This window comes from Pecten maximus, chromosome 2, assembly GCF_902652985.1.
Source record: "Pecten maximus chromosome 2, xPecMax1.1, whole genome shotgun sequence".
Classification (NCBI taxonomy): Eukaryota; Metazoa; Mollusca; class Bivalvia; order Pectinida; family Pectinidae; genus Pecten; species Pecten maximus.
In genome coordinates, this window is record NC_047016.1 from 12,634,317 (window position 1) to 12,695,264 (window position 60,948).

At 35.5% G+C, this 60,948-nt stretch overlaps 2 long non-coding RNA genes across 2 annotated transcripts; one reads left to right on the forward strand and one right to left on the reverse strand.

The window, feature by feature from the left end:
• Nucleotides 1-39,831: 39,831 nt before the first annotated feature.
• Nucleotides 39,832-45,898, reverse strand: LOC117317964. Its single transcript, XR_004530280.1, has 2 exons — nt 45,727-45,898; nt 39,832-41,208 (listed from the first exon to the last, which is right to left on the reverse strand). It is a non-coding gene; the product is annotated as an uncharacterized LOC117317964 (long non-coding RNA).
• LOC117317970 lies at nt 45,559-46,668 on the forward strand. Its single transcript, XR_004530281.1, has 2 exons — nt 45,559-45,801; nt 45,897-46,668. It is a non-coding gene; the product is annotated as an uncharacterized LOC117317970 (long non-coding RNA).
• The last annotated feature ends 14,280 nt before the right edge of the window (nt 46,669-60,948 follow it).

Sequence of the window (60,948 nt, forward strand, 5' to 3'; positions counted from 1 at the left end):
CTATGCCATCAATTTTGTTGCTCGTTTAAAATGTCATAATCGCTAGTGCGCGTTGGACTCCGATGTCACTATGACAATTGACATGCCTTTCGATATTTGAATTTGTTAACCGCCGGTACATAATACATTGCTGTGTGTGAATTGTCATTACTGTGGGAATAACGGGGCGACATTCCGAACATACAACAACTTATCATTGAAGAGATTGAGGTATACCTTCAGGAATCTCAATTACAATATTGTCAGTGAATTGTACAAAATAAGCAAAAACTAATAGCACCTTGTTAATACCAATTTGATAATTAAATATGTATAAGTATGATATACCGATTAACCTAAATAGAATGTATGCTCTTCGTTTGTTGTGAACCTGGTTAAAATAATACTTAGCAACGTACGGTATCTTTTCTCAGATAGTTTCATACATCATTTATCGATGGATGGAAAAAAAGGTTAAATGAACAAGATCTTTTAACAGACTATAATAATTGATATAACCATGACAACTGTACCCCTGGCCGACTTGTTCTTTCATACCAGACTGATTACTTATTATAAGGAAGACCTTTTCAGAACAGGAACCTTGCAGAGGTCTTCAGTATCACCGATATATATATATATTGACGATATGTTAGATAACAGAACGCTGTAGTAACCATGTCGATCGGAAATACATCATATAACCTGAAGTCAAGGACATTGTAGCCGCTAACCTTGACCTTTACCTGGATCGTGACCGAAATGGACAACTTACAACCAGGCGGTATGCTAAGCGCGCATGATTTGATTTCTCAATAGTATATATATTTTTCCTTCTAAATAATAGCATCCCCTCTTCCCTTTTCTACAATGATGTTTTAACATGTCACATTTGATTCGATATCCCGATTTCTGCGATTTCATTGACAGATATAGATTACAGACGAAAACAAACCAAACATCTATTATCTTGTGAGATATGATGTCAGATGTGTTCGATGATTGTTGATATACCTGGAGGTTCAATTGTTATCACCCTTTTTCTCATTTTGGCATTACTGTGTCTTTTCAATTCTTATCGAAAGGTGCATTTCTTCCATCGCCTCCTATGTATCAAGGTTTTAAGCCCACATCAGTACTGACAAGTTCTAGAATGACATAATAGCTTTTTGATGCAGTTTTATTCATTTTGACTCTTCAGTAATGTATTCTCATTTTGTATTGAAAGGTGCTAATATCTTGTGTGTTTTGTACAACCATAATTATGATTTTATGCCTAAACCCTGGTCTGACCATGTTTGTATGGCGGTTGTCGTGAATGTAACAGAAGACGTTTACCCTTATAGATCGCCTGGTCTTATTCTCCTTGTACGTTTCGGGAGTAGTCTTGTAAATATATATTTTGTTAGTATTTGACCTCGTTTGATGTGTTTTGCCCTCGTTTGATGTATTTTGCCCTCGTTTGATATATTTTGCCCTCGTTTGATATATTTTGCTATTGTTTGGCTTCTTTTGGCCTCGTTTGAATTTTTTTACCTCCTTTTATGTAGTTTGCCTTCGTTTTACGTATTTTGCCCTCGTTTGATGTGTTTTGCCCTCGTTTGATGTATTTTGGCCTCGTTTGATATATTTTGCCCTCGTTTGATATATTTTGCTATTGTTTGGCGTGTTTTGCCCTCGTTTGATTTTTTTTACCTCCTTTTATGTAGTTTGCCTTCGTTTTACGTATTTTGCCCTCGTTTGATGTATTTTGCCCTCGTTTGATATATTTTGCCCTCGTTTGATATATTTTGCTATTGTTTGGCGTGTTTTGCCCTCGTTTTAATTTTTTTACCTCCTTTTATGTAGTTTGCCCTCGTTTTACGTATTTTGCTCTCGTTTGATTTATATTGCCCTTGTTTGATGTGTTTGACTCTCGTTTGGTGTAATTTGCCCTAGCTTGATGGTTTTTGTCCTCGTTTTACGTAATTTGCTCTCGTTTGATTTATATTGCCCTTGCTTGATGTGTTTGATGTGTTTGACTCTCGTTTGGTGTAATTTGCCCTAGTTTGATGTTTTTTTGTCCTCGTTTTACGTATTTTGCCCTCGTTTTGTGTATTTTGAATCAAAATTGCTGTTCCGTTTCCATATCAGCTTTCTCATGCTTGGACATGTATGATTGATTTATATAAAATTTCCTAGGACCATCAAGTGATGAGCATATTACGTTCCCTTAATTACTATAACGAGATAGCACCTTTTCTACGAATCAGTATGCTATTGGTTGACTAGGACCTAATTCTCACAGCTCTGTATTTGTTAATTGTCGTATGGCGTCACCTGCTTCAGTAAGGTTTGGTGTCAGGACTACAACTCCGATAACAATCTAAATGATAACTCTCTAATGCATATGTATTCGGGATCAGTTACTGTGACAAGAATGCACGGTTCGTCCTGGCCAGCAGAGCGTGCACTTATCGTGCTGAACAGCAATATTAACCTCTAAGTCGTCTGCATATTTTATTTGTCTGGTTAGGGAGTTTTCCATTATTTTCCCAGCATTTTTGCTTGTCAAATAGTCGACATTTTCTAATTCTAATGGATTGTCATAGGTTTGTGAAAACTTTGTTAAAGATGGCATTTGAATGCGATACAGGGTATATTGGTTGTGTTACCGTGGTTAATTTATTGTGTTAACAGGTTTGACACTTTAGTGAATTTAAAAAGAGAGTGGCAGGTAATAGGCCTGTATGTATGAAATGGTATTAATTTTTTTAATATTTCTTTTTTTTTAATTCATTTTATTATTTTTTGTTTTGTTTGTTTTTGTTTTTTTATTATTTATTTTTTTCGTTTTTCTTTATAGTTTTTTTGTTTGTTTGTTTGTTTGTTTGTTGTTGTTTTTTTTTAATTTCTTCAATCATATATTGATAGTATATTGATAGAATTTCGGGACCATGCCAGGCTACAACATGCAACGTAGATGCGTCAAGAACGAAAATCACGTAACGTCAACAATATCGACTGCCATTAGTATCCTACTGAGAGTGCTTTTACTGTACATTTAAGTGGTTTTTAGTAGTTTAACATAACTTTGTTAAGTGTAAATTGTGTTGAATTTATGGTATGTCTAGATCGTCTTCGACTTCGGATAATTGACTGCGCTTGTCCTTTTCTCGTACTTAATTAGATTTATTTTTATTTGGTCTTAACTGCTTGAATTATTTATTTTACTATTCCAAGAATGAATCATTAAAATGACATAAATAACACGTGCATGCATGAATACCTGTTACTGAGTAAATGAAATACCTCAAAATTTGATACAAACTCCACAATCAGGCTCGTTATGATAACATAATAAGGACCGACGTTTATTATATCACTGGTGTACACTGTTTAATGAGTTTAACGGTTGCTGTCAGCTACTACCATTATACCTTATATAAATACTTTACACCTGGTGACTGTCCCGTCATGGGTGTATCTAATGTTCAAGTTAGATTGCATCTTAAAAGCAATGTACTTACTATACCAAACTGTCCTTTAACATAGACAGAAAGTTGACAACCGTCTTCCAACTTGTATCAATCCACAACAAAAAGACGTATGTTGAAATTGAATAGATCTATTTGAATTATGAATTCCTTAAGTGATCATCTACAGAGTAAAATGGTCGATGATGAATCTATCGTAGAAGGTAATTACGTAACCACAACCAACAACCAGACATTTATATTCTTCTTGTTTTCTGTATTGAAAAAAAAATATGTTAGGTAATTAATCGATCAATTCATTTCAATAATTGATAGAGCAATCTTTGTATTTTCTTGAATTATAGTAAAACTAAGCATGGGATACTTAGTTACCAACAAGGGGATACTGAGTTACCAACAAGGGAATACTGAGTTACCAACAAGGGGACACTGAGCTACCAACAAGGGGATACTGAGTTACCGACAAGGTAATACTGAGTTACCAACAAGAGGATACTGAGTTACCAACAAGGGGATATTGAATTACCAACAAGGGGATACTGAGTTAGCAACAAGGGGATACTGAGTTACCAACAAGGGGATACTGAGTTAGCAACAAGGAGATACTGAGTTACCAACAAGGGGATACTGAGTTAGCAACAAGGGGATACTGAGTTACCAACAAGGGGATACTGAGTTACCAACAAGAGGATACTGAGTTACCAACGAGAGGATACTGAGTTACCAACAAGAGGATACTGAGTTACCAACAAGGGGATACTGAGTTACCAACAAGGGGGTACTGAGTTACCAACAAGAGGATACTGAGTTACCAACAAGAGGATACTGAGTTACCAACAAGAGGATACTGAGTTACCAACAAGAGGATACTGAGTTACCAACAAGAGGATACTGAGTTACCAACAAGAGGATATTGAGTTACCAACAAGAGGATACTGAGTTACCAACAAGGAGATACTGAGTTACCAACAGACAGAGGATATTGAGTTACCAACGAGAGGATACTGAGTTACCAACAAGGGGATACTGAGTTACCAACAAGAGGATACTGAGTTACCAACAAGGAGATACTGAGTTACCAACAGAGGATATTGAGTTACCAACGAGAGGATACTGAGTTACCAACGAGAGGATACTAAGTTACCAACAGAGGATATTGAGTTACCAACAAGAGGATACTGAGTTACCAACAAGGAGATACTGAGTTACCAACAGAGGATATTGAGTTACCAACGAGAGGATACTGAGTTACCAACAAGGGGATACTGAGTTACCAACAAGAGGATACTGAGTTACCAACAAGGAGATACTGAGTTACCAACAGAGGATATTGAGTTACCAACGAGAGGATACTGAGTTACCAACGAGAGGATACTAAGTTACCAACAGAGGATATTGAGTTACCAACAAGGGGATATTGAGTTACCAACAAGGGGATACTGAGTTACCAACAAGGGGATACTGAGTTACCAACAAGGGGATACTGAGTTATCAACAAGGGGACACTGAGTTACCAACAAGGGGATACTGAGTTACCAACAAGGGGATACTGAGTTACCAACAAGGGGATACTGAGTTACCAACAAGGGGATACTGAGTTACCAACAAGGGGATACTGAGTTACCAACAAGAGGATACTGAGTTACCAACAAGGGGATACTGAGTTACCAACAAGGGGGTACTGAGTTACCAACAAGGGGGTACTGAGTTACCAACAAGAGTATACTGAGTTACCAACAAGGGGGTACTGAGTTACCAACAAGAGGATACTGAGTTACCAACAAGGGGATACTGAGTTACCAACAAGGGGATACTGAGTTACCAACAAGGGGGTACTGAGTTACCAACAAGAGGATACTGAGTTACCAACAAGGGGATACTGAGTTACCAACAAGGAGATAATGAGTTACCAATAAGGGGATACTGAGTTACCAACAAGAGGATACTGAGTTACCAACAAGAGGATACTGAGTTACCAACAAGAGGATACTGAGTTAACAACAAGGGGATACTGAGTTACTAACAAGAGGATACTGAGTTACCAACAAGGGGATACTGAGTTACCAACAAGGGGATACTGAGTTACCAACAAGGGGATACTGAGTTACCAACAAAGAGATACTGAGTTACCAACAAGGGATACTGAGTTACCAACAAGGGGATACTGAGTTACCAACAAGGGGATACTGAGTTACCAACAAAGGGATACTGAGTTACCAACAAGAGGATACAGAGTTACCAACAAGGGGATACTGAGTTACCAACAAAGGGATACTGAGTTACCAACAAGGAGGTATTGAGTTACCAACAAGGATATACTGAGTTACCAACAAAGAGATACTGAGTTACCAACAAGGGTATACAGAGTTACCAACACAGAGATAGTGAGTTAACAAAACCTCTTCCTTTAAAAGATATGCCAGCCAATTTCGGATATTGGTTGGGCCTACCGAATGTAGAGTTAGATTTATCCTCATTTCTATGTACATTTAGATTGTATGAACACTGTACCTTTGATTCATTTAGAGGCCATTATCATTGTAACTATATTTCATCTAAATAGTGTAGTTCTGTCTCCACATTTTCCATCGTTTCAAATATACATTAATAATTCCTATGCTTATGTGCGTTTTTCTAGTTGAAATTCCTGAAAGTGGTAAGGAGTTGTCAGGATGGAATACACAAGGAATCATAAGGTTTTGTAACAATAGATATGACCCGCTTCTCCAACATTAATCGTTGTTAATCGTCAGTAATGGCCATGAGGAGCAAAACGGAATATTAACTCCTGACCATCACCATGCTCTAGTTGGTATGATGTAATCAGAGTAAATGTTACTCAGTTAACTAGTTATTGATGATCAGCATGACGTCCGTTAATCTTCAATCTGATGTTGAAATGACATAGTCATTGTATTAAAACACTATTTCTTATGCATTTCAAGTTATCCACAAAAATTCTTATTCCTTTCAAGATTGTGCAATCATGTTTACATATTGTAATATATTCATATGTATCATAATTTTGTTGGTATATGGCGAGTTCGAGGATTGCACAAAAGACCGACAAGTAAATGGCACATTTATAGATACAGTTTATGAAGTTTATACAGTTGAATAATGAATATAAATCTGCATCATACAGCTGTTTCTTCCTAGGACTCGTCTGTGATGTCAGGGACATCATACAGCTGTTTCTTCCTAGGACTCGTCTGTGATGTCAGGGACATCATACAGCTGTTTCTTCCTAGGACTCGTCTGTGATGTTAGGGACATCATACAGCTGTTTCTTCCTAGGACTCGTCTGTGATGTTAGGGACATCATACAGCTGTTTCTTCCTAGGACTCGTCAGTGATGTTAGGGACATCATACAGCTGTTAAATCCTACTATTCGTCAGTGATAGTAGGGACATCATACAGCTGTTATATCCTACTATCGTCAGTGATGTTAGGGACATCATACAGCTGTTTACTCCTAGGACTCGTCAGTGATGTTAGGGACATCATACAGCTGTTATATCCTACTATCGTCAGTGATGTTAGGGACATCATACAGCTGTTTACTCCTTCCAAAACTCGTGAGTGATGTTAGGGAAACCATACAACTGTCTTGACCTAGGACTCGTCAGTGATGTTAGGGACATCATACAGCTGTTTTATCCTTTTAAGCCTTGGTGCCAAGAGGGGCGACATCTTGAGGGGAAGATAGTCAGTTCTGGAAAGATCAGTGGAAATGTAAATATTTATTGTACACGAAGTTGCATCAGCTGTAGGCAGTCTTATGAACGTCAAGCGACAGTTTGAAATAAACATTCTCACATAGGTTCGTTGTTGCGCTGAATCAAAGTTTTAAAAAGCCCCAAGGTTGTTAATATTATATTCGTGAAATTACGAGAGGAACGTGAAAAGGTTTAAGTGTTCATACACAAAACAGATGAACCTTTGAAATAGCTTACAGTACAATTAGTACCAGCATTTGTATTTATGGGCATATGATTACTACATGAATTTTTAATGATAGGAATTAGCACTCTGGATCAACATCTATCTGAAACATGTCGATTTCTGATATGTATTTATAACTCAAAATATTCCCCCGTATGTCATCCAGCTGTCGTTTCATGTACTTATAAGAGAGCTGTTCCTGCTTCCTACTGTATTTTTAGTAATTATCAACAGCAGTAATCAAACACAAACCCCCAATCTTCTCTCAGATCTACCGTCAACAACATGTCATACAGAGCACCAAAGTACACCATCAGCCAAGGTATAACGAGACAGGTCTATTTCACTGGAATAACCCCAGAGAAAATTGTTTACATATGATTGTTCACAAAGTATCTATTTTAGGATACGCTTATCACTTTTATGAAGTTTTCACTCGATCGCTCCAACAATAGCTAAAATGGCGCCGTGAAGATGATTACTTATTCGATTTCATCATTACATCATTTCCTTTCTTATTCCTTTCTTATTCGTTATTTCTTATTCCATTACTTATTCAATTCCTTCAGTACTTGTTCGATTTCTTCATTTCTTATTCGATTTAATCAATTGTTTGAATATTTTAGCCTATTTGGCCCACGTGACCTTTAATGTGGGTCAAGGCCATTCATTTTAATAAACTTGATGTAACTTCACCCAAGCATGCTACAGGTCCAACATCAAGTCCCTGGGCTTTTGACGCCGGACGCCACACCACGGCATAACCTCACTTGCCGATCGGGCAGTTGAGCTAAGAAGTAATTAGTAATTAATTATGGAATGGTAGAATAGGTAATGGGACCGTTTCATAATAAGTTTTGAACCATAATTCAAATGATAATTAGTAAAGAGGAAACGAATAAGTAATGATGGAATCGAATAAGTAATGAAGGAATTGAATAAATAATAAGTTATGGCTAATGAATGGAATGGTAGAATAGGTAATGGGAACGTTTAATTATAAGTTTTGAACCATTTGAAGTGCTAATTAGTAAAGAGGAAATGAATATGTAATGATGGAATCGAATAAGTAATGGAAGAATGAATAAGTAATCAACTTCACGGAGGTACATAGTAAAGTGTATTTCCTTTAGTTTTCCATCTATGAGTAGCTACCAACATGTTGTATCGTTTTAACGGATAAGTACATTACTATTCCTATACCTTATAAGGGGCGTACAATATATGTTTGTACCTAATTTATCTCCCGGGAGCTAACTTTGAGATTGTGACTCAGTCTCCTACACATATCGCCTGTTCGTAACATGTCCGTGTTGACACGATAATTTTATTTGGTATTGGATAGGATTCCATTCCGTGTAGCGTTTATGAGACGAGGTTTAGAGCTTTTATAAAACCGTTTGATTCGTGACAAGTTTCATAAATTACATATATGAAATAGAAACGACATTCCCTTTATAGCATATCTACGTTTAAAATGATTTGTAAAACAGGATTACCAGTATGACGGATGAAGGTATGATGTACTGACTTTGAGGAGAGTTGGTAAATTACATTGTTTCCTTCGCAATAAGTTGAAACAATATCTATTTTTCATATTTTTTCCTGAAATGCGTTAACAAATATCTGCAGCCATGTTATCAACAGCGATAAAATATGGCCAGTCAAATTGATTTATGCCAATTCTCAAATTGAATTAAAATGCAATCGATATCTCATCACTTCACTTCCGTCATCTCCCCCCACAACACGTGTACACCTATCGCGGAGATGAATTATCCGCGGAGAAATAAAGTGCGCGCCTTTGTGTGTATGGCTATATATCCTGCGTCGAACGTATAATTCCATAAGGACGATTTTGACAAGTTTGATATATGCTTGAATTTATAGTGCAACGTCGATGTGTCTTTGTAGCCTGTTTTATACCAGGGTATCGATTTGGCTTTATCACGTTCGCAACAGGCCACTAATTGCATTATCATTCGTCGCCCCACTGACGGTATACCGTACGTCCTAGCCACAGCCTTCTGACGCTGTACCACAGCGTCTAGTCCTGGCGTGGTGTCAGATCAGGGCGAACGTACAGGTGATTAACGTCAGGTGTGCTGTATATAAACACAGCGTCTAAATGTCCACCGGGATAATATCCTATCATTTGGCGATGGGTTTATCTTTTATAAATTGCCTCGTAATATGATGAATCAGTCATTGGTAAATAAACAGAGCATTGCAGCATCAGCAACAAGTGACACTCCAATATTCTGGTACATCATCAGGGAAAATAACGACATTTACAAAATGTAAAATAATGGTGACATTATACTAGACAGATTGAAAAGTACTGACAACAAACTACGTTGACATTGCGTAGAGTAATAAGTGTGTACCGTCATACCTTGTGCCCGTTTTCATTCCAATACTCACTGCATACAAAGCATTGCAATATATTTAAATATGTGTTTTTCATGGTAGCTCTGATATAAAATAATACCACTTTCAATATGATCCCATAGATTTGGACAAAGAACAAAGCATGCTGACATAACATAAAACCGTAATTCTAACTTAAATAAATAAATTAATTGCAAAATACGAAAAAAATCTAGATTTGCACGGATACACTTTAAATGTTTCTGAAGGAAAAGCGTCTTCTGCTATACCACATCTACATCATTAATGTAATCAATTGATTTAAGTCTGTATGGGAATATCTATGTATTAGTTGTTGTGCTATACTGGGATTTCTGTATGGACCTGTCATATCTGGTATGGAGTGTGTATTTACTGTACTGGGATTTCTGTATGGACCTGTCATCACTGGTATGGAGTTTGTATTTACTGTACTGGGATTTCTGTATGGACCTGTCATCACTGGTATGGAGTGTGTATTTACTGTACTGGGATTTCTTTATGGACCTGTCATCACTGGTAAGGAGTTTGTATTATTATATTGGTTTTGTATATTGATGATCTGATAAATAGCATTAGGTTTGGGGAATTGGTAGCTACCCTACACATGTATTGCGAGGTCAATGATGAAGGTATTGGTTGGTTGTTAAATGTATCATAGAGATTGGCGTGTTACCACGTAACAGGGATGTAAAGTGACATGAGCTGTAGATTGTGTTTTGATTCATTATCCAACTATAAAAACGTGTTTCCAATTGGTAATATACACCTAATGTACAATATTTTCAATACAGGTTTGAAATATCAATATAGGAATTGTCACTCCCCGTCAGCTAATGAGGCAGCAATCAGACTCGCCGAGGGACGTCATCATTCACCAGCGATCGGACGGATAAACATCAGTAGTATGTATGCAGGGTACACGCGTAACAGCTGTGTCGTCTGATCAACGTTTACTGATACCCTCAAGTCTCAATCGGACAGCAAAGTAAATTAGCTGTCGCTAAAAAATAAAATCAGATGAAAATGTGTGGAAGCGCCATGCTGTTTATTTTATCTCACCTTGTTACCAGCAAAACGATATAGCTGTATTTTTTTAATCTTGCCGAGGAAATCCTGGAAAATTGCATTTGGAATTATTTAACATAAAACCCAAAAATAATGACACGGTACATATAAGTATTATCGGATGGTTGCTGTACAGCACAAAGGTTGATATCCAACCTATTCTTTTCTAATCCGAACTCTTTGTAAACCGTAATTTTACATGTACTTACATAGCTATTAAACCTGGTTCTAGACACGACGTATTTCATGTTTGCTCAAGTTTTAATATATTAAAATATGAACAAATATTAAAATGATTTTGTTTGATAGCTTGCAAACTTCTAAAGAACCCTGAATGTCTGATCATATGCATAACATTCCCTTATCTAATATTATCTGCATTAATTAGTATGCACATGTTTATGTAGGCGGCGTGCCTCACGTAAAAGTTTTATAAGATATATATTTAGCATTTTTTTCTGGAACATAACGTGTACTGGTGGAAAGCATCGTTTGAAATTGCTGAAGTCCTTAAATCGAGTTTTCCCTTTATTATTTGATGGTTGTTTTTTCTGAGCTTCATTTACATCCAGGCCTCAGTTTCATCAATCCTTAACTGAAGAAAATTCTTTTCCTTAAATTTTTCAATAGGAAAACATAGAATTTAAGGAAAAAATCTTGTTTAAGGCCTTCCTTAGATTTCACAATGCTTTCCTATGGAAAATATAGAAATTAAACTGACGTTTTTTGCAGACCATTAGAAATAAGTATGATAAAACAGGCAAATGGTGATTTTTTATACCAAACTTTACAACAAGATATAGTTATAGATATTACCATATATAATGGTGTAGTTTTACACTTATCTATGACGTTTGATGTGTTTTGGTGTATATGTTTGAACATGTTTCTTACACAAAATGTTCTGTTCGTTCCTGTTCTATTGATAAAATATCTCTATTCCATACAGGAAATGCTAATTAATAATAAAAATAATAATTATAAGTACCCCAGTATCCAAGGTAGAATTTAATTGATAATATTTGCGTTTCCAAATTTACAATAATTATAATAATGACCAGTAGTTAGTTAACGTAGTTTTACTTATAAACAACAGAGAGCAACTAGATTGTTAAACATTATATACATTGTATAAGACAATGTTACATGTACATACATTGTATATGACAAAGGTACATACAAAATGTACATTGTATATGACAAAGTTACATACATTGTATATGACAAAGTTACATACATTGTATATGGCAAAGTTACACACATTGTATATGGCAAAGTTACATACATTGTATATGACAATGTTACATACATGGTATGACAATGTTACATACATTGTACATGTATATGACAATGAATATATTATCTAAAACCTTCGAATGAACAATAAGATTAAAAGAACATGATCCAGATTTTATTCATTATTCAGCATACACTGTATCTACTCATCAAGTCACATTTGAAGGTAATAATCACCTGGTTTTTGTTTTTGTTTTTGTTTTTTTGTTTGTTAATACCCTGCGAGTGTTGGATGATAGGCGCTACAGGCGGAATGACAAGTCACGAGGTTGGCCGCTACCCAGCATGCCACGTTTAGTTATGCGTTATAAACATACAATGTGGCGACACCCTTCTGGCCGGAGGAGAGGGAGGCGGAATCTTACCTTTTAGTCCCTATAGATATGAAATATAATTAATAAATAATTATAATATAACTTGTCTTTAACTAAATATGACTTCGGCTGATATTAGAAGGCCACATACAGACATCAGGGTTATATACAGACAACAGGGATGGTTACATACAGACATCAGGGATGGTTACATACAGACATCAGGGTAACATACAGACACCAGGGTTATATACAGACATCAGGGATGGCTACATACAGACATCAGGGATGGTTATATACAGACATCAGGGTTACATACAGACATCAGGGTTACATACAGACATCAGGGTTACATACAGACATCAGGGTTACATATAGACAACAGGGTTATATACAGACATCAGGGATGGTTACATACAGACATCAGGGATGGTTACATACAGACATCAGGGTTACATACAGACATCAGGGATGGTTACATACAGACATCAGGGATGGTTAAGTGCAGACATCAGGGTTACACACAGACATCAGGGCTACATACAGACACCAGGGTTACATACAGACACCAGGGTTACATACAGACACCAGGGTTACACACAGACACCAGGGTTACATACAGACACCAGGGTTACATACAGACATCAGGGATGGTTACATACAGACATCAGAGAGTTATATACAGACATCAGGGATGGTTACATACAGACATCAGGGTTACATACAGACACCAGGGTTACATACAGACACCAGGGTTATATACAGACACCAGGGTTACATACAGACATCAGGGATGGTTACATACAGACATCAGGGTTACATACAGACATCAGGGTTACATACAAACATCAGGGATGGTTACATACAGACATCAGGGTAATATACAGACATCAGGGTTATATACAGACATCAGGGATGGTTACATACAGACATCAGGGTTACATACAGACATCAGGGATGGTTACATACAGACATCAGGGTTATATACAGACATCAGGGATGGTTACACACAGACATCAGGGCTACATACAGACACCAGGGTTACATTCAGACAACAGGGTTATATACAGACATCAGGGTTACATACAGACATCAGGGATGGTTACATACAGACATCAGGGTTATATACAGACATCAGGGATGGTTACACACAGACATCAGGGCTACATACAGACACCAGGGATGGTTATATACAGACATCAGGGCTACATACAGACATCAGCGTTACATACAGACATCAGGGTTATATACAGACATCAGGGATGGTTACATACAGATATCAGGGATGGTTGCACACAGACATCAGGGCTACATACAGACACCAGGGATGTTATATACAGACATCAGAGTTACATACAGACATCAGGGCTACATACAGACATCAGGGTTACATACAGACATCAGGGCTACATACAGACATCAGGGTAACATACAGACATCAGGGATGGTTACATACAGACACCAGGGTTACATACAGACATCAGGAATGGTTACATACAGACATCAGGGATGGTTACATACAGACACCAGGGTTACATACAGACATCAGGATTACATACAGACACCAGGGTTACATACAGACATCAGGGTTACATACAGACATCAGGGTTACATATAGACAACAGGGTTATATACAGACATCAGGGATGGTTACATACAGACATCAGGGATGGTTACATACAGACATCGGGGATGGTTATATACAGACATCAGGGTTATATACAGACACCAGGGCTACATACAGACATCAGGGTTACATACAGACATCAGGGTTACATATAGACAACAGGGTTATATACAGACATCAGGAATGGTTACATACAGATATCAGGGCTGGTTACATACAGACATCAGGGTTATATACAGACATCAGGGTTGGTTACATACAGACATCAGGGCTACATACATACATCAGGGCTGGTTACATACAGACATCAGGGTTATATACAGACATCAGGGATGGTTACATACAGACACCAGGGTTACATACAGACATCAGGGCTGGTTACATACAGACATCAGGGTTATATACAGACATCAGGGTTGGTTACATACAGACATCAGGGCTACATACATACATCAGGGATGGTTACATACAGACATCATGGCTACATACAGACATCAGGGATGGTTATATACAGACATCAGGGATGGTTACATACAGACATCAGGGCTACATACAGACATCAGGGATGGTTACATACAGACATCAGGGTTACATACAAACATCAGGGCTACATACAGACATCAGGGTTACATACAGACACCAGGGTTATATACAGACATCAGGGTTACATACAGACATCAGGGTTACATACAGACATCAGGGCTACATACAGACATCAGGGATGGTTACATACAGACATCAGGGCTACATACATACATCAGGGATGGTTACATACAGACATCATGGCTACATACAGACATCAGGGATGGTTATATACAGACATCAGGGATGGTTACATACAGACACCAGGGTTACATACAGACATCAGGGCTGGTTATATACAGACATCAGGGTTGGTTACATACAGACATCAGGGCTACATACATACATCAGGGATGGTTACATACAGACATCATGGCTACATACAGACATCAGGGATGGTTATATACAGACATCAGGGATGGTTACATACAGACATCAGGGCTACATACAGACATCAGGGATGGTTACATACAGACATCAGGGTTACATACAAACATCAGGGCTACATACAGACATCAGGGTTACATACAGACACCAGGGTTATATACAGACATCAGGGTTACATACAGACATCAGGGTTACATACAGACATCAGGGCTACATACAGACATCAGGAATGGTTACATACAGACATCAGAGCTACATACATACATCAGGGATGGTTACATACAGACATCATGGCTACATACAGACATCAGGGATGGTTATATACAGACATCAGGGATGGTTACATACAGACACCAGGGTTACATACAGACATCAGGGTTATATACAGACATCAGGGAAGGTTACATACAGACACCAGGGTTACATACAGACACCAGGGTTATATACAGACATCAGGGTTACATACAGACATCAGGGTTACATACAGACATCAGTGATGGTTACATACAGACACCAGGGATGGTTACATACAGACATCAGGGAAGGTTACATATAGACATCAGGGTTACATACAGACATCAGGGTTATATACAGACATCAGGGAAGGTTACATACAGACATCTGGGTTACATACAGACACCAGGGTTATATATAGACATCAGGGTTATATACAGACATCAGGGTTACATAGAGACATCAGGGTTATATACAGACATCAGGGATGGTTACATACAGACATCAGGGTTATATACAGACATCAGGGATGGTTATATACAGACATCAGGGACGGTTACATACAGACATCAGGGAAGGTTACATACAGACATCAGGGTTACATACAGACATCAGGGTTACCTACAGACATCAGGGCTACATACAGGCGTCAGGGATGGTTACATACAGACATCAGGGATGGTAACATACAGACATTAGGGCTACATACAGACATCAGGGTTACATACAGACATCAGAGTTACATACAGACATCAGGGATGGTTACATACAGACATCAGGGTTACATACAGACATCAGGGATGGTAACATACAGACATCAGGGCTACCTACAGACATCAGGGTTACATACAGACATCAGAGTTACATACAGACATCAGGGTTACATACAGACATCAGGGATGGTTACATACAGACATCAGGGTTACATACAGACATCAGGGATGGTAACATACAGACATCAGGGATGGTTACATACAGACATCAGAGTTACATACAAACATCAGATCTACATACAGACATCAGGGTTACATACAGACATCAGGGTTACACACAGACATCAGGGTTACATACAGACATCAGGGTTATATACAGACTTCAGGTTACATACAGACATCAGGGATGGTTACATACAGACATCAGGGATGGCTACATACAGACATCAGGGTTACATACAGACACCAGGGTTACATACAGACATCAGGGATGGCTACATATAGACATCAGGGTTACATACATACATCAGGGACGGTTACATACAGACATCATGGCTACATACAGACATCAGGGATGGTTATATACAGACATCAGGGATGGTTACATACAGACACCAGGGTTACATACAGACATCAGGGTTATATACAGACATCAGGGAAGGTTACATACAGACACCAGGGTTACATACAGACATCAGGGTTATATACAGACATCAGGGATGGTTATATACAGACATCAGGGATGGTTACATACAGACATCTGGGTTACATACAGACACCAGGGTTATATACAGACATCAGGGTTACATACAGACATCAGGGTTACATACAGACATCAGGGTTACATACAGACATCAGTGATGGTTACATACAGACACCAGGGATGGTTACATACAGACATCAGGGAAGGTTACATATAGACATCAGGGTTACATACAGACATCAGGGTTACATACAGACATCAGGGTTATATACAGACATCAGGGAAGGTTAAATACAGACATCTGGGTTACATACAGACACCAGGGTTATATATAGACATCAGGGTTATATACAGACATCAGGGTTACATACAGACATCAGGGTTATATACAGACATCAGGGATGGTTACATACAGACATCAGGGTTATATACAGACATCAGGGTTATATACAGACATCAGGGATGGTTATATACAGACATCAGGGATGGTTACATACAGACATAAGGGAAGGTTACATACAGACATCAGGGTTACATACAGACATCAGGGTTACATACAGACATCAGGGATGGTTACATACAGACATTAGGGTTATATACAGACATCAGGGATGGTTATATACAGACATCAGGGTTATATACAGACATCAGGGATGGTTACATACAGACATCAGGGTTACATACAGACATCAGGGTTATATACAGACATCAGGGATGGTTACATACAGACATCAGGGATGGTTACATACAGACATCAGAGTTACATACAGACATCAGGGATGGTTACATACAGACATCAGGGATGGTTACATACAGACATCAGAGTTACATACACACATCAGGGCTACATACAGACATCAGGGTTACATACAGACATCAGGGTTACACACAGACATCAGGGATGGTTACATACAGACATCAGGGTTACATACAGACATCAGGGATGGTTACATACAGACACCAGGGTTACATACAGACATCAGGGATGGTTACATACAGACATCAGGGATGGCTACATACAGACATCAGGGTTACATACAGACACCAGGGTTACATACAGACATCAGGGATGGTTATATACAGACATCAGGGTTACATACAGACATCAGGGATGGTTATATACAGACATCAGGGATGGTTACATACAGACATCAGGGTTATATATAGACATCAGGGTTATATACATACATCAGGTTTATATATAGACATCAGGGTTAAATACAGACATCAGGGATGGTTACATACAGACATCAGGGATGGTTACATACAGACATCAGAGTTACATACAAACATCAGGGCTACATACAGACATCAGGGTTACATACAGACATCAGGGTTACACACAGACATCAGGGATGGTTACATACAGACATCAGGGATGGCTACATACAGACATCTGGGATGGTTACATACAGACATCTGGATTACATATAGACATCAGGGTTATATACAGACATCAGTGATGGCTACATACAGACATCTGGGTTACATACAGACATCAGGGTTACATATAGACATCAGGGATGGTTATATACAGACATCATAGATGGCTACATACAGACATCAGGGTTACATACAGACATCAGGGATGGTTACATACAGACATCAGGGTTACATACAGACATCAGGGTTACATACAGACATCAGTGAAGGTTACATACAGACATCAGGGTTACATACAGACATCAGGGATGGTTACATACAGACATCAGGGTTACATACAGACATCAGGGATGGTTACATACAGACATCAGGGATGGTTACATACAGACACCAGGGTTACATACAGACATCAGGGATGGTTACATACAGACATCAGGGATGGTTACATACAGACATCAGGGTTACATACAGACATCAGAGATGGATACAGACATCATGGTTACATACAGACATCAGGGATGGTTATATACAGACATCAGGGATGGTTACATACAGACATCAGGGTTATATATAGACATCAGGGTTATATACATACATCAGGTTTATATATAGACATCAGGGTTAAATACAGACATCAGGGATGGTTACATACAGACATCAGGGATGGCTACATACAGACATCTGGGATGGTTACATACAGACATCTGGGTTACATATAGACATCAGGGATGGTTATATACAGACATCAGGGATGGCTACATACAGACATCTGGGATGGTTACATACAGACATCTGGGTTACATACAGACATCAGGGTTACATACAGACATCAGGGTTATATACAGACATCAGGGATGGCTACATACAGACATCTGGGTTACATACAGACATCAGGGTTACATATAGACATCAGGGATGGTTATATACAGACATCAGGGATGGCTACATACAGACATCAGGGTTACATACAGACATCAGGGTTATATACAGACATCAGGGATGGTTACATACAGACATCAGGGATGGTTATATATACAGACATCAGGGATGGTTACATACAGACACCAGGGTTATATACAGACATCAGGGTTATATATAGACATCAGGGTTATATACAGACATCAGGGTTACATACAGACATCAGGGTTACATACAGACATCAGGGATGGTTACATACAGACACCAGGGTTATATACAGACATCAGGGTTACATACAGACATCAGGGTTACATACAGACATCAGGGCTACATACAGACATCAGGGAGTCATTGAAGTCCATTGAGGTGGTAGCAAAGCAAGTTCGTCGATATATCAAACGACATATTTCAAATAACCAGTCTCCCACACGGAATTCATAATGATACCAATTCAATTTCGACATCAAGTCACACCATGTTTGTGATGCAGACTTTGTAATGGATACATATGTCTATAAAACAGCCATAAACCGGCATGTCGCCGTACTGGTGGGGCCATTTGTCAGACACCTGACCTGATTATGATGAATTTACGACACATTATGCCTCCTATATGATTCAGTTTTAAAGCCAAAACATGTAAAATACATCGAAATCGCCTACATGTTGGTGTACCCCCGGGAGGAAATATATCAATTAATTTGGAAATTATTTCAATTAAACTTATTCAAGATGCAACAGGACATTGAATTATATTTATTTCGTATTCTGATTTAGCATGACATATCCTCAAATTGGTGTGGTCGTATTTGAGTCCCACACACCACTAACCTGCATGATGACTGTCACGACGTTAGATTCCAGTTATGTTTTTCCTGGTGACGTACATTGGACCTGTTCCACTATCGCATGTTTAAACACATCACAGTCAAATTCCACGGATGTTTAATACTACTGCTTAAACACATGATTTAGTTATTAATGTCTGACATAGGACATTGTGAGATGTTGGCTGTGATATATTGGCTGTGAGATGTTGGTTGTGAGGTGTTGGCTGTGAGATGTTGGCTGTGAGATGTTGGTTGTGAGATATTGGTTGTGAGATGTTGGTTGTGAGGTGTTAGTTGTGAGATGTTGGTTGTGAGGTGTTAGTTGTGAGATGTTGGCTGCGAGATGTTGGCTGTGTGATGTTGGTTGTGAGATGTTGGTTGTGAGATGTTGGTTGTGAGATTTTGGTTGTGAGATGTTGGTTGTGAGGTGTTGGTTGTGAGGTGTTGGTTGTGAGATGTTGGTTGTGAGATGTTAGTTGTGAGATGTTGGTTGTGAGATGTTGGTTGTGAGATGTTAGTTGTGAGATGTTGGTTGTGAGATGTTGGTTGTGAGATGTTGGCTGTGAGATGCTGGCTGTGAGATGTTGGTTGTGATATGTTGGTTATGAGATGTTAGTTGTGATATGTTGGTTATGAGATGTTGGTTGTGAGATGTTGGCTGTGAGATGTTGGTTGTGAGGTGTTGGCTGTGAGATGTTGGTTGTGAGATGTTGGCTGTGAGATGTTGGCTGTGAGATGTTGGTTGTGAGGTGTTGGCTGTGAGATGTTGGCTGTGAGATGTTGGCTGTGAGATGTTGGTTGTGAGGTGTTGGTTGTGAGATGTTGGTTGTGAGATGTTGGTTGTGAGATGTTGGTTGTGAGATGTTGGTTGTGAGATGTTGGTTGTGAGATGTTGGTTGTGAGATGTTGGCTGTGAGATGTTGGCTGTGAGATGTTGGCTGTGAGATGTTGGCTGTGAGATGTTGGTTGTGAGATGTTGGTTGTGAGATGTTGGCTGTGAGATGTTGGCTGTGAGATGTTGGTTGTGAGATGTTGGCTGTGAGATGTTGGTTGTGAGATGTTGGTTATGAGATGTTGGTTGTGAGATGTTGGTTGTGAGATGTTGGCTGTGAGGTGTTGGTTGTGAGATGTTGGCTGTGAGATGTTGGTTGTGAGGTGTTTGTTACGAGGTGTGGATTGAAGAAAGACAACAAGCAATGTTTACAAATCGCCATCATGATATCATAAGAAAACTTTTTTTTTCTGTTACGATATGGAGATCGGTGGTTTTTGGTATTCGTATGAATTTTGGCTCCGTTGCGTTGCACCAAATTATCAATTTAAACTAAAACCATTGCGAGAAATCGTTTTAGATGTGCATATTGGTCTTTGTCCATACAGCAGGAAAACAAGCCCCTTCGGACTACATGGTATAATACTCTTGAGTGATGTGTAAATATTTATGCATATATTTTGCTTCGATTTATTTATTTTAAGTTCGGATTATGGTTTTGTCTACTTATGGATGTTTTTTTTCTGTGTTCACATAAATTGATGAAATTGCAGATTGTTTTAACTTCTTTATTTTGGATGAAAGAAATCACTGACGTCACGAAGCGACCTTACAGTAATACTGATAGAAACAAAATCCTCTGTGTGTTAGAAACCAGTAGTGAATCCTTGATGTTTTCAAAGCATAAACACGTGATTAATGAAGATGATATATTTTTTTCTTCCCGGGGGATTCCATTTTAATACAAATACTTCCGATGGTTATCAAACTCATTTATAATATGTATTGATGTGATCGATCACAGCCCAGTTCAGTATTACTAATCTGACACGGAATTGACTCCTCTTTGTGTCACCCTTATCAGGTCAGAGTCTTTTTATCTCAAAAACAACAAACAACGCTTTGTTCGGCGAGATGCAAAATCGTTCAGTCGTCCTTGACCTTAACGTGAGTGTAACGTCTCTGTTTTAAAGTGATGGGAAGTGTCGTGACGTATGCAAATACGGAGTTATATCACAAGATTGTGTTGTCTAAGATGGGGAATTATGCAATTATAAACATCGACAAATTCGGCTTGTTAATGACACAAAATAATACGGTATCAGAGAAGTCGTAAGTCAATCTATTTGTTTATCATCTATAGGGAGTACTAATTAAAAGCGACTTAGTTAATTGAGAGTGTCTGACGGTGGTACAGTGTCATTAAGATTGACTAAGAGTGTCTGGCAGTGGTACAGTGTCATTAAGATTGACTAAGAGTGTCTGACAGTGGTATATTGTCATTAAGATTGACTAAGAGTGTCTGACAGTGGTACAGTGTCATTAAGATTGACTAAGAGTGTCTGACAGTGGTACAGTGTCATTAAGATTGACTAAGAGTGTCTGACAGTGGTACAGTGTCATTAAGATTGACTAAGAGTGTCTGACAGTGGTACAGTGTCATTAAGATTGACTAAGAGTGTGTGACAGTGGTATAGTGTCATTAAGATTGACTAAGAGTGTGTGACAGTGGTATAGTGTCTTTAAGATTGACTTAGAGTGTCTGACAGTGTTACAGTGTCATTAAGATTGACCAAGAGTGTCTGACAGTGAAACAGTGTCATTAAGATTGACTAAGAGTGTCTGACAGTGGTAGAGTGTCATTAAGATTGACTAAGAGTGTCTGACAGTGGTAGAGTGTCATTAAGATTGACTAAGAGTGTCTGACAGTGGTACAGTGTCATTGAGATTGACTAAGAGTGTGTGACAGTGGTACGGTGTCATTAAGATTGACTAAGAGTGTCTGACAGTGGTACAGTGTCATTAAGATTGACTAAGAGTGTGTGACAGTGGTATAGTGTCATTAAGATTGACTAAGAGTGTCTGGCAGTGGTACAGTGTCACTGATATTGACTAAGAGTGTCTGACAGTGGTATAGTGTCATTAAGATTGACTAAGAGTGTGTGACAGTGGTACAGTGTCATTAAGATTGACTAAGAGTGTCTGACAGTGGTACAGTGTCATTAAGATTGATTAAGAGTATCTGACAGTGGTACAGTGTCATTAAGATTGACCAAGAGTGTCTGACAGTGGTACAGTGTCACTGATATTGACTAAGAGTGTCTGACAGTGGTATAGTGTCATTAAGATTGACTAAGAGTGTGTGACAGTGGTACAGTGTCAGTAAGATTGACTAAGACTGTCTGACAGTGGTATATTGTCATTAAGATTGACTAAGAGCGTCTGACAGTGGTACAGTGGCATTAAGATTGACTAAGAGTGTCTGACAGTGGTACAGTGTCATTAAGATTGACTAAGAGTTTCTGACAGTGGTACATTGTCATTAAGATTGACTAAGAGTGTCTGACAGTGGTATATTGTCATTAAGATTGACTAAGAGTGTCTGACAGTGGTATAGTGTCATTAAGATTGACTAAGAGTGTCTGACAGTGGTACAGTGTCATTAAGATTGACTAAGAGTGTCTGACAGTGGTACAGTGTCATTAAGATTGACTAAGAGTTTCTGACAGTGGTACATTGTCATTAAGATTGACTAAGAGTGTCTGACAGTGTTACAGTGTCATTAAGATTGACTAAGACTGTCTGACAGTGGTATAGTGTCATTAAGATTGACTAAGAGTGTGTGACAGTGGTATAGTGTCATTAAGATTGACTAAGAGTGTCTGACAGTGGTATATTGTCATTAAGATTGATTAAGAGTGTCTGACAGTGGTACAGTGTCATTAAGATTGACTAAGAGTGTCTGACAGTGGTACAGTGTCATTAAGATTGACTAAGAGTGTCTGACAGTGGTACAGTGTCATTAAGATTGACTAAGAGTGTCTGACAGTGGTACAGTGTCATTAAGATTGACTAAGAGTGTGTGACAGTGGTATAGTGTCATTAAGATTGACTTAGAGTGTCTGACAGTGTTACAGTGTCATTAAGATTGACCAAGAGTGTCTGACAGTGAAACAGTGTCATTAAGATTGACTAAGAGTGTCTGACAGTGGTAGAGTGTCATTAAGATTGACTAAGAGTGTCTGACAGTGGTAGAGTGTCATTAAGATTGACTAAGAGTGTCTGACAGTGGTACAGTGTCAGTAAGATTGACTAAGAGTGTGTGACAGTGGTATAGTGTCATTAAGATTGACTAAGAGTGTCTGACAGTGGTACAGTGTCACTGATATTGACTAAGAGTGTCTGACAGTGGTATAGTGTCATTGAGATTTACTAAGAGTGTGTGACAGTGGTACGGTGTCAGTAAGATTGACTAAGAGTGTCTGACAGTGGTACATTGTCATTAAGATTGACTAAGAGTGTCTGACAGTGGTAGAGTGTCATTAAGATTGACTGAGAGTTTCTGACAGTGGTACAGTGTCATTGAGATTGACTAAGAGTGTGTGACAGTGGTACGGTGTCAGTAAGATTGACTAAGAGTGTCTGACAGTGGTAGAGTGTCATTAAGATTGACTAAGAGTGTCTGACAGTGGTATAGTGTCATTAAGATTGACTAAGAGTGTGTGACAGTGGTACGGTGTCATTAAGATTGACTAAGAGTGTCTGACAGTGGTACAGTGTCATTAAGATTGATTAAGAGTGTCTGACAGTGGTACAGTGTCACTGATATTGACTAAGAGTGTCTGACAGTGGTATAGTGTCATTAAGATTGACTAAGAGTGTCTGACAGTGGTACAGTGTCATTAAGATTGATTAAGAGTGTCTGACAGTGGTACAGTGTCACTGATATTGACTAAGAGTGTCTGACAGTGGTATAGTGTCATTAAGATTGACTAAGAGTGTCTGACAGTGGTACAGTGTCAGTAAGATTGACTAAGACTGTCTGACAGTGGTATATTGTCATTAAGATTGACTAAGAGCGTCTGACAGTGGTACAGTGGCATTAAGATTGACTAAGAGTGTCTGACAGTGAAACAGTGTCATTAAGATTGACTAAGAGTTTCTGACAGTGGTACATTGTCATTAAGATTGACTAAGAGTGTCTGACAGTGGTATATTGTCATTAAGATTGACTAAGAGTGTCTGACAGTGGTACAGTGTCATTAAGATTGACTAAGAGTGTCTGACAGTGGTACAGTGTCATTAAGATTGACTAAGAGTGTCTGACAGTGGTACAGTGTCATTTAGATTGACTAAGAGTGTCTGACAGTGGTAGAGTGTCATTAAGATTGACTGAGAGTTTCTGACAGTGGTACAGTGTCATTGAGATTGACTAAGAGTGTGTGACAGTGGTACGGTGTCAGTAAGATTGACTAAGAGTGTCTGACAGTGGTAGAGTGTCATTAAGATTGACTAAGAGTGTCTGACAGTGGTATAGTGTCATTAAGATTGACTAAGAGTGTGTGACAGTGGTACGGTGTCATTAAGATTGACTAAGAGTGTCTGACAGTGGTACAGTGTCATTAAGATTGATTAAGAGTGTCTGACAGTGGTACAGTGTCACTGATATTGACTAAGAGTGTCTGACAGTGGTATAGTGTCATTAAGATTGACTAAGAGTGTCTGACAGTGGTACAGTGTCATTAAGATTGATTAAGAGTGTCTGACAGTGGTACAGTGTCACTGATATTGACTAAGAGTGTCTGACAGTGGTATAGTGTCATTAAGATTGACTAAGAGTGTCTGACAGTGGTACAGTGTCAGTAAGATTGACTAAGACTGTCTGACAGTGGTATATTGTCATTAAGATTGACTAAGAGCGTCTGACAGTGGTACAGTGGCATTAAGATTGACTAAGAGTGTCTGACAGTGAAACAGTGTCATTAAGATTGACTAAGAGTTTCTGACAGTGGTACATTGTCATTAAGATTGACTAAGAGTGTCTGACAGTGGTATATTGTCATTAAGATTGACTAAGAGTGTCTGACAGTGGTACAGTGTCATTAAGATTGACTAAGAGTGTCTGACAGTGGTACAGTGTCATTAAGATTGACTAAGAGTGTCTGACAGTGGTACAGTGTCATTTAGATTGACTAAGAGTGTCTGACAGTGGTACAGTGTCATTAAGATTGACTAAGAGTTTCTGACAGTGGTACAGTGTCATTAAGATTGACTAAGAGTTTCTGACAGTGGTACAGTGTCATTAAGATTGACTAAGAGTGTCGGACAGCGGTACAGTGTCACTGATATTGTTATTTCTATAGTTAATCTACCATCTTACTATTTACGTGCTGGTTGTATGCTTTTATTATTGTTACACAATATATAAATAAAACTACGAATTAAAAATATAAATATCAAATGATACTCCTAAACTATTTAATACGCGAATGTGTTTACTTGGAAACTGTTACACAGTCAGAAATGTATAGAACCAATCTTGCTATAAGTACATAAGGTATGTTAGCACTAAAGATAATTAGGTCGAACACCTATGGATTCTAGTATAAGGTACCTCAAAATGATGTGAAATGTAAACGGCAAATTCTGGAATCATGACTTTCAAATTGGCGGTTATCTTTGTCTATTGCAAATGTCACTCCGGAAATCTCGACCTTTTCCATCTTCAAGCCAATGTCTGTCATTACCACAACAAACCCTTATCACCGAAACCTGGTGTCCTTATGCAACGCTGTACTTTTTTCTCGTTTATTTATAAATTGTGTCTTCTTCTTCCTCCTAAGTACTATTATTTAAGGGTTAACTGTAATATTTTTTTACGTATTCGCGGTTTATTCAGAGTTCACCCCAGTTTTTTGTGTTATTGCTCAATAACGTAAAAAAAATATTACAGTTAACCCTTATAATTTAATTAACAACGATAAGAAACATTTTCATTAAGTTTAACATGTTTATTTTGCTCCAGATATTAAAAACACACCGATAAATACAAAATCCCGTGAACAACGATTACTCCGCTGACGTCACAGTTTATTTTTTTTATGTTATGAGATGATAACATAATTTTTTGAGCCAATGAAAATGCTTCTTACAAGCAAAATTAAATTATTTGATATGAACTATCACTTTCTGTGTGTTCAGTTTATTTCTGTTTTATAATTGTTGTACATGTGTTGAACAGAAATTGAATCAGATTTGTATAATTTCTTTTCCACACAAGATTTGTGCTTATTCTTTCAATTCATCATTTTTATCCATTGTACATTGTATTATAAAATTAATATATAAATATATTTAATATTATGTTGACTTCCGTTCTACACCTTGATATAGCAGTATGATGGAATCAGAAAAGAGATTTATCCTTTAATTAATATTAAGTAATACTTAGTATGCATTGCACTAATCACGAAGTCACTTAACTGCCGATACAATTTTTTTTTTTGACAAAAATTGGAAGAATGACTCGTAACTGAATTCAAATTACGCAAGTGGAAGACATTAGTTATATCTAGTATACTGGTATGAGGTGAGTTTGTTATTAGGAGAAAACATATTAGATTTATATCATGATCCAATTAAGATACATGTAACTAGAGAAAGTATCCAAACTCATATGATTTATTTTATCACGTGAGTTCCGTACTGTACATCATGTTAGCATCATCAAATGTTAATTTTGAACAGTGACAACTACAGTAACAGTACAGTAACAAATACACTTGGTTAAGGTGAAATCGAATATTTAAAAAGAATCTATTAAACATATTCACAGCCCCCTCCCCATCTACATTTTAACATTCTTTCGTTAATGTATTTTGCATTTCCTCATCCGTTTCCTAGGTTTCAACACTTAAGGCTCATAGCATCATCGACTATTCCACCCCCGACATACATAAAGACTAATTGTGTATTTCTATTTCGCCTCGACATACATAAAGACTACTTGTGTATTTCTATTTCGCCCCGACATACATATGGACTAATTGTGTTTCTCTATTTCGCCCCGACATACATAAAGACTAATTGTGTTTCTCTATTTCGCCCCGACATACATATAGACTACTTGTGTTTTTTGTATTTCGCCCCGAATTACATATAGGCTTATTGGTGTTTTCCCTGATTCGTGACGTTGTCTGTTTGTTCAGATATATTACCGCTTGAGGGTTACGTTTTTACTGTGTAATACGTTTTATGTTATATCAAACGAAATAAAACCTTATAAAAATGAGTTAATGCAATCATTTTACGACTTAGACTTGGTGTCACAAATTATACGATAAATTCCAGACATATTTTATTTGAGACATGTTTTAATCATCTCCTATTGTGTTGGTGTGTTTGGAGTGTAAATGAAAACAGTAAATAAGATAATGATATAGAAATAAGATATATATATATTTTAAATTCTTAATATATCATTGTTAGAAATATAATATTTATTCTAAAAAGTTTCTTAATATATCATTGTTAAACCTGTTAATACATTATTGTTAACAAATTTAATATCAATATTGTGATAAAACTAAATCGATATGTACATTTATTGTTTCAGACGAGGATCGAACTTGTAGGCTCGGGCATAGTTATATTATAACATGGATGTTGGAATGCCGGATAAACATGCGTTGATAAGAATACGTATTTGGCGGACGATATATGAAACAAATGAAATATTCATAATGTGTGGGATTTTTTCATACAATGTATTTAAATAGATCTAATAGACATGACAAGATTGTTTTGGTGATAGTATTAAATTCATATTTATGCTAATGATATGTATTTGAAATTTTTGGATGTCAGTTTGACGTTTTACTGGTTATTGGACTTGTGATAAAGAGAATATCCCCAAGGGAATTACTTTATGGTATTACTTCTTCATTTAGGCTAATGTATCTAATATTTGTTTATTTAGGTGTTTCTCCTTAGATACCCCAAATCCCTGTATTACAACATTTATGAAACGAGCTACATTTTGTAATTACAACTTCACCGCGAGGCTATATGAGGATGGTAAAAGGATGATGCAAAAGTACGGATAATAACACCCTAAAATGAGTTTAAGAATAGACATATTATATGCTGAATAAAGAATATATATAACTGAATCAAACAGCTTATTCGTTTCTTTAATGTCATTTTTTTCTAGTGATACATTTTACAATCTTTTCAATTAGAAAGCCCTCTGACTTTGGCGCATGATAAAGATTTGTAGTAGCATGTGTATAACAAACTCGCTAATTAATCTGTCTGTGTACACGTGTACTAAACAAGCTAGTATCACTTAAAGTGATAATGTACTAATCTCCTTGTCTCATCTCTTCACATAACCCAAACTAAAGTACAAAGGCCCATTGGATATCATGGCACTAATCCTACAGATATGTCAGCTCTATAACCGGTGTTATCAAACCTGTTTACTAATCCTATTGATATGTCAGCTCTATAACCGGTGTTATCAAACCTGTTTACTTATCCTATAGATATGTCATCTCTATAACCGGTGTTATCAAACCTGTTTACTTATCCTACAGATATGTCAGCTCTATAACCGGTGTTATCAAACCTGTTTACTTATCCTACAGATATGTCAGCTCTATAACCGGTGTTATCAAACCTGTTTACTTATCCTATAGATATGTCATCTCTATAACCGGTGTTATCAAACCTGTTTACTTATCCTACAGATATGTCAGCTCTATAACCGGTGTTATCAAACCTGTTTACGTATCCTATTGATATGTCAGCTCTATAACCGGTGTTATCAAACCTGTTTACTTATCCTATTGATATGTCAGCTCTATAACCGGTGTTATCAAACCTGTTTACTTATCCTACAGATATGTCAGCTCTATAACCGGTGTTATCAAACCTGTTTACTTATCCTACAGATATGTCAGCTCTATAACCGGTGTTATCAAACCTGTTTACTTATCCTACAGATATGTCAGCTCTATAACCGGTGTTATCAAACCTGTTAACTAGTCCTACAGATATGACAGCTCTATAACTGGTGTCATCAAACTATGATTTAAAAGGTACCGTTTTGACAAATTATTAGCGAAAATTAAACCTGTTTTGTTGATTATTTATCAAGTCATTTTAATAAAACCGATTATCCTTCGAATACTGTTTCAACACACTGTGTTTCATGTCAACTTTTAAAAGGAACACGTACATTTGTTCCATCCATCTATCCATCCATCCATCCATCCATCTTATTTACATACTCATCAACGTTTATAAATGTATATTTTAGTGTAAAGCCCCATGTGCTATTTAGGTCTTGTCTGATATTTTTTTCCATTTTCAGACCAAGCTGTGAAACTGAATTATTCCATTATCACAACACTTTACATATTTATGAAAATGATAAAACGAATCAAAACAGCTGTTGTGCATATTTTACATGCGGCGGTATGTGATATTGAAATTTGTGTTTATATTTAGTCATAAAATACATTTTATGTGTAGATGTGAGGTTGCTATATAAACCACCTGTACATATATAGCTGACCAAGCAGTAGCTGATGTATATCCTATATAAACCACCTGTACATATATAGCTGACCAAGCAGTAGCTGATGTATATCCTATATAAACCACCTGTACATATATAGCTGACCAAGCAGTAGCTGATGTACCCTTGATGGTATGATTTATTCCTTTTTTATAATGTATGCTTTTGTTTTCTTTCAAATAAAAATAATTACCATTCGCTTCAATACCTGGCATGTTCCTCGTGTAAGATTCAATGTTGATATATTGATTTTTACTGTAGTGACTACATAGTCTATTCTAGATTGTGTAAATGTCTTTGTTGTTATATATATCGTTGATTTCCATCAATAAATGATATCTTATACACGCTTTGTCAAGCTGAATTTGGATATTAGACTTGTCCTTGGTTCTTCTAAACACGTAGACAGACCAGGGAAGAGGTTACCTCCATACATCATATTAAAACCTTAGTTCGTGCTATCAAAAACGATTGATTTTTAAATATCTCATTGAAGTGATCAATTTTAGTCAATGAAGAACAAGAATGGGTAAATTAATAGCAATGCACTAGCTTACACTATTAAACATAAGTTGTAGTAATAATATCAGTAATATTATCGGGATAATGTTGTAACGGTATAGTACATCATATAGTGTGATAATAATCCTCTCCAGTTAAACCGGTATAATACATCCTCTAGTGTTATAACGGTACAGTACATCCTCTAGTGTTATAACGGTACAGTACATCATCTAGTGTTATAACGGTACAGTACATCCTCTAGTGTTATAACGGTACAGTACATCCTCTAGTGTTATAACGGTACAGTACATCCTCTAGTGTTATAACGGAACAGTACATCCTCTAGTGTTATAACGGTATAATACATCCTCTAGTGTTAAAACGGTATATTACATTATCTAGTGTTATAACGGTATAGTACATCGTATAGTGTTATAACGGTACAGTAATCCTCTAGTGTTATAACGGTACAGTACATCCTCTAGTGTTATAACGGTATAATACATCCTCTAGTGTTATAACGGTACAGTACATCATCTAGTGTTATAATGGTACAGTACATCCTCTAGTGTTATAACGGTACAGTACATCCTCTAGTGTTATAACGGTACAATACATCCTCTAGTGTTATAACGGTATAGTACATCATCTAGTGTTATAACGGTACAGTACATCCTCTAGTGTTATAACGGTACAGTACATCATCTAGTGTTATAACGGTATAATACATCCTCTAGTGTTATAACGGTACAGTACATCATCTAGTGTTATAACGGTATATTACAGCCTCTAGTGTTTAAACGGTATATTACATCCTCTAGTGTTATAACGGTATAATACATCCTCTAGTGTTATAACGGTACAGTACATCCTCTAGTGTTATAACGGTACAGTACATCCTCTAGTGTTATAACGGTACAGTACATCCTCTAGTGTTATAACGGTATAGTACATCCTCTAGTGTTATAACGGTACACTACACCCTCTAGTGTTATAACGGTACAGTACATCATCTAGTGTTATAACGGTACAGTACATCCTCTAGTGTTATAACGGTACAGTACATCCTCTAGTGTTATAACGGTATAGTACATCCTCTAGTGTTATAACGGTACAGTACATCCTCTAGTGTTATAACGGTATAGTACATCCTCTAGTGTTATAATGGTACAGTACACCCTCTAGTGTTATAACGGTCTAGTACATCCTCTAGTGTTATAACGGTACAGTACATCCTCTAGTGTTATAACTGTATATTACATCCTCTAGTGTTATAACGGTATAATTTAATTTTGTATGAAACAGGCATTTTCATTGGCTGAAATAATTTTGTTATACCTCCATAACAAAATTTTTGACGTTGCGAAATGTAACGTCATTTTTGATTGGCTGATGACGTTGCGTAATAATTTGTCACAGAAAAGAGTTCGCCAAAGAAAGTGAAATATCTTGGTGTGTATAAGACGAAATTAAATTATAAGAATTAACATTAATTATTTTTTTCTGTTATACAGTCATAACATAAAAAACTGGAGTGTACTCTCTTCATAAACCGCTTCGCGGTTTATTTAGAGTACACTCCAGTTTTTTCTGTTATGACTGTATAACAGAAAAAATAATTGATGTTAATCCTTAAATAGTACATCATCTAGTGTTATAACGGTATAGTATATCCTCTAGTATTATAATGGTACAGTACATCATCTAGTGTTATAAAGGTACAGTACATCATCTAGTGTTATAACGGTACAGTACATCCTCTAGTGTTATAACGGTATAGTACATCATCTAGTGTTATAACGGTACAGTACATCCTCTAGTGTTATAAAGGTACAGTACATCATCTAGTGTTATAACGGTACAGTACATCCTCTAGTGTTATAATGGTACAGTAGATCATCTAGTGTTATAACGGTATAGTACATCCTCTAGTGTTATAACGGTACAGTACATCCTCTAGTGTTATAACGGTATAGTACATCATCTAGTGTTATAACGGTAGTACATCCTCTAGTGTTATAACGGTACAGTACATCCTCTAGTGTTATAACGGTATAGTACATCCTTTAGTGTTATAACGGTATAGTACATTATCTAGTGTTATAAAGGTACAGTACATCATCTAGTGTTATAACGGTATAGTACATCATCTAGTGTTATAATGGTATAGTACATCATCTAGTGTTATAATGGTATAGTACATCATCTAGTGTTATAACGGTAGTACATCATCTAGTGTTATAATGGTATAGTACATCATCTAGTGTTATAATGGTATAGTACATCATCTAGTGTTATAACGGTATAGTACATCATCTAGTGTTATAACGGTATAGTACATCATCTAGTGTTATAATGGTATAGTACATCATCTAGTGTTATAATGGTATAGTACATCATCTAGTGTTATAACGGTATAGTACATCATCTAGTGTTATAATGGTATAGTACATCATCTATTGTTATAATGGTATAGTACATCATCTAGTGTTATAACGGTAGTACATCCTCTAGTGTTATAACGGTATAGTACATCATCTAGTGTTATAACGGTATAGTACATCCTCTAGTGTTATAACGGTACAGTACATCCTCTAGTGTTATAACGGTATAGTACATCATCTAGTGTTATAACGGTATAGTACATCCTCAGGTGTTATAACGGTATAGTACATCATCTAGTGTTATAATGGTATAGTACATCATCTAGTGTTATAACGGTACAGTACATCCTCTAGTGTTATAACGGTATAGTACATCCTCTAGTGTTATAACGGTACAGTACACCCTCTAGTGTTATAACGGTGTAATACATCCTCTAGTGTTATAATGGTATAGTACATCCTCAGGTGTTTTAACGGTACAGTACATCCTCTAGTGTTATAACGGTACAGTACACCATCTAGTGTTATAATGGTATAATACATCCTCTAGTGTTATAACGGTACAGTACATCCTCTAGTGCTATAATGGTACAGTACATCCTCTAGTGTTATAACGGTATAGTACATCCTCTAGTGTTATAACGGTATAGTACATCATCTAGTGTTATAACGGTAAAATACATCCTCTAGTGTTATAACGGTATAGTACATCCTCTAGTGCTATAATGGTATAGTACATCCTCTAGTGTTATAACGTTACAGTACATCCTCTAGTGTTATAACGGTACAGTACACCCTCTAGTGTTATAATGGTATAGTACATCATCTAGTGTTATAACGATATAGTACATCCTCTAGTGTTATAACGGTACAGTACACCCTCTAGTGTTATAACGGTATAGTACATCCTCTAGTGTTATAATGGTATAGTACATCCTCTAGTGTTATAATGGTATAGTACATCCTCTAGTGTTATAACGGTATAGTACATCATCTAGTGTTATAACGGTATAGTACATCCTCTAGTGTTATAACGGTATAGTACATCATCTAGTGTTATAAAATTCCTATTGAAAGTTGCTATTGGTCTTTTCTGTAATCATCATATTAAATAACACTGTCAACCAAAATGAAGGAAATTTGCTTTGCAAGATAGATCAAGGTAAATGAAATCGCAACAGCTGCTTGTTTCTATCATGTTCCTTTTAAGTCAGGTTCAATCAAGACACTAAGTGATTAGCAACAAATATACTAAACTTACTTGCTTTTTAGTAATTGTTTGGGTCCTTCCGTTAATATCGTCGGCACGTACATACAATTACACTGAAGGTAAACAGATGGTGCTTGTTCTGTAGCATAAATAAACGTTAACTGAATCTAAATCAGTCCATCACTTTGGACAGTTTGTATTACGCTACATGGATCTAACCACACCCAGAGATAGCTAGCAGTGAATTATCTTAACATAACAATAATCAGAAACAGCTAGCAGTGAATTATCTTAACAAAACAATCAGAGATAGCTAGCGGTAAATTATCTTAACCAAACAATCAGAGACAGCTAGCAGTAAATTATCTTAACCACACCCAGAGATAGCTAGCAGTTAATTATCTTAACCAAACAATAATTAGAAACATCTAGCAGTAAATTATCTTAACCAAACAATAATTAGGGACAGCTAGCAGTTTATTATCTTAACCAAACAATAATCAGAAACAGCTAGCAGTTAATTATCTTAACCAAACAATCAGATACAGCCAGCATTGAATTTTCTTAACCAAACAATCAGAGACAGCCAGCATTGAATTATCTTAACCAAACAATAATCAGAAACAGCTAGCAGTTATTTATCTTAACCAAACAATCAGAGACAGCTAGCAGTAAATTATCTTAACCACACCCAGATATAGCTAGCAGTGCATAATCTTAACCAAACAATAATCAGAAACAGCTAGCAGTGAATTATCTTAACCAAACAATACTCAGAAACAGCTAGCAGTGAATTATCTTAACCAAACAATAATCAGAAACAGCTAGCAGTGAATTATCTTAACCAAACAATCAGAGATAGCCAGCATCGAATTATCTTAACCAAACAATCAGATACAGCCAGCATTGAATTATCTTAACCAAACAATCAGAGACAGCCAGCATTGAATTATCTTAACCAAACCATCAGAGACAGCCAGCATTGAATTATCTTAACCAAACAATCAGATACAGCCAGCATTGAATTATCTTAACCAAACAATCAGATACAGCCAGCATTGAATTATCTTAACCAAACAATCAGAGACAGCCAGCATTGAATTATCTTAACCAAACAATCAGATACAGCCAGCATTGAATTATCTTAACAAAACAATCAGATACAGCCAGCATTGAATTATCTTAACCAAACAATAATTAGAGGCAGCTAGAAGTGAATTATGTTTTCCAAACAATATTTAGAAAAAGCCAACATGGAATTATCTAATCCAAACATCAAAAGAGACAGTTGGCAGTGAATTATCTTAGCCAAACAATAATCAGAAACAGCTAGCAGTGAAATATCTTAGCCAAACAATAATCAGAAACAGCTAGCAGTGAATTATCTTAACCAAACAATCAGAGATAGCCAGCATCGAATTATCTTAACCAAACAATCAGATACAGCCAGCATTGAATTATCTTAACCAAACAATCAGATACAGCCAGCATTGAATTATCTTAACCAAACAATCAGAGACAGCTAGCATTGAATTATCTTAACCAAACAATCAGAGACAGCCAGCATTGAATTATCTTAACCAAACAATCAGAGACAGCCTAGCATTGAATTATCTTAACCAAACAATCAGATACAGCCAGCATTGAATTATCTTAACCAAACAATCAGATACAGCCAGCATTGAATTATCTTAACCAAACAATCAGATACAGCCAGCATTGAATTATCTTAACCAAACAATCAGATACAGCCAGCATTGAATTATCTTAACCAAACAATCAGATACAGCCAGCATTGAATTATCTTAACCAAACAATCAGATACAGCCAGCATTGAATTATCTTAACCAAACAATAATTAGAGGCAGCTAGAAGTGAATTATGTTTTCCAAACAATATTTAGAAAAAGCCAACATGGAATTATCTAATCCAAACATCAAAAGAGACAGTTGGCAGTGAATTATCTTAGCCAAACAATAATCAGAAACAGCTAGCAGTGAAATATCTTAGCCAAACATTAGTCAGAAACAGCTAGCAGTGAATTATCTTAAACAAACAAAAATATCATTAGAAACAACTAGCAGTGAATTATCTTAAACAAACAATAATTAGAGACAGCTAACAGTGAATTGTCTTTTCCAAGCAATATCTAGAGAAAGCCAACATGGAATTACCTAATCCAAACATAAACAGAGACAGCCAGCAGTAAATTATCTTAAACAAACAATAATTAGAGACATTTAGGAGTGAATTATCTTAAACAAACAATAATTAGAGACAGCTAGCAGTAAATTATCTTAGCCAAACAATAATCAGAAACAGATAGCGGTGAATTATCTAAAACAAACAATAATCAGAAACAGCTAGCAGTGAATTAGCTAAACTAAACAATAACAAGAGACAGTTACCAATGAATAATCTAAGTCAAACAATAATCAGAGAATATGCTAATCGAACATGTGAATTAAATGTGATCAATATACTTTATGCAGTATAAAAAATATTTTGTTTTATACTAGCAATTGTATTATTTGTTGTACCTGAAGAATGTTACACAGATATTTCTCTTTGCATATGTACAAATACCGCATCATAACACAAATTGCCTACACTTGTTTGAATACAGGTGGTATTATTAACTTTCAAAATAATTCATAAATTATGGTGTTTTCCGTATAATTAATCAAAAGGCAGGTGTGTGTTTTCTTTGTGCTTGATAACTCTGTTTATGCGTACAGCGCTGAGTCAAGGTGTGTCATTTATGGACAATTCTCCAGGCACAGACAAAGGAAGGATAGGAATATTATAGTAATATCCAGTATTTAACAAAGCACGTGCATAGGTCATCAAACTAATAACACCTGCCCTCGTTTTCTGGTGGTGACGCAAAAGAAATGATAGAAATTAATTCGAAGAATCAGCTGTAAGAAAAAAATCGCTTAATTAAAATGGTATTTAGATTAACTTATTGACGCATGAAACAATCAAAGCAAACATTTACATTTGTATTATTTGTAAAATATTTCATTCCGTTTCATACTTATTTTACATATGAAAATGTATAAATGATTTGTATATTACCCTTATTCGTACCATTGTTATTGTCCGTGCGAAGAGTGTTTTAAAATGTTATACCAATTAACTTCCGCATGTTGCTCGAATGTGAGAACAATACAGGATGGGTAGATCAATGTTTAATATTAGAAACACGTATGTCGTTATTATGTCGGTATTCTACCCTTTTGTTTTGATATGCAAGTAAGTCATTTTAATATAGGTCATGAAAGAAACAATATGATCAATCAGTTAAACTTAACTTGGGAAAGAATTATAGATTATTTAATATTCCAACCTTATTGTAACACACATGTATACAAACACACAACTGTATGTCATTAATATTTATTTCATTTTGGTTATTCAGATTTCCTTCTTTATATTTGTGAATTGTACCTTATGTCACACAAGTTAATGAATTAAGTAATATATACATTATACCCTTAATGCTATATTATCAGCTTAATGGGTATATAAGTGTACCCTACAGTTATTCAAAAATGAATTGTCCCAAAAAAGACACATTAAACGTGAAAATGTGCATGAAATAATGTCAAACTATAGAGGGAAAATAATCAAATAGTTTCAGTATTATAGTAATGATTTAACATTTGCTAAAACAACATTATTCCTAACAAGAACACTTACAGTCATTATATGGAATCAAACACTAAATCCATGCTCTTTTGACTTACCGTCGCCTGTATATATTTTGCTATTTCTTTTATAAGGAGACGAATTAATATAAGCTTTAGGCTTGTTTTCGAATCCTTACATTCATGTAATGTGTACAACTTTGCTGTTTACAAAATAAAAAAATAAAATACTGTTTAAACCAAACACTAATTATATAAAGGTTTGAAATATGATAGATAATAAAGTAGCATTGTGTGTAGTTTATATATCATCTGACTGTAAATAATCATAATTATGTTATATACTGGAATAAAACAAAGCTTAATTTATGTCTAAATATTTCAAATATGTACTTAAATTGTTGAATTAATTTCAGATCAAAAAGATAACATTATTCTAAATGTATTAACTTTTTATTATTTCTAATGATTAATATATTTTATCTTTTTCCCCTTTGATTGCACAGTGATTAGTGTCTAAATGAAACTCTTCAATCAATCTTATCAGTTTTAGTTTGTTTTTTGTTTGTCTTGATATGTATGTATGTGAAATATTTCTAGATACATATATATACTGGTTTGTCATTGTACACTCGTATATTTGATATTTACTGTTATGACAATGATGAAAGCAACACGAATACTTACACTGCTTACTTGTTCATTTCCAGATATATGTAGATGACGTTTTAACAAATTGTTGTTGTTGTTTTATTTATTTATCTATTTTTTTACTTATTTATCTTTCTTTTCTTTTTTTATAAAAATTGATGTGAATTACTTACACATTAAACCTATATCTTTTTGAATAATCATATCATATCTGAAATGATTAATCTATTTTTGTTTTCAAGGCTCATTTCTACGAATGTAATACAGAAGAGGTGCAATTTGTCTCTAAAATATATTAAAATATTATATATTCTTATTCATTTGAATACATATAGGCTTAAGAAGTTTTACAATGAGCGGAATACTTAATTCGCCCTGTTGAAAGCTAATTCAATATTAATTCCATATTATTGTTTCTTTATGAATTAGTCAAGGTGCACATGTTCCACACAAAAAAATCATTTTTACTTTTAAAATGACGGTAAACATCTATGAAACGATATAAACTTCGCAGTGAAAGATAAGAATTCATTTCATCTTGGACAATTTGAAAATATAATTTAATTTATTAACAAATGGTGAGCTTATCAAATTGGTTTATATATATACAATTTATCTGATAATGGTTAATTTTTATAACTTACATTTATGAGTGCAGTAACATGTTGTAACATCAAAGAAGAGGGGTGAAAACAGAAAATCTAGAATGGGGAGATGAAACTTTATCAAAAGTGTATATAATTTGGTATAACGCAAGGTAACTCAGATTAAACAGTCTATTCGATAACCTTACAAAGCGTTTCTTTACTATGAAGAACAAAGCTTTTATATTGGAATTCAAATACAACATGTGTCTTTAAAACGTTGAAAATTGTATCAAAACATGAAATGAATACCAGTATCATCGTTGCAAACCTTAAATATCTGATGTCTAATTTATATTTTTGTCGCTGACCAAAGTTGTTACAGAAAACAACACTTCAATAGATAGCTATCTATATGTATGGTATTAACGTATTCGAATATATCATAAATATATTATATTTAGGAAAACAACTAACTAGTTCACCAAATGTTAACTGATGTAGTTTTTTTCAGTGACGACAAAAGGACAGATACCTTGACAGAAGCCAGAAGATGAACGACAAGAACGCCAGGTTAAGATGAATCACCTGCACTTTTTACAGGTTTCACAACAAACACGCTCACTACTGAATCAACAAAGAATGTTTTATTTATTTTACAAATATTGTTATAAATAAATTACTTTACCTCCTCCTCAGATACATAAACAAATTATCGTGAAATGTTTGATTTTCTATTAAACTGAACTCCGTTCGCAAATTGTGTGCATTTAAGCATATAGACAATGCACATGAATAAATATTTGTCCATATGGCAATATTCTGACGAGTAATTTCACAAAATGCAGACATAAAAATGTTATTAAAAAGTATATTAACTGACAAACAGAATGTGTATATTTGCCTTTCTCTGTCTACACAATATTCGAAAGTATTATCATGTCATTTTTCTTTGTTGTTCAAGATTGGCATGAAATATTCCCTATTCTCATGGGGGAAAATACAAAACAATTTCTGATGTTACTTGTGTCAATGTGTTTGTAATCATTTCTGAGGTTATCTTCAAACACCCACCAAGAATTGCAGTGACATGCATGTATGAATGGATTAAATCAGGGGCAAGATAGATATGTCTACTTCCCTAACATAATGTTTGTTATTTTCTTAACATATTTTCAAACAGAGTTACTAATGAATAAATATACAAATAAATAGCAGTTTTGGTGTACGGAGGTGACGAATAACTATAATATAACTCTATAACTTATATAATTCTACTCTATTTCAGGAAAACGCTGCATCCTTCAGGTTTGCAGGCATTAATTTGTTATCTACGAAGACCTACTGGTGTAAATGTTGAATATACCATATTGTAGTATATGTGGGCTTCCTGTAAATCAACAAAATAAAAAATATACGCCACATAGACCCGTGGTAGGTGAAGTATTCCAAAGAAGCAATCAATTTAGCAGGAAATTCCTCTTCGGTATGAACTGTAATGACCTTTGCTTGTGATGACGTCACAGGAAGCCGATATAGTCTCAAGCACTGATGTCCAGACACAGTTCTTGATAAAATAACACAAGAATTGCGTTTGGACAATCATCGCCTGAAAACTGAGTGAGCATCGTTGTTTCTTGTTCATCCTCGCTGATGTAAATCCTTCGTCCATTAACGAGTTTCCAACGAAGTATACCTTGTGTTCTGACCTATATCCTTCCACTGTTCAGGAACTATATCCATGAATATATTATAGACGTATCTCTGCAATGTCTGGTCCCTGAAGGACGTATATAGCGTTAGTCAATAAACACATAAAATATTCCAGCATTAAATTATGTCTTTTGTTAGAACGATGCTAATGTTGTCCCAACTTTCGGTTTTGGCTTGCACTGGTCACTTGGTGCTGATGGGTAATGCTAATGTTGCATTCATCATGGTGAATGGGATCGCTAAATATATCCCCTTCCCACCAAAGGCTCCATGTATTCTTCCGAGGGCACTGAAGCGAAGAAACATTGCTTTAAATTAGCATAATTATGTTTCTGTCAGGCGTACAATAATAAACGGTATCCATTTACATAAGCTTCCAATCCATATAAAAGTATACATAGGTATGGGCATATCATTGTCAGAATTTTAGAAAAACTGGTCAATGTTTATGCTATTGATTTGTTACAGAAGTCTGATTATTTACACTAGTTGGCTGCGACACCATTATGCATCATGAATAATTAAAAGAAATCATATTGCGTTGCGTAACACCTTAATAAAACGATACTTCCAACATAAAACAGTTACGCTTAATAGGTTGTACTACATCAATGGTTAAGATAGCAGACATTCACATTCAATAAATAAAATCTTGTGTTTGATTATTTCATATCCAATAAAATACGTTTTCCCGTATTTTAAGCATGACAATGAACATTGTTACTGGTATAGTCATGTTTTTTATTAAATGTAAATTAAACCGTCTTAAAGACAAATCAAACGTGGACATGGGTATGGTCCATTACGTCGGTACAGCACACACATGCTGTACACATTCCACAGTGACATTTATGACATATTTTATTGTAAAGGTATTACCTTCCCTAGACTAAATATAATCACTGTCCCTCATATCTCGTTCTACAAGGCCTCCAGGTAAGGAGACAAGTTCATGGGGTTAGTGTTCTCTTGTCTATTCGATATGACCTTACATGACTTCAGATCATGAGCAGGAATATATAATGTTGTTTAGGTACATATTTAGTTTTATTCCCTTGTAAAGTAAAAAAAACAAAAAACAAAAAACAAAAAAACATGCATTTGTTGATTTTTTTTCACTTTTTACAAAAACATGTAAAACTATTTCCTTGTACATAACAAAACATAAGAATAGATATAAATGTCAAAAATCTAGCTTGCTACAACTGCTACTTATTACCACTGGCCGATTTATGAGAACAGTAAACTATCCACTACAAATTCAAGTTCATGGCAAACAAAAACTTCTTAAATAAAATAAATATTAGAACTTATTATTTCGGCGTCAAATACAGAAGCCACATTGGAGCATTCGAAAAGAAAATAACCGAGAGAAAAGATTACTGTACACTCAACAGAGTTAAACATATCTTAAGGATTAAAGAGGGATGCCTTAGCTGTCACCTGTATTACTGTTTCAATGCCCGAGCTGATTAAAGCTACATAACTGTAAATGTAACTACATGTTGGTAAAGAAATGTGGATAATTTGTCTGAATTGAATATCACTACACAAATGGATGTATACAATTTATGCATTAGTGACTTTCCATGCATCGCTGACTTTGTCATTTATTGCTTGATTGTTATGGTTGAAGTCTCATTGTGCATTATATTGTAGCATTCAGGTAAATTCTTCATTAAATACCTAGATACCAATCCCATGTTAACTGGTATATATTCAGGTTAATTCTTCATTAAATACCTAGATACCATTCCCCTGATAACTGGTATATATTCCACACATACCAGAGACAAAAATAATTACATCTATCATATACTGTATTTATCATACAGAACGCAGTGTAGTGTCTAGATCTACTCTATTTCAATAGCGGATACATTAAAGCAACAACTCCAAGGAGTCAATTCTGAGAGGCAAGCTAGAATGTGAATTATGTGTCTTAAATGACTTAGGCTACACCTGTTGTCTCATGTGGCCAAGTGGTTGTAGCATTATTATTACTCAAACGTCGAAATAAATAAAGTCCTTTTTAAAATAATACATTGATACCCTGTTAATTCTATATCTACGGTAATGTTTTAAACGAAAATAATTGTACGCTTCAGTAACTTTTATCTGTTTTGTACCTGGCATATGTTTTGAGTGGCCTAAATTTTCATGTACACATTCTAACGATGTGAGATATGGAATGTAGCTGGCTTGCCAAGGTAAATATTAAAAAGATGTACGCTTGGATAAAAGTGACTCATATAATGAATGGATAACATATGTATCACTTAAAAGGATATAGCTAAAACCCGGGATAGCTCAAGGAACATGCCTAAACCGGATAGAGGACCAAGGATAAATTGCTTTTAGCATTTTTGTTAAAATTTTATAATTACCAGTAGCCGAAGAAAAATCTACCATAAAATGTTCAATTTCGGTAGTTATTTTCTTAAGTGGCGTCCAATCTGTTTATACTGAATGTCTCATGAGTCGGGGTTTTGTGCTGTTCTTAACGTAGACTATGTTCTGTACATCCGGTTACATTTGGTTGTCAATCATCCTCATGGCGTCACATCCAGTCATGTAGCAAGTTCTAAAGGCGGGACAGATATATCAGTTCATTGATTTTAGATTAGATATCTAATGAGCGTTAGAATCGTTAGAAAATAAAAGTTTTAATATATTGAAATGTAGACGGCGTGTGTAAAGTTAATATAGTGATGTTATATAACTATATACTAATCACGCTATACTTTAATACTTTGTAAAGGTGTTGCATATATATATAGCTATACCACTAAACATGTTATACAGTATATATCATAAACATATATATATCTTCCGTATACGAGGTATATTGAAATATTCCTCCAGTGTGTAAAATAACAAAGTACTTTATCTCTATTATAACTCAAAGACAAGCATCATATTTCATAATTATCTTTTTAACAGACCCAAATTGATTTTATAACCCGAAATATGACCATTGCTATAACAAGTATGTCGTTAAATATTGACTTGTGGTATAAAGTCTCTAGTTTTGTTTTTTGTTTATATATACATATATATATATATGTAATATGTTATACATGTTTTACAATAAAAATATGTCTGATGGCTCCATAACCTCCGCGCGTTTTTGTGTAGAAAATTTGAACCCAGTGAGAACCCCTCAGCGACTCAAATTGCAAACAACAAAACCATTCAAGTATATGAGAAGTAATCAAGATAATGATTTTCATTAAAAGGTTTATAATGCAAAATGCAGAGAAGCAAGCACGGGCATATATTCAATGTAGTCTGCACACATTTGTGATATTCTTTACTACTCAATGATTTACGAACGGCAATATTACCACCGAAACTGCGCGTGATATATTTCCTGTTATGCAACAATCTTTGACCTCAAGCATCCGCACATATAATTTCGAATTCTCTAACTCTTTGCCGTCTGCTCAATTTAAACTGTGTTAATTTTTCGTATTTTCATGTAAACATGTGCTTTGGTAAAAGCATTTAAACTAAATCAAAATCAAAGTTATGCCAACTACATGTTTTGTATCATGTAATATGTAACAAGAAATTTTAACTTATTGAATTTAACTTTTGATGATTGTTTGTATTTCATGATTGTTTGCATTTCTATGAATAAATATTTCCATAAACATATTTTTAATGTTGTAGTGGTTTTTTTTAATTCATTGGTCGAGTACTTATTCAGGAATTTTAATTTTCTTAATAACAATTCACATTTTAAATGCTGTTAATTACTTGAAAATAAAACATCTAGGGAAAATAATGCGAAAAATAGAAGTCCATGTCTGTGTGATGGATCGGTACGACATGGAATCTTATGTTGATGAGTAATCATCAGGGGCGGATCGTAGTGAATCCTTCAAATATTTCATTATGCCGCCGCCACCACTTTCACCCAAATTTGCATACCTGATAGTTTGGCACGTGGTCTGGGTCTCAGAAAATCCTCGCGCCTTTTTGTATATATCGTCTGCTGTTTTTATCCATCAAAATTGTCATGGTCGGTAAGCAAGATCTGAAGTCTCACACACTGGTCATATCGTCATTCCGATTACATATTTAAATATTATCCAAATACGAACTTTCCTCTGATCCCCAAGTACAACATAACTATTGTGTGTAGCGCTTAAATAACAGGGAAGTATTTATATTAAGTAGAAAATCTATCTGCAATGATTGTACAAAAAACATGGTTAAATTGCAAGCCTTGGAATATAAATTTAGTAAAAGGCAGAGCAGGTAAAATAATGATAATTGTAATAGTTAATAAATTATAAATACCAACGCATTATAATCCCCCAAATTTATCCTACACATATGTTCGTGATATCCATCAAGAAACACACTAATATAAATTACTCACGAAATATTATATTAAAGTTTCCAAACTTTTCTTTGTCAAATGTTGAATCCCATTGGTATAAACTTCGTAGAAATCCTTAAATCCATCTAGAAAGAATAAACGTATTTCATATGAGCGTTTAAAACGGACTTCTTCCCACCATTTGTTACCTGCTGCAGGGGGCTACCTATCCGTTGTACGGTGTTGACACGTCCAATCTAAGCACAGGTATATGCGACTAGACAATACACGTCCTACATCAAATGAAAGTTTGCCCCGGGGCATCTGAACTCTGTTTATACGTTAGGTAATACACCAGACGAGGGCAAACGACCTATACTTGGTTTACAGTGGTCAGTGATAATGTCCGCGTGTGACACATGTAATTTTTGATACATTTCCCTGGAAACGAAGATAGGATTGGTTGATAAACATTACCTTTTCCAGCTGGCTGTAAAACTCCCATTTTACTCCTCGAAATCCCATTACTGTTCATCAAGGATATCCTGTATGGTAATCACACATTCCGCCATGTTTTCAAATCTGAAAATGTAAATTGTCGGTGTAGTATCTTGTTCATGTTTCCTAATGGTTTTTGTTGGTTTCAGATATGGCGATAGGTAAAATCGCCGGTGTGATGTATGCACAGTCGATGTCGCCGGAGAGGTGCATGGCGTTACCTTGGTGTATGCTAATTACGTTGTGTTTGAAGCGTTACTTTTTAACAATCCAGCAGGCCTGTTGTTATTACAGTGAGAAAACATTAAATGGATGTCATCTCCTTTCGAGGCCACACATACGGACCGAGCACTTCGTGACGAATATATATGGTCACACACCACTGAAAACTGGCACATCTCTATCACACGCTGGTATTAAAAGGGCGGGGCTTGAACCCGACTTCCCTTTATCAACCAACACCTTCGATGCTTAGTTACCTACGTGTTGTGAACCAATGCAAACAGCTGTATCTCATTTTAAAATGAACCATTTTGTTGATTCGATATATATCTTTGAATATTTTATGGAAACTCACACGTGAAAAATAGTGCAAAATTTGTTTATAATGCTCATATTTAACATTTAGATATAATACAGGCGTCTTTGCATTTTGCAAAAGTCATCTATAATCGGTCTGTTCATCCAGATGACAGTACCTTGTATCAATAATCTGTTCACGCGTGTAACACGGTGATGATGCTTTGGAAAAAAATGCCGACCAAGGGAGCCGCGACTCACCGAGACCTGTACGGACAGGACATTTACGTTCGCAAGGTATTCAGCATAGGAGTAAATGAAAATGGTTCATTTACTATTTAATATATGATAAAATGGAGAATAGCAATTTCCCTTTTTATTGAATGATAAAGTGAGTTTGACTTTCATGTCCGCGTTTTTATTGGGCACAACAGGGATGCGACCAGCATTTTACACCACTAGGGCTGGGACAAAGACGGTCACCGCAGCATTCTTACCTTACACATGAAGCGTCTCCTAGCAACCAATGTAAACACATGCAAATGAAGCCATAGAAATTTCGCGTTATGAGGGATTAAGGACAATGTCTGTCAAAGCCGATGGTAAAATATATGAATAGCGCATCAGGACATGAACTCATGAGACATCTAGCAAGGGGTCCGGATATGGCATTGGCCTCAACAGATTGTGACAAATTCTGTCAAATCAGCGTTACATACAGATAATGTTTTACGTCAACAATATGAAAGTTCTCTGTGTGTTACACACTAGTGAATCGACCTCAATGAAACACTGGTAACAATTATGTTTATATATAGATAGAAACAACGCTTTAAACCTTGCACCTGTAGTTAAACAATGGGTGCCAAACAGGGCCCATTACTTTTTGTTTTAGTTGTTTATTCGCTGTGTTCTAGTACACATTGAAATGATACAAAACTACCCATGGAACCATTTGTATGTTAGACGTGTACATTCTCCGTCCTACTACAGGTAAGCCAGGTAAATGCCATCACCATGGCAAGGCGGGTTAAACCAGCCTCAGGCTTTTAATACGAGGAAACAGGTACTGAACAGTTAGATTGTAATTATGATAAACTCCATTTCCCTCCAATGTCGAGCATGAGTGCATTTAATTAAGAATAAAAAATCATTCAAGTGTGAACGAAGACCTCTCAATTCAGACTGGGTGAATAGATGTGGAAATAGATAGAGGTGAGCTAAAGGCATTGCTTTAAAACACACTTCATTATTTTCCGTGTTCTGAAATATATTTTCAAATGCTTTCATGAGATGTAGTGTTTTTTTCTCACCACTGTGATTGTATGTGTTAGGGTGGTTAGGTCCTTTCACGACGAAAACTGCATATTGGCGGTATGAATATTTGATGGATTAAGATGTTAGCCCGGCATTTCATACACCATCAATGGAATACATTAAAAGTATATGTCGATCGTAAAATGCAGAAATTTCTAGGGAAAAACATTCAGATAATGTCTTTTAAATTAGAATAAAAACAGATGAAATTGATCCAAATTCTAATTTTGGGTATAGCAAATGCAATTTATTTGAAACCCAAATTACTGTTTCGTGTTAACCAATAGAATGAACGCGTTTATCATTAGTATAAAATGTTTATTGGCGTATTCTGTTTGGTACTAAATGTAATCCTCTCTCAACACATACTTACAAATGTAGGACATTGGCCATCGTGTAGGCTGAGATATTTCTACAAATAACATATATAAGTAATCTAGTAAGTAACAGTTCTGACCCAAGGGGCCAAACACGGGTCAGAAACGCATGATAGACAAGAAAGAACATAATCTGTGCTCAATATCTTCTGCATTTTAAGGACTGGAAACATTTCATTGCTTTTCAGACTTCTACACAATGGTACCATGATAGAGATCTAATTCTATAAGATGTCACGCTAGAAATCTAATTAAAACCTTTTTTCTCTCCATGTAAGAACATAAAAGATTTGGTTTATATCCTCCGAGTTTCTGAGAACTTCATTTCAATAAAACACCCTCTGTTATTCTAAACTTGAAGTCAAACTGATTATTACTAATGTAAACTTATTTTAAACACATTGATTTTACTATTTTCTGGTAAAGAGGGGGTATCAACATCAATTGTACTTTTTCATATTGAAATAGGGCATTTCAATAGCACGCGATATAGGTAGAAAAATAAATCAAAGCGGATTTGTTGATTGTCTTGTAATTACAAAGACAAAATATCAAATATTAATCTAATTTGGATCTTTGAAAACAACATACAAAGTTTAAGCAGTCCTAGAAATTAATCGATGATATCAAATAAACAGCGCTTTCTGTCTGGAAATGCCAAATATCTAAACATGGCTGTCTGACGGCAGTTTTAACACGTATGCTTATTGCATTTTGCAAATACAAATCTAATGTAATTAGTTGTAAACCACAATAAATTTCGATGACGTCAGAGTGTAGCCTGCATTTATCATTCCTACAATAATTGTTATTTATCAAATGTATACATTTTCCAATATCTATGGTATTTGATACGATTTCCCTTGGTGTTTATTTTTCTTGGTCACGATGTTGTTAGTAAGGGTTCTCATATTTATGTGAACGTTGATATATAACGCAGATAAAATATCATAAATGCATAACACATAGCCTCACTGACGAGTTATAGAAGTAGGACATAACACATAGCCTCACTGACGAGTTATAGAAGTAGGACATACCACATAGCCTCACTGACGAGTTATAGAAGTAGAAGGACACAACACATAGCCTCACTGACGAGTTATAGAAGTAGGACATAACACATAGCTCACTGACGAGTTATAGAAGTAGGACATAACACATAGCCTCACTGACGAGTTATAGAAGTAGGACATAACACATAGCCTCACTGACGAGTTATAGAAGTAGGACATACCACATAGCCTCACTGACGAGTTATAGAAGTAGAAGGACACAACACATAGCCTCACTGACGAGTTATAGAAGTAGGACATAACACATAGCTCACTGACGAGTTATAGAAGTAGGACATAACACAAAGCCTTACTGACGAGTTATAGAAGTAGGACATAACACAAAGCCTCACTGACGAGTTATAGAAGTAGAAGGACATAACACATAGCCTCACTGACGAGTTATAGAAGTAGGACATAACACATGGCCTCACTGACGAGTTATAGAAGTAGGACATAACACATAGCCTCACTGACGAGTTATAGAAGTAGAAGGACACAACACATAGCCTCACTGACGAGTTATAGAAGTAGGACATAACACATAGCTCACTGACGAGTTATAGAAGTAGGACATAACACAAAGCCTTACTGACGAGTTATAGAAGTAGGACATAACACAAAGCCTCACTGACGAGTTATAGAAGTAGAAGGACATAACACATAGCCTCACTGACGAGTTATAGAAGTAGGACATAACACATCTCCTCACTGACGAGTTATAGAAGTAGGACATAACACATATCCTCACTGACGAGATATAGAAGTAGAAGGACACAACACATAGCCTCACTGACGAGTTATAGAAGTAGAAGGACATAACACATCTCCTCACTGACGAGTTATAGAAGTAGGACATAACACATAGCCTCACTGACGAGATATAGAAGTAGGACATAACACATATCCTCACTGACGAGTTATAGAAGTAGGACATAACACAAAGCCTCACTGACGAGTTATAGAAGTAGGACATAACATAAAGCCTCACTGACGAGATATAGAAGTAGGACATAACACATAGCCTCACTGACGAGTTATAGAAGTAGAAGGACATAACACATAGCCTCACTGACGAGTTATAGAAGTAGGACATAACACATAGCTCACTGACGAGTTATAGAAGTAGGACATAACACATAGCCTCACTGACGAGTTATAGAAGTAGAAGGACATAACACATAGCCTCACTGACGAGTTATGGAAGTAGAAGGACATAACACATAGCCTCACTGACGAGTTATAGAAGTAGAAGGACACAACACAAAGCCTCACTGACGAGTTATAGAAGCAGAATAACCACTGTATGGTTTTATATTCAGTATTCGGCGCTATTCACGTTTATGTCCTGCTTTATTGTGGAGTGTGTCCTGAGATGTAATATTCAATATCTGTCAATATAATCAATAAAGTGTCGGTAATTTATGATGGTACAACACCCGCGTTTATTTGTGGAATAATATTATCTACGAGAGTTAACGAATAATATCATTATGATAAATATGCATGATTATAAACACTGTGGTTTCATAAATGCAAACAGAAACTATTTCATTATTCAGAAACATTTTCTTAAGTTTTAGCTTATATCATTGACATGTCAAAATACTAAATATATCACAAAAAGAAATGCCCTACTTATCCAAACGTTTAACTGATAAAACAATCTAGAATTCCGGGACGACAAGCACACAGTTCTATCTTCAGGTGACGTTGAGCATTTCTGTAGGTATAACAACAGTTAAACATATAGGGATTTCACTTCTCTTCTTCAAACCTTACACCTCCTTACAGGAGAGCAAGCTCTGTTTACTCAGAGAAAATGACACAACAAGGTATTGGCGGAATATGGCTCATCTTTTCGATGGCCGATTATTAATTCTTACTTATTTGAGGAGTAAAGGGGCGGCTGCACTACCTGTGCTGCGAGCCGACTGCCCCAACCTGAATCAGGGAGTTAGGCTTATTTCAATACTGAGACCAGTTTACCTGGTGTTAACTTGCCTTGGGGCGTTACACTAACCTAATTGAACTTAGAGATTCGAAAGCTATGCTAATTTTCATCACAAATATATGATGTACTTTTTTCAACAATATGATGCACCCAGTCAATAAAACTTTATAACGTAATTCGTGGGAAAACAAATTGCGAAAAAAATGTGAAGTGGAAGGGCTCTGCCAGGTCTTTCTTATATATAAACAAATGAGATTACTTTTTTCTCCATATGGAGTGTCCAAAAGTGTTAAGATGGCGTAAGCTAGAAATTTGATCTGATCCTTGCAGGGTTCACACCCTGATACAGTCTTGACCAATGAAATCGCGCTTCAAAATTGAATAACGAGAAATTCAAAGTAAATAGATACGTTTGTGAAAAAAAGTTGTTTACTGCTTATTATTATTATTGTTTTCATTTTCATGGCGGCTATGAATATCTCATCTTCGCTAGCTAAGGCGCCGTGGAGTGTAACGTAATCAGAGCCTTGGCTATCGAAGATGTGAATACCTGTAGCTATCTACATTTATACACAACTTCTTACCGTGTCCTGCCGTTCCCTAAATCAAGTCGATTTTTGTTTTTTGCTTTGTTTTTATCTAAAACAAAAAGATATCAAATAGCATCAAATACAATAATTCTTGTTAAAGGAGTCCTTTTAATTATTTTATGTGAAGAGATGGCAAAAAAACCCCACAATTTACGGAAATGAAACGGGGAATAATGTCCACGTGTATTAATATTTAATTGTTGTAATGTGTGGGAAATCAGCCTTTATCGTCAACGAGTCCTGTCAACCGCCCACCCTTGGTCTTCCGCTTAAAAATAGTGCGCGGAACAATATAATACACGACAAAAATAATCAAAGGGATACTCATATGTAATGCTTAAAAATATGAGGATAATACATTTTATATTTGTTAAATTTTATTTTCTACGGCAGAAGGTTTATTTTCCATTCTTTTATTTTCCGAAATATGTTAGTGTTATATTCATACGCCAGTTTGCAGTTATAAGTTGGTAACGCCCACCTAAAGTAGGTAACATCAATAATGGCAATGGCATAGAGTGGTAAATATAACTACAAAACCCGGTTCGGATGTATTTGTAAATGCCATGCACACACTCCATGGCAATTAAGTCAATCATGTATGTGTATCTTCGATCAAACAAACAATGGTAACAATATAAGTGATTCAGATAATTTCGTCAAGTGGACACATTAGTTATTTTTAGTTTTTTTTAATTTTCGGTCTCATGATTAGGCTCAACTAACCAAATGTATCAAGGCTTGATTATGTACTTTTAAGTTTATATAACATGTCATTTTATAAAAAAAAAAGGAATACGTCACATCCGTGTTGCGTTAGTCCTCATAAAAAAATGTGTCAGTATTAAATTATATTAAAAAGAATGTAATCGATAAAACTAACCTACATCAACATGAATTCAAAGTTACGTCGACCTTATAAAATAGCAAACGAAGTCGAAGGATTACAAAACCAAACACAATTCATCAACCAGCAATACGTATACACAACACAGACCTTTACAACCTACATATGTTCAATAAAACTTTCCCGTCACATGCCTTGGACGGATTATGATATAAAATAAGTCATGTGGAAACAAAGTTGTAAGAGGTATTTATCAAGAATTTGAATCTTAAGAAGAAGTGAAGCAAGATACATATCTCAGCAGGGGACATAGATGTTAAGATAAAATAGGGGTACAAAGATAAAAGGTTATATATATATAGGGGTATAGGGATATAGGGGTATAGGGATAGAGGGGTATATAGATATATGGGTACAGATTTATAGGGGAATAGAGATATAGGGGTACAGAAATATAGAAATATAGAGATATATGGGTATATAGAGGTTACACAACGAGTGATTGTTGGATATGGAATTTATTTCACACGAGTAAGTTATTTTTTTAAAGTTACAAAAGACACAGGCTTTAGCGAGTGGCTTTTGCAACTTTGAAAAAATAACTTACAAGTGTGAAATAAATTCCATATCCAACAATCACGAGTCGTTGACCTGCTTCTACCACAATAATATCGGCTTTAATCAAAAGGAAACTTGGCCAAGTATAATTTCGCGAATGCAAATAAAGTGTACTGGTGACGTCCGGGACCCGATGATGTGACGTCATTCGATTATTGATGACGTCAATAAAAATTGGAGCTTGGGTCAAAGTTCGAATTCTTGACAAATTAAAAGGCGGGAGGTTCATATACCACTAGTGGTATATAACATTTATTTATCCAACAGTCGGCACATTTATACAATGGCTTGAGAGTGGAATAACACGGAGTATTGTGGTAGAAATAAAGGTATAGAAATATATGAGTAAAGAGATATAGGGGTATAAAGATATAGGTGTATAGATATATAGAGAATACATGGTCAGTGTCTTAAAATATAAGCTGAATTTTGGCGAGGGTAAAGAAAGACAACAAGTGGCGAGCCTTGGCGAGTCACTTTTGTCTTTCTGTCCCTAGCCAAAAATACAGCTTATATTTTAAGACACTGACCATGTATTCTATTTATCCTGCGACAGTCATTAAAATAATCATCAAAAATAATCATTTTTAAGTGAAACGGTGTCAAAAAAGACAGAAATATGTTCGCCTTTTAAACGTAGTTTCACTTTGAAGTAGGTCAGTCGAACTGACGCACGTGCTAAGATTCCAAAATACAGCTGTTTTCCGTCACTGCCGTATACAGCAGAAATATATACGGTGGGTGTATTCCGACAATGCGGTGGCAGTTGCAGGATAAATAGGGGTATAGATATATAGGGGTATAAAGATATAGGAGTATAGATATATAGGGGTATAGATATATAGGGGTATAGATATATAGGGGTATAGATATATAGGGGTATAGATATATAGGGGTATAGAGATATAGGGGTATAGATATATAGGGGTATAGAGATATAGGGGTATAGAGATATAGGGGTATAGATATATAGGGGTATATAGAGAATACATGGTCAGTGTCTTAAAATATAAGCTGTATTTTGGTGAGGGTAAAGAAAGACAAAAGTGGCGAGCCTTGGGGAGCCACTTTTGTCTTTCTGTCCCGAGCCAAAAATACAGCTTATATTTTAAGACACTGACCATGTATTCTATTTAGCCTGCAACAGTCATCAAAATAATCATCAAAAATAATCATTTTTAAGTGAAACGGTGTCAAAAATGACAGAAATATGTTCGCCTTTTAAACGTAGTTTCACTTTGAAGTAGGTCAGTCGAACTGACGCACGTGCTAGGATTCCAAAATACAGCTGTTTTCCGTCACTGCTGTATACAGCAAAAATATATAAGGTGGGTGTATTCCGACAATGCGGTGGCAGTTGCAGGATAAAGATATATAGGGGTGTAGATATACAGGGGTATAGATATATAGGGGATAGATATATAGGGGTATAGATATATAGGGGTATAGATATATAGGGGGATAGATATATAGGGGTATAGGGATATAGGGGTATAGATATATAGGGGGATAGATATATAGGGGTATAGATATATAGGGGTATAGATATATAGGGGTATAGGGATATAGGGGTATAGGGATATAGGGGTATAGATATATAGGGGTATAGATATATAGGGGTATAGATATATAGGGGTATAGGGATATAGGGGTATAGATATACAGGGGTATAGATATATATGGAGTATAGAGATATAGTAGTTTATATATATAGGGGTATAGAGATATAGTAGTATATATATATAGGGGTATAGAGATATAGTAGTATAGATATATAGGGGTATAGAGATATAGGGGTATAGAGATATAGGGGTATAGAGATATAGGGGTATAGAGATATAGGGGTATAGAGATATAGGGGTATAGATATATAGGGGTATAGAGATATAGGGGTATAGATATATAGGGGTATAGGGATATAGGGGTATAGATATAGGAGTATCGACATATAGGGGTATAGAGATATAGGGGTATAGAGATATAGTAGTATAGATATATAGGGGTATAGATATATAGGGGTATAGAGATATAGTAGTATAGATATATAGGGGTATAAATATATAGGAGTATCGACATATAGTAGTATAGATATATAGGGGTATAGAGATATAGTAGTATAGATATATAGGGGTATAGATATATAGGGGTATAGATATATAGGGGTATAGAGATATAGTAGTATAGATATATAGGGGTATAGAGATATAGTAGTATAGATATATAGGGGTATAGATATATAGTAGTATAGATATATAGGGGTATAGAGATATAGTAGTATAGATATATAGGGGTATAGAGATATAGTAGTATAGATATATAGGGGTATAGGGATATAGGGGTATAGATATATAGGGGTATAGAGATATAGGGGTATAGAGATATAGGGGTATAGATATATAGGGGTATAGAGATATAGTAGTATAGATATATAGGGGTATAGAGATATAGTAGTATAGATATATAGGGGTATAGGGATATAGGGGTATAGAGATATAGGGGTATAGATATATAGGGGTATAAATATATATGGAGTATAGAGATATAGGGGTATAGATATATATGGAGTATAGAGATATAGATCTCTGTAAGTTGCCCTGCGTTTAAATTATTCCTAAAGAATTTGTGTACCAGTTGTTCCTAAGTACCATTAGACATGAATCTACTGCTGATAATACCCATTCGTAGGCAACATTAGGTATCTCAATGAAGCATCTATTCTACATAAGTGTCATTTTGTTATATATTCAGAAAAGTAATTGTGAAGTATGATTATATTAAAACAACTTACTGCTCTTGTTTACCACAGTAGCCCTGGCACGCCATCACAAATATCGAGATACCAACAAACAGGTGCCATCACTTTATTGTATCCTGTTGGCTGTAGTGTTATTTTTGTCATTTTCTTCCGATCTAAATATTCTTTTTTACTGATCAAACTGGCCACACTATTGCCGAAATATTTGTGTTATATCACAAAATCATTCATTCCACTGTTGTAACTTTCCCTTACAAGTTTATAGCATTGTAAAAATTTAAGCCTTACACCAAAATATCATCCCATTCTTCTGTTCATATAAAGTCATAGTATCGATGTATTCCAAATGCTTGAAATAAATACATGATGCTCTTCCAGTGTGTTTGGTTTGAACGTTGTTTTTTTTTAAATTCCATTGTTATATAACATTAATCAGCACACATATCGCACTAAAATGGCACTGACATGAAGAATTCTACTTATATTAATAAATAGCCATTACAACATTAATAGCAATATGCGGTATTTATCACAATAAGCTATCTTTATGATATATATATATATATATATATATATACAACATTACATTCCAGCATGCACATATAAATCATTAAAATACATAAAATACGCTTTATTGCTAATCAAAACAAAATAACTGAATTATGAAAAATACTTATTCCATGTTGATATTAAAATATCTGTTTAGAAGTTCCTTCGAGTAATTTTAAACCATTATATAGATCTAAACAGATGTGTTTGCAACTCCTTTGAGAATATGACAGTTCAACTGAGCGATTTCAACCATGAATATGGATTAGGATGGTGTTTTCAAATACACATTTCCGAAATGATTTACGTTATGATAGGAATATTTACACGTGTAAGTGACGAAGAAATCTTCCTATATGATAACATACTTTAATTTGGAGCAATGTAATAATGTGCAATGGTTTCAAATAGCAAATATTTATATATGCGATCAAGTATCTAAACGTGAAATCTGAATAATATATACAATGTAAACATATCCTTGTTACCAGCTGCTCAGCGCGTTTCCTATGAATTATCATGATTACATCACAAATAAAATTAAAATGTATAACATATAATGTTACATTGGCATCAAACCTACCTGTTGGTACAGATTCTCTTTGACATTTACACCTTCTTTGTAACGAACCCAAATGTCATGTACTATCGGCATGAATGTCAGGTAGCAGCTCCTCATTCACTGTGGCGTGGCCCCTGAGGACGTACTCTCCATCGCACGTGTTCTGCACAGGTAAGTTTGGTAGCACCTACTATCCGGATATATACTCACTTGTGAGGCATGAATAAACATGCTGTGTGTTTTAAGTGCATTTCAGACCAAATTCCTTACACCAGTTTGCAATATCCCTTAGAAGTGAAAGGAGGGTAGCTCTAAAAAATTCACCAAAATGATGAGTCCTTACATGTTTCATTGAATACAATAAATAAAGGTAGCATACCAATGTAGCCTTTTGATAAACATTTGGATGGAGATTTTTTACTGACTTGTGAGTTTTTCTATGGCATTTGTTTCCCGTATGGACGTTATAACAGTAACCCCTATTTCAATCCACACATAGCATTCTACCTGACCAACAGTTCAATTGTTAATATATATGTTATGACTTAAACATAAGTGTTTCTATATGTTGTAATAATCAACCCTATTGCAATGTGCCTTGTAACAAATAAGAGTATATTGCCGAGTGTCTGATAGAAATTTTTAACATAAAATTTGCGTTAATTCCATATATAAAAAGAAGTGTCCATCATGTAATGATCGCCATAAGAAGTTGTTTCTTAATTATTTAGTTATTGGCGCCATATTCAATCTTCTCTTATTGCACCCTTTATGTTGATAGTGTGGTAATATTGTCCCTGTGTTGACAGTGTAGTATTATTGTCCCTGTGTTGACAGTGTGGTAATATTGTCCCTGGGTTGACAGTGTGGTATTATTTTCCCTGTGTTGACAGTGTATTATTATTGTTCCTGTGTTGACCTTTTGGTAATGTTGTCCCTGTGTTGACTTTTTAGTATTACTATTATATATATTGTGTATTTTATGTTGATAGTGTGGTAATATTGTCCCTGTGTTGACAGTGTGGTATTATTGTCCCTGTGTTGACAGTGTGGTAATGTTGTCCCTGTGTTGACTTTATAGTATTAATATGATATCTATTGTGTATTTTATGTTGATAGTGTGGTAATATTGTCCCTGTGTTGACAGTGTGGTATTATTGTTCCTGTGTTGACAGTGTGGTAATGTTGTCCCTGTGTTGACTTTATAGTATTAATATGATATCTATTGTGTATTTTATTTTGATAGTGTGGTTATGTTGTCCTTGTGCTGATTTGGTAGTATTGATATATCATGTATCGTGTATTTAGACTTGACTTACTAATAAAGACAAAGCCATATACGTCAAAGGACTGATATTTTCTTTATATAGCCTTATTTTCATATTGTTTACAGATTGACTCGGTTGATTTGGTAAGACTGTCTGAAAGCTTGTACTAATACGACTCCTTATGCTGGTGACCATAACTACCAGGCAGGCACACTGGGTTACAGTTTATATTTTTTTAGCTATTATGTAAATTGTCATTTTATTGCCTTATTACTTTTTTTTAAATCATATTGTAAAAAACGGTGTCCCTTCACCGTTGCTACCACACGTAAGATACACTCGATGGTTATGTTCATACCATTACTTAAATTTGTTTATCTTTGCAGGCTTGGTAAGTACATATCATTGCTATGAACGGATTCGCTTGATTGAAGTGAATCTTGTTTACACAGATCGGAAGATATACGACTGATTTAGGTAAGATCATATACATATATCTACACTTAACCTTATTGATTAATTAAAGGGGTGGGACCTTCCACTTTTCTATCTTATAGTATGTTTAACCACACTTTAATTCCCCTCACTTCTGATGTCCCACACTGTTACACTGTCTCTGCCTCACTGACGGATCCGGGAATGACGAAACACTTAATTTGACATTGATTTATTTTAATAAAATCTCTATTTACCGTTTGCCAATAATATGCATGTCATGTCATGTTGTTTCGAAATGGTCCGCCCTACATCCTTACCAAATTCCTATGTATTGTGGTAATTATTTGTAGGTTTCTCTATAATGTCATTTTGTACAGATTGGTAGATACGAAATGCATCTGAGTAAAATTACAAGCAGTTAGAACTTCAATCAATTATTTTGGTGTTAAATGTTTCGGTGTTAAACTTATATTGCACAATATTCTAATATCTCCAATCATACTGTGTTCTTAGTCATGATTCTGCGTTGCAATACCCATACACACAAAAAAAAGGCATGATTACCATAGGTAAATAACACATTGATTCGAGAAGCATTCCGTGGGGCTTTTCGCTATTAAATACTTCACAGAAACTGTCTTTCACCTCCAAGACATTTGTACTTTGTCAGGGAGCATACTTCTAACTTGAGTTATGTCTGTCTCTGCTATTTCTGACATGAACCATCATTTAATTGTATCGTTAATTTTCCATAAGACCTTAAATACTGCACTTATCCGTGTGTCATTGCCGGGTCCCTTTGAACACGTGTAAATGTGTCGCCAGCAGTGTGTTATATTAAAAATGTCACCACTACATGTTTCTCCTATACCGGTGATTGATATACTTGCACTAAGTTTCAGTTGACATCTAATCCTTATTAGACTGGCAATACATTTTATAATTGTGTTTTAACAAATGACAGCAAACAAACGTTGTGTATTTCTTCTCCCGTTCTTGTCTTTATATCTAAACCTGATATTGCTTCTTGTCTAGACTCGTCCTTGTATAACGTGTCTTTGTTCTACTATTAACTCGTCTTCGTAATTCACGTAACTTTTCTCTGTGCTTATGTAACTTTTCTTTCTGCTTCAAGTAATTAATATTTGCACTTCACACAACTTTTCTGTGTGCTTTATGAAACGTCTTTTTGTGTTTTATGTAATTTTTTTGTTTTTGTTTTTATGTAATTTTTCTTTGTGTTTTATGTAACTGTTTTCGTACTCCATGTATTTTTTCTTTGTACTTCACACAATTTTTCTGTGTGCTTTATGCAACTTCTTTTTGTGTTTTATGTAATTTTTCTTTGTGATTTATGTAACTTGCCTTTGCTAAATACTTAACTCGTTTGTGTCTTACTCTTTCAACATGTCTTTGTTACTTTTAACTCGTTTTGTTATTATTTCAACTTTTCTTTAAGATAAGCTTAACTTGTCTATTAATAACCTGAGCTCATTCGTCTTTGTGTTACTCTGAACTTGCCTTTGTATTTCTTTTAACTCTTTGTTCTACTTTTAAACTCGTCTATGCACAATTCGTAAGTCGTCTTTGTCCTATACACTGAACACTTCTTTGATGTGCATCATAACTTTTCATTGTTCTACACTTAATTCGTCCTTGAACTACTCCTAGCTCGTCTTTGATATACGTTCTAGCACCGATTTGTGTATAATTATCATATCAACAGTTAGATGTTGATATCCATTCACCAAATTCAAGAGATTGTTCCACGCGTATATTTGCACGGGTTTTAGTTAAAACATTACCAATAATACAACAATAATAAAGTCATTATTTCGGGACGTATTAGCACCGTCTGATATTTCATTGTGATATATGACATATGAAGTGAATATCGTAACCTCATTGATCATTCTGTATGTTGTCATTACAAGTGTCCCCTATATCGCCATTGTTTAGCAGTGCAGTCGTATGATTCAACTTACCACTTTGTGACTGTAGATCACTGACCGGTATAGTGAACAGAAATGTACGGTAGACAGGAACTAACATACCGTGTGTGTGTTTTTGTTTTTGTTTAGATTATTTTTGTTTCGATTTCAACACCAATGTGTACAATTTTGGGTCAGAAATGCATGATAGACAAAAAAAAAAGATTACAATCAGTGTTCTGAACTTCAACCTTAGCATATTAAGCCGGGAGATAATTAAATGTGTTTTTCAAACTCCTATACTAAGGTATTAAGCTAGAGATATAATTATACACTAAGGCGTAACGCTATACAAGTGTATGATAATTAGATCAACATTTTACTGTATTGTATATGATAATTAGATCAACAATCTACTGTA